Consider the following 71013-nt stretch of genomic DNA (forward strand, 5'->3'; position numbering starts at 1 on the left):
TTCTCCCAGGCTTACATTCAGGGCAATTTTTGAAATCAATACACCTTTAATATGTGCTCAACATTCATTCAGCAAGATATGAATTGGGACTGACTAGGAATGGTTTTGGTTTCAAAATCCATCGCTTATCTTGATATGAGTGAGATTAATTTATATATATGTGTATGTCTATCAATCTATCTATATCTATATCTATCTATCAATCTATCTATATCTATATCTATCTATCTATCTATATACATATATATATATAGAGAGAGAGAGAGAGAGAGAAAGAAAGAGAGAGATGAAAAGTAATGGAAAGGCAAAGGGACCTCACTCAATGATACTATAATTGCTCCCTTCAGAAAACTGAGGTTCAAAGGTAGACACCCAGTTGACTGTGCAGATATGAGATGCCTTCCCATATGAATGAAGGGGAGGGCCCTTGAACTCCCTCACAGATGGAATGTATAGAACTTATAGTACCAGCCTTCTTGTAGGGGGGTCAATTAGGCAGCATTTTATGAATGATGGGATGACCCACCAGGCCTCAGAAACTAGGGGCTGAGGCTGACTAAGTGAAGGTTGGCAAAGGGGGGAAGGGGCGAATGGGGCAGGGCTGAGCATTTTTCTCGAGGCCTCTTTCTCCTGTGGTCAATGGAGGGAGATGAACCAAGAGAGTGGAGCCGGCGGATCAACGCAGCTGCACTGATGCCTTTTGTACCCTTCTGAGTCTGTGTTGCTCCCTTTGGCCTCTGGCCTGGGTGTTCCCTTCCGTGCTTCCTGTGATGTGTGATGCTGAACTAACACACAAGAAGGGTGCATAAGCTCTGTGTCTGTGAAACTCAGCTTCGGAAAAATTGATCACATGATTATTACTTATTATCCTCCCATCGGTGGGTCCCTCTTTTTTCTTCTCAATAAGCATTTCTTTGCTACCTTTCTTCGGGAACTGGAGTTTTTGATGGTTGGCACCTCAGAGCCCTGCATGGCTCCTCATGGAAAGGTACAAATCCAATGATCTTTCCATTCTTCCCTTCAGAAAACTGAACTTCAAGGACAGATGCCACAGGGATGGCACCTGTAGCACATACTTCCCCAGTGGAGGGAAATGAGAGGACACGTGCCTTGAATGTTTGCTCAGCATTAATTCAGGGAGAACAAGTTCAAATCCTGCAACTTCACTAATTTGGGCTGTGTTTTAGAGATCCAAGGGCCTTGGGGAGAAGGGTAAGCAATTCCCTCCAACCTAACCCATACACAGTTCAACGAAGGATACAGTAGGTTATCCACTGCATTGTCAAATGACCCTTCAGTAAATTAAAAGCAAGAATGGCCATTAACTTTCACTAAAACAAAACAAAACAAAACAAAATGTCATTACTTTGAATTGAGCATCTTTTTGTCTCTCTTCTTCGATTGTTTTATTCCCATTCTAAGGGGACCCTCTCTCTACCTCATATGAGCAAACTTGTTCTCTATTTCCTTAGTTTCTCTCAAAGGCTTTCTAGTATGGCCTCTAACTGGCTGTGTTATAGCCTAAATCCTTTATCATTCTCTTTAGTAATGAGATGACCCTGGCGTTGTTTGAAGACACAGCGTTCGTGGAACACAGCAGCACACAGGTGTGGCTGGCTTGTGAAAACCCAGTTGTGTCTTTTCAAATGAGGTTCCCCTAACAACCAGAGTTAGAAACGACCAGAACAAAGAACTATTTGACAACATACCAATTTAATGCAGATCCAGAACACTGAAAAGAAACCACCACGGTGGAGCATTGCAGGGAGGGGTCAGACCTGCTATGGAGTAGATTCCCTGGGTCTCATTACAAATCCTCTGCAAATAGAACCACGCTCTGCATGCATGGTCTTCCTCGGTGGCTTTTCCGGACTCAGGTCTCCGCTCTGCAATGGTCACTATCAAATGCAGAAGGGAAGCACCAAGGCTTAGAGGGACTTGGGTGACAGAAAGTGCCAGCTGGTCCAGAATTTGGGCCTTACATGGAAGGCGCTCCCTTCTTCTCCCTGCGACTGTACGCCCAGGCCCTTTCTTCTTGGACACTTGCATTTCTGCGTGTCTGGAAGATCCTGTCCACTTGCTTAACCCTTGGCAGGCAGTGGTAAGGTGTTCCCAAGCCTCATGTTATGTTGAATGACTTCTTCCTGTGTTCCCAATGTCTCCAGTGTGGGCCTCACTCAGCTCAGTCCTCCCTCCTCCTCTGCAGTTTAGTTCTGGTTTCTTCTTGCCGCCGTCTCCAAGCAGCGATGACGGCTTCGTCGTCCATTTCTTCCTCCTCTTGCTGGTTTGTGCTTCTCCGGTACTGGGACCGGCGCCCAGATGCAAACGTCCCTTCCTCTCCGCGTTCTGTCCTCTCCTTCTCTCCCTCCTCTTCTGACCTCGTGAAGCTCTGGGTAAATTTCCTCTTGGCCCCAAACTCAGCGAAGTCTGACTTAGATGACTCTTCCACATCTTCCCAGTCCCTGGGCCTGGTCCAGTTTGGGCGCCTCGGCCCTGGGGACTCTTCCCCATCAGAGGGCTCAGGGGTCCGGCGGAAGAAATAGGGTTCCGGGCTCTCCTCGCGGGAGCTCGCAGTCTCGCTGAATGTGGACCTGGAGAACTTGTGCATCTCTCTGCCCTCTTTGGTGGTGGAAGATGAGAACCGTGAGGTGTTTCTCACGGTGTTGCCGTCTGCCTCGTGGAAGGAGGTGTCCTGTTCCTCTGACCGGGATTTGGAGAACTTGTAACTGCAAGATTTAGATTCAGTTTCCCGGAGCAGGGAAGACCTGGTGTACTTTCCCCTGGAGCTTTCAGACCAATCACTTTGGGGAGGGGACTTTTCTTCCGCCCCGAGGCCTCTGAGCCACGTATTAATATTGCTATCCATCTCGTTGCCAGCTCTGTGGCCATTTCTGCAGTGATCAGAGATGGCCAGGGAGGAGGAGGTGTCTGTCTCAGGCTTCTGGGAATTACTGCGAGAGGAATACCGGAAACTTCCGATGGCACTGTCGGTGTCCTCGTCTCTGTCACCCACGCCGCTGTCCTCATCGTCCTTGGCCTTCTTCTTCTTGAAGAGAGAGCTGCGCTTGTTGTCTGAGGCCAGCTTCTCCATTTTATACTCGGACATCTTCTCCTGCAGCTCCAACTGCATCTCTCTCTCCTTCCGGCCGAGCTCCTTCAGGTCCACGTTGTCAGCAAAGAGACTGTAGATGGGCTTGCTGGTCCCCCTCACTTTGCTCCCACTGCCTTCAGCCCTGGAGGCCAGTGAGCTGGTGGAGGACAGCACAGACTGAGCGTCAGAGCTGGCTCTCACCTGGCTCTGAGGCAGTAAGCCGCCACTCAGGGAGGAGCTGAGCGTGGAGACCTGGTCATCCCCCAGGCAGCTGGCTGCCGGTGCTGCCTTCATGCTTGCAACAGAGGGAGAGCGGGGCAACAAGAGCATTTCATTTTGCTTCTGGGCGAGGGTTTCATTGACCACGTTGGCAATCCAGTTTTGGATGCTGGCAATGGAAATGGTGTCTCCAGGGCCCACTGGCAGGTTAGGCAGGGGTGTGGTGGGCATGTTGCTTGCAGGCTGAGGCAGGTGAGGGCGGTGGCTCGGGGTGCTGAGTACTGACGCCGTGTCCCCATCTGCACTGACGGAGGGGGCTGCTGACCAGAATGCAGACAGGGGGATGCTCCTGCTAGCTGAGCTGTCTGCCTCCCAGCTCCCCATGGACTGGCTCTCTTCCAGGGTCTGCCTGCTTCTCTCCAGTAACTCCAGTCTCCGCTGCCTCTTCTTGGCCAAGGCGACATCCTCTCCCTTGCTCATCTCCACCACCTCCTCCTTGTTCTCACTGCCCACCTTTTTCTGATGCTTCAGCTTCCAGGCCTGGTAAGCCGTCAGGTTGACATCAGAGAGGTTCTTCTCTCCGGCTGCCTCTTCAGTGCCGTGCTCACTGCTTCCGTCTCCCACCTCTGAGTCTTTCTTGTGAAATCCAAATTGGATTCTCTTAACCTTCCACCTTTCCAGGGCAGTGAGCTTGTCCTTGTTCCTGCTGCAGAAGTTGTAGAAGGAGCTGGCCTCGGACAGCACACTCTCCTCATCATCCTCTCGGACCCTGCCCCCTGCCTCTGAATCTGCACCCATTTCCTCCCTCTGGCTCTTGGAGTGGTACTTCCGGGCAGCCTCCTTCTCAATCTCTAGCAGTCTCTCGTTCCACATGTCCCAGGTGCTCTCTGTGGACTCAGAGTCAGAGCAGCGTCCTCCGAGGCGGCGTTGGCCGCTCTTCTCCAGTTGCTGCTTCAAGATCCGGATGTCATGGCTGCTCACACTCTCTGAGACGCTGCTCTCGCTCAGGGTGTGCCTGCGCCTTCTGCTGGCATAGGAGCTGTCCTCCTCCTCCTCCTCCTCCTCTTCCTCCCGACTCCACTGACGGTGGCCTTTGGCTTGGTACCTCTCATTTCGGCTCTGCCACTCCTGGATTATCCTTTCCACATCCCCATCCTCACCGTCATCCCCATCTTGGGCAGAGGAACTGCCCTCTCTACCCTGAGCAGCCTGGCCCTTGGGGAGGCCCTGCCCCTTCCTCCACTCCTCATACAGCTTCTCCTCTTCCTCTTCATCAATGAGGGTGACTGGCTTAGAGACCTGGCTGACCTTCCCCAAGGAGGAGCCACTCAGGTGGCTGGTGACATCATCTTCTTCTTCCACCATCAGTGAATTCACTCTAGCACCCAGTGTGCTCCCGGCATCCTCCTCAGCCTCCTCCTCACCATACTCCTCTTCCCTCTCCTCCATCAGTTTCTCGTTGAGCTCCCGCAGCTGTTTCAGGAAGCCGTCATTGGGATAGATGGCCCGCTTTCTGCGCACAGTCATCAAGGCCTCCAGGATGGCCATGCTGTGGAAGATCATCAGGTAGGCCACCACCAGCACTGCTGACCTGCTGATCCCCATTTCGCTGCTGACCAGGACTTTCCCTAAAAATAAAATGAGCACAAGGAACAATGACACAATTGCTCGGCTCCCTCGGGCTGTTTTTCTGGCGGGTTACTTTGATCTGTTGAGCTTTGCATGTTTGCTTTGACTCTGGTGTTCATGCCCCAGTCATGCAAGGCACTTGTCCCCATTATTGTCACATCTGAAGCACCGGGGTCCATTTCTACTTTCTCCCCCCAAACTCTTCCTCATCCAAGAGGGGAAAAATTAACGAAGTTAGGAGGCAGAGGACAGGGACAAAAACTGGAAACTGCTCTTTACGGTCCATGCCGGATGCCATGCCCACCATTTGGCCTTTGCAGGATGCTGACAGCCAATGGGACTCATTGGCTCACAGATCCATAGACACACACTCCTCCCTCCACAGTGGACCATCTCACTTTTGGAGAATTCTTTCATACATCAGGGTAAAGTGTAACGCACAGCAACAGGCATCCAGTGTTTCTACACTGACGTTCTGGAATCAACAAGAAGAGCTTTTGTATGGACCAGACCTTTTGTACTTCACAAAGGTCATGATCATATTTGGTTTCTTCCTGGCTAATCTGAGTCTTTTAGGCATTCCCCTCTTGACTGTAGACATTCCTCTCCAAACATTAAATCAAAACATTGAACTTTCTGGTTTTATTATTTTTTTACGAGGAGTTTGTTTTCAGGACAGGACAACTCACATAGAGTAGGTAGGTTCCCATGTCACGTGTCTGGACACCTAGCCTCCACTCATGCCATCTGTACTAAGCACCTTTTACAATTAGAATAAAATACCCAAGGCAGGTTGCTCTATAAAGAAAGTAAGTTTATTTTTTGCTTATGACTCTGAAGGTGCATGGTCTAGAGACTGTATCTAATGACAGCCTTCGTGCTGGCGGGGCCTGAGGCAATGTAGAGCACCACAGAGTAAAGGACAGGAAGTGTGAGTGTGTGTGTGTGTGTGTGTGTGTGTGTGTGTGTGTGTGTCCCCTCATCTCTGCCTCTTTAAAAGCTACCAGGATTGAATCATGAGGGCTCCACCCTCATGACCTTATCTAACCCTCATCATCTCATAAAGGCTGCATCTCCAAACACTACAGTTGGATCAAGTTCCCACACTCTTATTATCTCAAAAAAACTGGGATTAACTTTCAGGTCAGGAAACCCTAGGAGGGGGCACTCAAACCATCTAAAGCGTTGTTTGCAATATGGACAGACAGGTCAAACAATGGTCTTAAATTCTTCTCTATCAACTGAAATTTATAAAACAAAGTCCACCTGCTACTAAGCCATGCCTCCATGTTTGAAGCATAAAGATAACATTACAAATCCCTACTGATACTTTTGGTCTATGCAGTCTGTCCTTCCAGCCTCCAGAAGCTTCCGAAAGGCTCAACTGTACCATTCAGCAGACATGTTGTCCCCTGGCCTCCCCTGTGCTTTGCATCTTTCATAAATGTGACAGACACTCTGTCAGTACCTTCGTTCTAATGGCTGTTTAAAATGCAGCCTGAGACCCCCGGAGACCTTCTTCCTGGCTGTCATCAATCTATTTGCCAACAGCCTTTGGAGATGTTTGCTAACTCGGCAGGAGTCCTATCTGATAATATGAATAGGGGATGACTCTTTTATTATTATATCTTTGCGCCAGTAAGGCCATGTCTTTGTCACAGTGGAGGTCAGAGACTGAGACTGGAAGGGACCCAGGGCCTTGCAATGCTGCTCTTGCCAGGAGTCAGCAGCCACTAGAGGGAGGTAACTGAGCAGAGTCAAAATAATAAAGGCCTCTGTTTCTCATTTTAGCCTTTCCTACCACACCTGTGCCTCACTGAGGGCCTTTTCTTAGCCATCCGGCCAGGTCACAACCTCCTGCTGTTAGTATCAAGATCTCACACTCATCCCTTGACAGGCCAGGCCGCTTTCAGGACGTTACTGCCTAGTCTTTCTCATAAGGGCATCAGATCCTGTTTAGACTCATTCTGGTATAAAGCAAGCAGGTTTGGAGCAGGGCAAGTCTTCCTATGCTGTGTTCTTGTCTCTGGGGTTCCCCTGCGGAACCTCAGGGAAGCAGTCTGAAGGACAAGGAGACGGGGGTGAGATGGGCTTTGGGGCTTCTGCTCGCTTCATCCGTAGCAAGAACAGGATTTTTCTCTTTTCTCTGTTAAGGGCAAGGCCCAGGCAAAGGGAGCACTCGGGATAGAGCTTGCCTAGCATTTGAGAGGACCTGGGTTCAATCCAGAGCACCAGGGAAGAGGCACTGAGCACAACTCCAGGGAGCACCCTCTATAATGGAGTATTATAGCATATTCTATGCTATTGAAGCCAGGTAGAAAGATGGGAGAAATTATGGGGCCACAGGAATGGAGACGAGCCCTCGTTGCAGCCTCTCGCCAGTGGAGATCAAGAGTTCCAGCACCGTTAGCTGGGCTGCGAAGGTTACCCACATAACGACAACATCCCTTTCATCTGTGGACACTTTATGTTAAAATAGCAATGACCTAGGTTGAAAAGCTGAATGTATATGACCTTGAATTGGTGTCATTCCTCTGCCAGACATTTTCTGGGGGTCTGTTCACTTTGTTTACATTGCAGACACTTAACTTCCGGCATCCCTGGGATCTCGAGTTTTACCTTATCAACTGCAATCCTGCCGCGTGCCCTTCAGGAACCACCCTGTGATCTCATTTAGGTTAGCAACCCTTTAAAGATAATAGCTTCAGAACCCTACCAGAACAGTGCGCCTGGCTATTGTAAAGGCAGCCAAGGGCCACTCCATCAGAGCGGCCAGTGCCCGTGCTCTCAGGGGGTGCCCCACTGCCTTCTTACGCTCCCCACTTTCTATCAACCCCTGGTTTGAAATGTGTTTTTTAAAAAATGTCTTTTAATAAACACCAAGTCTGCTTCATGATGGCTCATCCTGAAATCCTTTTTTGTCAAGGATCTGGTTTTACCTCAGTGGAGAGCGCCAAAAGATTAAGGGAACACCTCGGGCTGATGTAACCCGGGTAACCGCGTGGAGCTGTGCCTCTGTCCCTGCCACGCTGACAGGATGAAAACTTTCTATCGATAAAATGGCTCCAGGAAGGTGGCCAATGTACACAGTCATCACTTTGTTTAGCCACTGGGCTGATTGGTGGGTGGAAGGACCATCTGGATAAGAGCCCCGCTTCCAAGATTAAAGAGTGCTCCTGGAGACGGCGCAAGGCTTCAGTACGACTGTGTCTGCACCCTCTCTACCCCTCAGTGCGCTTTTTTAAATTGTGGATTTTCCCTGTATCGTCCCAACCCATAATTCCCCCTTTTTTCAGAACATACCTCCCCACACCCCAAAGAAACAAGTGCTTGCCCAGAAGCCATCCAATTGCTGCTGTTGATGGAACTCACAGTAGGTAGACAAAGGACCAGAGTCTGTTAGACCAGCTCTCCAGGGAATTTGGAAATTGGACTGAGGCAGATGACTAGCTAATGACAGCCTTTCTGTCTGACACAGAGGGAGAAAGAACACAGAAACCAGGAGTCCTGACAATGTCTAGTGTCTCCAGCCAGCCATGTTGGGGTCCTGTTTTGAAATTCTTTCCTGTGTCTCTTGGCGGCTTGGCTTCAGCACAGTGCTTTTCTGAGGAACTGGAGTTGGTTTTACACTTACTAGCAAAATCCACCAGCCCCTCAACCCCTGTATGTATGCATTGTATTTATTATTTTTTTGAGACAGAGTCTTGGTTTGTAATGATGCCTGGCTTGATACTTGATAGTTGAGGTTGGCTTAGAAGTCAAGACAATCCTTCATCCTCAGCTTCTTGTGTGTTGGGATTACACACATTTATCACTGCCTTGGGCAGAGGGAATTTTATTATCACACAGAGGCAAAGCCAGAGAACCTGTCTAGGAGTCTCAACTTCTCAGTGTGTAAAGTGTAAAGAGCAACACCCCATCATGGGGTCACTGTGATGAATGCTGGTGTTTCTTCCTCCAACCCATCCTAGAGTAAAGGAAAGAAAGACTCGGGGGGGAATTCTGATATTTACTTCTCTGCCTCCAAGTAGGACCTACCTTAAGGTGGCAGCCACCACCTCTGCACAGTCCTGCTGCCTGTACCCGCAGGAGGTGGTTGGTTCAATGCCAGAATGGGGACAGGAGAGGCCCTGGCAAGGTGGGGACCAGGCTTCCCAAAGGTTTAGCCTAAGCCAACAGTTTTCAGTCTGTAGGTCACAACCCACTTAAAGGTTGCATATCAGATATCCTGCCTATCAGATGTTTACATAATTCATAACCATAGCAAAATTACAGTAATGAAGTAGAAAGAAATAATTTTATGGTTGGGGTCACCACAACATGAGGAACTGTATCAAAGGGTCGCAGCGATAGGAAGGCTGAGAACCACGGGCCTAAGTGGCGTTAATGCTCAGCTTTGCATTGGTGCATGAATCCTAGAAGCTAGGCGTGTGCCCTCCATAGGCCAAAGGTAGGAAACTTCCTGTGCAGCATCCTCTTCCTTCACAGGCCTGCTCTAGCTGTGGCTCTAAGTTCTGCCCAAGCTCCCTGCTTGCTATGGCATCCATGCTCTCCTGCTGTGGTGGCCGCCTGTTACATGCACAGCCCATGCCCTGTTTGCTTTCCAGCTCTTTCTGACAGGAAGCTGGCTCCTGACTGAGGGGAGCAAAGGAGCAAAGCCTCCTTGCAACAGACATTGACTGACGCACTCAACCCCACATAGATGGAAAGGCTTGCATTTTTAAAAGTAAGTTTAAGCTGGATAGGTAGCTCATGGCTGTAATCCTGGCACTTAAGAGGTCGAGGCAGGAGGATTACCTCAAGTTGAAGGCCAGCCTGGGTTACATAATGAGTTATAATACAGCCCAGACTACAGAGTGATACATTGTCTCTAAAACAAACACAAAAATCCCAGGGTTTAAAAAAAAAATCAAAAGAAAAAATAAAAGAGAACTCTCTCTCTCTCTCTCTCTCTCTCTCTCTCTCTCTCTCTCTCTCTCTCTCTGTGTGTGTGTGTGTGTGTGTGTGTGTGTGTGTGTAATAAAATTTACACACATACACATAATCTGTGTGGGTGGGTATTTTCCATTAGGAGCTACCAATCCTGGTGATGGGTGGTGACAGCCAATGCCATTTCCAGGAATCCCTAACAGTATTATTTCTTATGATGGTGACATTCGTCATGGGGCAGGCAGTGTGATACATAAGCTTGTTTCTAAGTTTTTTATTCCGTACAGCAGCATTAGCATTAGTTAAATACAAGGACACTATGCTTCCTGGGCAAGGAAAATAGTCCATGCATAAAGCTAACTAATCAGGGACTCCAGGTCAGGCCTCCGGACAGCAAATCCTGCACTTTTACTGTCAGGCTGTCATCCGTGCAGGGACACGAGCCTGTCCTGGAGAAGTGTGCAGGACCCTGGGCACTCCTACTGACTCTGGTTTATTCTCACAATGCCTCACACAGCAGCCGGGTCCTGCTCCATCCCCTCCTACTTGACCATTCTCCAGGGCAGAGGGAGTGGTGCCTAGGCCATCAATCACCTCAAAGCCCTCTCATCCTGTGGGCACTCTTACTTCCCCATTGTGGCATCCCTGACACGCAGCCCTCATGCACCGTGCTAACCCAGCCCAGTCTTTTGATTCCTGAACACATCAAACTTGGGGCTTTTACACTAGCAGTTCCCTTAGCCAAGAACACCCTTCTACCCTCTTCCAGGCTAGCTCCTCATCCCCATGGAGCTTAAAGGTCCTGTCCTTAGTGAGGTCTCCAGCACCCTCAGGGAGCTAGCCTGCCCCTCCAGTGCATCATCCTAATTAGTCTGCCTTGCATTTACTATGGCCACCTCCCCGCTCCCCTTCCCTTCTTCCTTCTTTCCCCCTCCCCTCCCCCTTCCCTCCTCCCTTCTATCCCTCCCTCTGCCTTCTATCCCTTCTCTCCCCCCTTCCCTCCTTCCTTCTCTCCCCCTCCCCTCCCCCCTTCCCTCTTTCCTTCTCTAATTTTCCTTTCCCTTGCTGCCTATTGTAATATCTGCTACACCTCATGACAGCGCGAGAACAGTACTCACCACGTGTCTGGCCCTTAATAATTGCCCACCGGACGAATTGAGCCTTCTTTCCTTTCTCAGAGAAAGCCACCACACAAAAACAGATTTCCTCCAAGCAATCAGGAGGTTTTCATACCATTCCCCCTTCTGGCCTCTCCACTGGAGGATTTCCCGCAGCAGCCGGGACCCTGCAGGACCCCCTCACCTCTGTAGGTCAGCAATGCTTCGTCAAGGAACTCGGCCGCCTTCCGGAAATGCTGGGAGATGTCCACCTCTGGGAAGTCATCTACCTCCACTCCCAGGTACTGGATCTCCAGGCCGGTGTAGAATTCAGAGCCCGTGTAAACGCCGGTGCCGTGTGCAGCGTTCAGGATGTGGGTGATGCCCAGCCTCTTGAGCCGGCCCTTGTTCACAGCCACGCTCCTGGGGAGAGAGGCAGGGTGTGGTTGCCAAGAGTCAGAGCCGGTATATTATTACCAGGATGATGGGGAGCACGTAGCTGGATAGTGCTCCCTCCTCTGCCCCTTGCAGTCTGGGGCTCACTGCTGTCGCTTTAATAAAGAGAGGCCAATGCTTTAGGCTACAGCAAGACAGAGAAGAGACAGGTCACCGGCCAAGGAGAAGACCAATGTACACTGGAAATGTACACGCATCAAAGCATAAAGATGGCATAAAAAGAAAAATTAGGGGCCCGGAGAGATGGTTCAGTGATTAAGAGCACTGGCTGCCCTTCCAGAGGACAAGGGGTCTATTCCCAGCACCCATGTGGTGGCTCATAACCACCTGTAACTCCAGTCCCAGGAGATCCCTCTTTCTGGCCTCAGGTATGCATAGATGTTCATGCAGGCAAAGCATGCATACAAAAATGCTTTTTTAAATAGTAAATAAGTAAAATTAGAAGTCTTGTACTCTGGCATCACATGCTGTGTTCTTCCAGATCCCCTCACATACATCATTTTATTTTTGTCCTTATCATAAACTGAAGAAGTAGAAAGGGCAGTTTTGTTCCTGTTTGAAGATTATAAAAACAAATTCAAGAGCTTTTACTCAAGGCTTGAAAGGAGAAAAAGACCGAACAAGAATAGTATTCAGGGCTCTTTCTTCTGTAACTGAGTAAGCAGAGCTCAATTTGAAGAGTCCCCGAGGACAGTTTTGTTCAAAGAACCACAGAGGCCTTTAGCTGGGGACATCTGGAGATGTCTGTGACCATGGAATAAATGCTTCTGGACCTGCACATCTAGTTAAAGGTCACTTAGGACTTGATGATCTGGGAATAAGTTTCTGGGCAACAGATCACTCCATGATGGAGTACAAGACCCGGTGTCCAAAGCTCTCTCCTGCCTGCTTCAGGGCCCTAACCTCTGTCCTTCAATTCTGGCTCTTGGGTAATCGCATCAGGAAGATATCTCATTAAGTAGCCAATGAATCAGCAAAAATTAGTTTCACAAATTAGCCTACTGGTACCAATTATGCACTGACAAGACCTTGAAGAGATGGACCATGAGAGCTGTTTTTGTGTTTACTCCAGAAACCACTGATTAACTTAAAACTGAGTTTTCTGATTATAAAAACAACATCGCGGGGACCTGGATATTTCAAAAGAAACCCAAAGAAGAAAATAAAAGTGCCTCTCAGGTACTTTTTAACATTCTATCGCGTTTCTTTGTAATCTGAGGTTTATGAGAATATGTGCGCGTGCGTGCACACAAACACACACACGCATACACACACACACACACCCTAACCAGCATCATACTGTACACATACACGATTCTTTTACTTATTGCATACATTCTCATAGTTTGTTAAACACGTGTGCACATGGGCACTGTCAGTGATTCCTAATGTTCTCTTTTCTGGTTATTAGGATGTGGTGAGGTGGTGGAGATGATGGAGTTGGCAAACACCTGTGTCAGGAAGCTACCTGGAAGGGCAAGGCTGTGCTAGAGAGCACTGATGGGAAGGAGGAGAACGTGGTCATTTTGTCGGGGATCTCTGTGTGCAGGGTGATAGGAAAATTTTCTCCACTGTCAGGCTTGGGTAAGTGACCAGGCAGGCGCCATTTGATGGAAGGAACCATGGAGGCCTTTGGTGAGCTAGAGGAATTTCATCTCAAGGATTACCCAGAGGAGAAGAATGGGGGGCCAAGTCTCCCCATGAACACACTCACTTCTCAGCTATGAAGACATTGGGCCAGACCTCATCCACCTCATTCCGAGGGGCCTCTTGCCGGTCCTGGATCAGGGCCCGCTGCAGGTCCAGCACGCAGGGGGTGTTGAACAGGCTTTTGTCATCCATCTTCTCCCTGACACGGTTGTACAGGTCTTCCACCAGCAGCTGCTCGGCAGACTCCAGCATGCCTGGACACTCGGTGTCTGTTCTGAGACCCCGAGGCTTGAGTTCTAGAGGGGACATGTGGCATTTGTATCGAAGAGTTAGGAACGCCATAGCTTTCCCCACCCTTTGGGAGAGTCTGGGCCAGCTAGCTACTGGGACCTTGGCACAGATGGAATGCCAGGAGGATCTGCCAGGAAGGATTTACTTAGGACTCAGGAGGACCATGGTATTGGTCTAGACTTGTGCTCAGGATTCACTGCAAGTGGGTATGGGGGAGGGAAACTCAAACTGGCTTCTGCCATTCACTTCTTTGTCTGTAGAGCTGACTGATAACATTTTAGACCTGGTGTTTGGGTACTTGAAGTATGTCTGCTTCGTGCCTTTAAGTCCCACAGTGCCCAGTACAGTGTGGATGGTCATATGTATTTACTAAATGAACGAATGAATGATGTTAACATAGTCCACCCTATCACATCTGGAAAGCCAACACTCCGTGGAAATGTTAAACTTTGATGAGTCAATTGTAAGAGACTACCTTCTGAGAAACATTTAACTTGCTTATTTGTCTCATTCACTGTTTGCTTCCCTGCACTAAAGCCCTAGTGCCTGCGGTTCTCATCTGCCCGCGGACCTCATCTGCCTACAGTTCTTACCTCCTAGATTCCAGGAGGGTGGGTAGTGTGATCTCTTGAGCCTGTCTCAAGCCAGGACCCAGAGCCTTTCTGACAAGATGTCAGAAAACTCAAATTCTACAAAAGTTCAAATTCCAGCTACCTGAGCCCTCTGTCACTAGTAATGATGCCTTGTTCTTACCAAGCCCATCAGAAGTGAGGCAGACCACCTGGACAGGTTGTAGGAGAATTGGAAAGAGTAAAATCGTGAAAGAGGATTGGCCCAAACTTCCTAGGGGAACAAAACAAACCAAAACCCCAAAACATTTCGACCAGGATGGGTATCCTTGAGTGAAATATAGTATGCGTGTTGTCTGGCTCAAAATTTGAGTATAAATATGAACATCACTACTTATCCTATATCCCCCTAATTTTCCTCATGGCAACCTACCTTATCGATTTAAAGTTTTAAAATAACTACTTCTTTTCGGAGTGTGTGTGTTGGAGGGCACCTACACCAAGGTGTACGAGTGGAGGTCAAAGAACTTGGTTCTTTCCTTCCACTGTGTGAGATTAGAGGATCAAATTCAGGCCACCATCCTTCATGGCGAGTACCCTTATCCACTGAGCCATTTCACTGGTCCCACTTTATCAGCTTTTAAAGGTAGTTTGAAGACTACCCTTAAGCAGAATGGATACAGATCTAAATGTAAACACCTCTTTGAACAGAACTCTCTGGGTATTGCTTATTCCTATCAATTTCTTGGTCTTTTAGGTTTCTGTCTATTGCAAGCCCTCCACACTCACCCCTACTCACAGCCTTTGAAGTTAACAAAAAACCCAGAATGGACAGTTCTGGGATCACAGTGGAGCTGCCTCCCTCCATGACGATGGACTAGAGAACCATTCACATAGTATGGGATTATTTCCACTTGCCCCATCCAAGTTATTGAGGTGAATTTGGCAGACCTGCTCCTGTCAGATCTGCTCTCCTCAACATGATGGGCAGCATTGGACAAGCAGGTCTGCCCCTTCCATCGGGCCTCCTGCAAGAGTCTTCAGATGCTACCTGCCCCTCCCTGTGCCCACTCAGATGTCAGCTTCTTACCTTCTTTGATGATCTGTTTGGCAGCCACAGCTGAGGAGAGATGGATAGGCTCCATGAAAATACTTTCAGTTTCTGCATCTGAAACCACTGAGTACCTAAGAGAAAAGGTATATGTGGGCTAAGCTCAGCACCGTGTGCATGAAGGCATTCCAACAGTAGAAACCTGTTCTGATTTTAGCTATGTTTGGTAAACACTGAGGGATAAAAGGGAGGCCTGCACTATGTTTTGAGGACGCTGTGTGATGTGTATTCTACAGCTTGGGTACCCGTCGATAGGAATCTGAGTTAACACCTCTGATTCTGGGTTGCCATGGAATGATGTGGTAGTCTGGGTTGCAGAAAGAGGAGTATGTGCCCATGGCTGGAGAGCTGACCCTAAGACCTTACTCTCTTACATGTGCTAATGTTCTACCCCTTCTGCCGTCGGTGCTATTGAGAATGTCACCAAATGTGCCTCTACAGGGGTCTGCAGGAATGGTGGGCTGGACAGGCTGTTCCCTCCATCCCCAGTACCTTCTCCTTGCTTGTACAGAGATGGGTGGACAATGAAGGTGACGTGAAATGCCACCGGTGCGCTCGAGTCACAGGTCCTTCCTGATTCTGAGCTCAAAGGATCACGGGTCAGGCTGAGTCCAAGGAATCAATACAGTAACATGGGTAAATATCAAAGCTATTCCTCAAAAGAAATTCAAAGGAGGCATGAGAAGGAGCACCAAGGAGCATGGAGAATGAGGGCAGAGCAAAGATTAGGATCCCTGTAAAGTTCAGTAGTGAACTCCCTTTTTATGGAGGGGTTTTCCAGGTATGAGTGAACATTGGGTTTCCTCGCTCATCTGGTCTTACCTTTAGAAACAGAGTGATTTAAAAAGTGAGGAGATTTAACAGATAGCATTTCTGAGTGCCCTCTGGGAATATAACCCTGACCAATGTCCCACCAGGTAGAGTGAACTGTTACTCTTGTTTTATAGGTGAAGAAAGGTGATCAGAGCTTGAGAAAACTGTCCAAATGGCAGAGCGAAGATGCCGTCAGGGCGGTACTCCTCAAGGTCCAGTCTTGTGCTCTGGCCAATGCCACTGATACCATTAAGGTTGGAATAGTGAGATGAGTCCATCAAGAAGGCAATCCCACCCGGGCTCCCAGGCCCAATAGTGGCCATAGGAAAGTGCTTTAGAAAATGCTTGTGAGAATATGCATAGAGGGATGGATTTGAGCTGAGTAAAGTTGAGCTGAGCAGAATCTAGCTGAATTGAATGGAGTGAATTTCAGATAAGCTAGAAGGGAATGAAATTGAGTTGATTGCCAGAAAAACTCTCCCGTAACTACCCGTGACACCAGAGTATAACCTTGGGAGACTAGTGTACTCGGTGTCAGCTAGGTAAGCGAAAATGCCTTGCTAAAAGAAAGGAGTAGCCTGTGGCTCTACCCCGAGTGTGGGCAGATCTGCCTATGCAGCCCAAGGAAGAGCACACTGTGGCATTATCAGTCATAGCTCCCAAGGACTTTCCAGCAGCAATTGGTCTTTGAGATCATTCCTATTTTACCCTCAAGTACTCCTTATGAACAGAAAGTGCATCTTCAAATATATATGGTTTCAGAGTTACTGTGTAAAACTAAATGTTCCCCCAGAGGCTCACATGTTTAGACAGTTGGATCCTAGTTGGTGATGCTGTTCTGGAAGGTCACGGAACTTTCGGAAGCTACCTGATAAAAGTAGGTCACTAGAGGTAGGCCTTGAAGGTTGTACCTCTCTCAGGTTCTGGTCTAGTGCCCTCTGTTCCTTGGCCCATGATGGAGGAGCAGTCTGTACATTCTCTTGACCGACAGCAGAGCCGCTCCAGGGGTATATCTTTCACAAGTTGTCATCCATATTGGGGTGGACTTTTTGGTGATGCAGCTAATCCTATAAGTAACCTCTTATATAATGCTCCTGTAAGTAACCCCAATAAACTCACTAATCCACCAAGGTGGACTTTAGTGGCATCTTTATTTTGGTTTGTTACTGGTTTCCTATTTGGGGTAAGTAGATACTTGTTCATGTCTCCCCAGAAAAAGTCACAGAACACCATATATGGAGTCTGACTACCCAAGGGCCCTGCTGAGTTTCCCAGCCCATACCAAGCCCCTCAGTGGTGGATCCTCCATCCATTCTTACTGATATCTCAAGAAACAGATTATTTATTTAGTCCTATCCAGAGTCTTGGCTTGAAAGGAATGAAAGTAAAATAAAATTATTGTCTAAGTTCTTAAAGTTTGTTAAGCACAATTAAATAATGAAAAGTGTGATTCCAAGGACTAAGAGGTGAGTTTGGGCACATACTAAGGCATTCTTCAACAGTGTTGAATCAAATCCATGTCATTGACACACCCACATATGTTGTGGGTGTGAAGTAACAACAAAATATTGCCAACATGGGGCCAGGGCAAACCCAGCCTCTATACTAGATCTGTGGTCATGCTGAGCCCAGGGCTTATGGCAGTCTTGGTTTTCACATACATTTCACAAAATCACAGCCAGTATTAAAATTTTTATAATGGTATGAGTCATATTTCCATGTCAACAATATTTTATTTATACAGGGAGTTTTATTAATTATTTATCAATAACATTATTTATACTGGTATTAATAAAATATTAATCATTTTACTTGCTAAGGGTCAGCCCTATGTAAATTAATATTTTGAGTGAACCAAAACAAGCCCATGGTGAGGACTTTGGCACCACCGTGAGGATTACAAAGGGGTCTTTTTTGAACAGCCCCTCATTTCTCCCACAGGGTCGTCTGTCTTTATTCCACTGTGGGCCTCCAGGGCTCTGCACCCTCTCACATCTGTAATCTGACACCCCCTGAAATGAACACAAGATGCGCCCTCACTTGTCTGATGTGGAAAGATGCCCCACAAGGAGCTCAGCATGTGGTGTTGGTGATCCTGGTCTGGTTTCATCTATCTTGATCACGCCATTTCCCATCCACTATGGTCCCTTCAGATTGTGAGGACTGGTGCTTTCGTCTGTTTGTTTTTTGACACCTGTTCTTGCTGTGTATCTCAGGCTGGCTTGAACTCTCTGGATAGCGTAAGTTAGCTTCAGACTCTCAGACTCCTTCCGCCTCCTCCTCTTGGGTTCCGGGATTACAGGCATGTGCCACCGCAGCCAGTTTTCAGGCTTGGTTTCAAGTGACTGATGTAGGAATTGAGGATCTGTCCTAAATGTACCTAAACTCTGAGACGCTGAAGGAAGATTTGAAATTAAAATTTTAAAACAGAAATGGCTGAGAGTTATTCCTGCTCCTGGATTTAAAGATTGAACTTGGCTAATGGGTCAGGTACCAGGAGGATTGCCACTTTGGAGATGGTTGTCAGCTTCATAACAGGGAAACAAGGAAGGCAAAAGCAGATTTCCTCCCTAGGCCCCAATACGTCTCTCCTTGGTTGCTTGGCATTATTTAGTGTGGAGTGTGGGATTCGGACACCAATATTTTTCTGAGTCTGCTGCCGTGAGGAAATATGAACCTAATAGTTCTAAGACTGTTCTGCCGCAGATAGGGGTTATGAAGTCTAATAATGAGGGGTGTGTAAAACAGAAAAAGACCTTGCATTCTGGCAGAGAATCAGGATTATAGGAAAAGAAAGAAAGGAGAGAGAGAGAGAGAGAGAGAGAGAGAGAGAGAGAGAGAGAGAGAGAGGCCTGAGCGGTGGCCCTGTTGATATTTGCGAGGTCAGTGAGATGGCAGCCTTGAGGTTTTGATTTATGACCACATCTGTGCCTCAACCAGTATTCCTGAGATGGAGTGAGGCGACATGCACACCCTGATTAGAAAGCAGCAAGGCTGGCTGTTCCAGAAGGACAGGCAGAAAAAAGAGGATCTAGGATCGATACATACCTCATCAGAGGATCAGGAAAGCAGCGGCTAAGAAAGCCTTGAGGGCGAATTGAAAGACAACAATAAAGGGGAGTTTGATGGACTTCCTAGCCGAGACCGGGAGACGCTGCAGGTTTCTTTAAACCTGTGTTTTTCAAAATTGCAGACTGTGACCCATTTGTGCATCACGGAATCAATTTAGGGGGTTATGCCCTGTGTCTGGGAAAGGGAAAACGGAAGGACAGAGGTAGGGAGTGAGGGAACCACCGTTCGATGTGAGGATAAGGGTAGTTGGGGAAAAAATTTAAAAATGTATATGTATAGTGTATACGCTCTGAGTTGTGATATAAATGGTTTGTTCTACTGCAGATTATAAACAACGAAGTTTGAAAGCCAATGCACTAAACCAATGGCCGGGCAGCCTAGTGACAGGACGGAGCTGTGATGTTCCCACTAGACCTGCCTGCAGCTAATCATCTTCAGCCAATGAGTCTCTTGCAGATGAAATTGGGGTGGAGTCTCCGGGGGAGGGGTGGTGGTACCCTTTTTGATTTGACCTTTGGGGACAATGCCAGTTAAGCGCTGATAGGGGAGAGGTGTGCAGAGGTCCATGTACACCCCGATTTCTTCAGGTAGCTAGGAGGTGAAATGGAGATTGTGGGTGAGGGAGATGCCCTCAACAAGCTACTACACTGGACAGGGGTTTACATTGCAGTTAACTCATAAATTCTTAAGAAAAATTTTCTGCCTGGAAGACAGATGACTCTAACTACAGACTTTCCCCCGGAGAGTGTGGCTGCCAGGGGCTGGCTTGAAACCTAAGGCGTCTGATGCCAGTGTCCAGCTCAGTTAGAAATGGAGGTTTCTGGGCCGGTCCATTGTCTACATCCTTTCGTCAGGTTCTTAGGTCCCAGGATGAGATTCAAATGAGGCTTAAAATGTGTAGACTTCCTGCCAGGACCCCAAGCACACTGCACATCAGGACGCAGTTACAATTGCTGTGTTGACAGGGGCCATTTGGAGCATGCACTGAAGTTGTACGAAGCACTGTGCTTGTCTTATAGGAAAGTTTTGTCTGCTAGGGTGGGATCTAGGGCTGTCGTGGGTTGAGGGTGTCCTATCCTACCAAGGTGTATCCCCCACAGCCTGCAAATGCTTTTTTTTTTTTTTTAAAAAATAAAGGATCATGGTGATGTAATTAGATGAAATCACCCTAGATTAGGAAGATACTCAAAGCTAATGACCAGTGCCCTTATAAGAGGAGAGTAGAAATTGGAATTAATGCTACCACGAGGCAAGAAATGGTCACAGCCAACCAAAGCTAGGAGACAAGGGAGGTGTCTCCTCTAAAGTCTCAAAGGGAGCAAGTCCCAGTGACCTTGGTTTTACACTTCTGGCCTCCTAAACTACAAGACAGTACATTTATGACTTTTCAGCCATACATATTGCCGTAATTTGCTCACAACCCTAGGAAACAAGTACAAGAACTATTCAGTTGGGCATAGTGATGCACTCCTGTAATCTCAGCCTTTGGGAAGCTGACGCAGGAGAACAGCAAACTGGAGTCCTATCTGGGCCACACAGCAAGACCCTATCTTGACAAACGTACCACGAAGAGTCTGCTGGCGAGCTGTTTGCTAACTTGGTTTATATATTTTAGAAAGAATCAAACATTGAGTTAAAGCAATAAAGCAAGAAGGACTGAGTCTCAAGGAGAATCATTCAGGATGGGGATCCAGAGCCAGAAGCAACGCTCTGCTGATGAGAACACAGCATTTGCTTACAGCAGAGTCAGACAAATGTGATCTCCCCACCGGAGTGCATGCAACTTTCCTGCAAGAAAAATCTATTAATATTGTGAATAACTGAAAGGGCTTCCTCTTCGGAAGAAAAGTGAACTAGACCACCGTTTATCAAATATCTCAAATGTGTTCATATATGCTGTATTGTCTCGTCTCAATCACTGAGGAAAACGACTATTCCTGATTGTTATTTGTATAGCACATTCTCGTGGCTAAGACGCTGAAGAGCAGATCTGACCTGAGTTTTGGTCCCAACAACATCCAAGTTCTTCCCATGGTGCTATCCTGCCTACTACAATGGGTCCTCCCTGCTCCCATGGCTTAAAAAAAAAATAGATGTATTTGCAATAGGATTTATGTACAAATTGCACACATTTAAGATGTACACATTGGTGTGGTGAGTTTGGCAGGTGTCTCCATTTGGGAGCACTAGGGCTCCACTTATCAACCTTTCCAGATTGCTGCACTGGTCCTGTGTAAGCCCTCCACCTCACCCCACCCTGCCCTGTGCTCTCCAGGGAATCCCTGAGCTGCTCTATGCCAAGAGAGATGAGTTCAAACTTCTGGAATTTTCTAAGAATGGAGTCACAGGGTGTGCACTCATTTCTGTCCGACTGTTTTCACTTTGAGATCTATCCACATGTTGTCTGAGTTAATACTTCATGCCTTCTTGGTGCCGTATAGTATTCTCACTACGAGAGCACCACAATGTGGTTATTCACTCACTTGTCAATAGATTTTTTAGGCTGTTTCTAACTTCTGAGTTCTTATGAAAAAGCTGCCATGAGCATCTGTGTACAATTCTTTACGTGAAGCTCAGCTTTCATGTCTCATTTCATATCTAGAACGGCTGGACCATACAGGCCCAGGTCTTTAGGCAGGAATACACGCAATTTTAAAACAAATGATGGTTTGTGAAATGGTTGCCCTCTGTATTTCCAGCCTAAGATTGTTCCAGTTGCTGCATCCTCATGAGCAGCTGGGGCGGCTAGTGTTTTTCATTTCAGATACTCTACCAGATCTGTAATGGTAATTCATTATGGGCTTAGTTCCAATTTCTCCAATGACTAAGGGGTTTTGAGCATCATTTTCACATGCTTGTGGGTGATATGTATATCATGTTTGGGGAAACATATTTTCGAATCTCTTGTCTGTTTTAAGTTGAATTTTGAGAGCTAAAAATATATTTCTTGAATTTTGCAGGTGTAAAGAACTATATTCTAGCTATAAATACATTGTCAGACATGTAACTTGCAAATGTTTTCTCCTAGTCTGGAGTTGTCTTTTCAGTTAGTGGGGTACCTATTGTGTAAGCATGAGGACCTGAGTTGATCCCCAGAACCTGTGTAGAAGGCCTGGCACTGTACACATGTTTATAACATGAGTACTGGGAAGAATAAGCAGGAGAATCTCTGGAGCTCACAGTGCAGCCAGCGGAGCCTAGTGGGTGAGCCAGTGAGAGAGTCTGTCTCAATAACAAAGTGTGTGGAGCATAGGGAAATCACACCAGAGGTTGACCTCTGGCCTTTAGATGAGGTGCACATTTATCCCCATACATGATCATGCACACACCACCACCACCACCACCACCACCACCACCACCACCACCACCACCAAACACCAACACTAACACACACACTGAATGCATCCATCGGGGTTGGCTTTCAGCTTCATTCTATGCAATGCAGTGGGATTGCCGGCTCAAACGCCTGTGCTTATAGTCAAGCACAGTAATAGCTCACACTTCAGACTTTGTGATGACACGGCATGACAATGTAACCCATGGCATGCCATCATCCGAGTGCTTTCCTTGAAGACGTCTGAAAACGGTAGCTGATTGGAGACCTGCTTGCAGGAAGTCGTACTGAGTAGACACAAACCAAGAGGGGCATCAAAACCAGCGGGATTCAGCAGCAATCACTGAGAACCAGAGGCAATCGGCTGTGGATGCTGGACCGAGTCTGAAGGATGCTCAGCTTAGTCCACTTGTATTTCCGCCTCATGCTAGTTTTACCTGGAAGGGGGACTGGCTGCTTCAGGGCTAGGGGTCCCACGCAGGTGCAATTTCAGTATCAGCAGGTGCTTGTGTCTCGTGGTAGGCTGACTTGATACAAAAGTGCGGCTCTTCCTCCCCGCTCCCATCCCAGTGGCTCCCCTCACCTCTGTGTGCTCTTGCTATTTGCCTTGTCAGCCAATAATCGGAGAAGCCGAACCACACCAGGAGACAGTTAATAAAACACACGTTCTCCAGGGCAGCATCTGTGTACCACCGACTTCACTTACCCAGCCTAGCATCGACTGGATGGCTTGTCATGTTTGAGTACATATTCCGGTGCACATTTTTTCTTGTTTTTGTTCAGATGCATTGAGAATGAGCCTTCTGTGTCCAAGGAGCGCCGACGCACTGAGCTTCAGTGGACGGAGTGTAAAAGCTCCTGAGGGTTCTGCCAGTTCACGCCCTCACCAGCAGTGCGGGGGAGTTCCGATTCATTCACACCCTCTTTGACATCGCCAGCAGCAGCCTTTCATTTTAGATATGCCGGTGAGGGCTGGGGAGATGGCTCAGCCGTTAAAGGCCAGGCTCACAACCAAAAATATAAGATGTGCTGGTGAGCATGATGTAGTAGTAAACTGTGGTTTAAATTTATTTTGGGTTTTTTACTGATTTTTTTTTTTACCATAATTTAACTATGATCAGAGAAATTTGTTGGTCCATGCCTAGCCCACTAATTGACCTATTTTAGTATATATTCTATATGCCCATGATGAGAGTGAATATCTTGAAGTTGCTGGGCACACAGACACACATGCACATGCACATACACACACATGCACATACATACACATATATGTTCTATAAATGCCAACTAGGTCAATTTGTTTGAATATATCTGTATTCTTCATAATTTATTTATCTCATTCTATCATTTAATAACACAGGTTTAAAAATATTTGGTTAAAATTGTGAAAATTATTCTCTTCTGTCAGTTTTTTAATTAATTAATTTTATGTATATGTATATATGTACGTGTACCAGATGTGTGTAGTGCCCACAGAGGCCAGAAGAGACTGTTGTGAAGTGCCATGTGGGTGCTGGGAATTGAACCTGGGTCCTCTAGAACAGCCAGTGCTCTTAACTGCTGAGCCACCCCTCCTGCCTGGACCTTTGTTTTGTTTTTGCTTTTGCTTTATGTATTTCGAGGCTACGTTGTTAGGTCGTAGGTATTTAAAACGACTATGTTTTCCTGGTGAATTGAACCTTCAATCACTATGGCATTTCCTTCTTTTTCTCTAGCATCCTTATCTTAAACTCTGCCTTGTCTGGAATCAAGGGGCTTCACTGATTTGTTTTCTGTTTGTGTCTATCCTTGTGGCAGCTGGATTTATCGTCCGGAGATGACCACAGTATTTCCTCTCCTAGTTTTTCTCTTCATAATGCAACCATAAAACTCTTTTGATTGAGTGTTGAGTCTTTATTGTTTCCCTTGGAAACTCTGTGGAGTGTGTGTGTGTGTGTGTATGTATGTATGTGTGTGCGGGTGTGTAAAGTATAGCAGAAGAGATGTGTGTCTTGTGGTCTAGGTATAAAGAAACTCACACACTCTGTCTTGTTCTATGGAACACAATTCTTGGGATTTTGCAGCCCAGTTTTAGCAGCCAGCAGGGCCCACATGGAGAAATTGCAGAGAAAGATAAACTCAGGAGTTCTGAACACTAGCCCAGTTAGTCACCGCATAAAATGACTATCATGAGACATCCTTATGACACCCGGCCCCAGCTGTTGAGGTACCCTTTGTCTTAAAGTCATCCTAATCTTCCAATACTTCCAGCTCAGGCTTCAGACATCCCAGACCAAAGGCAAGCTCACTCCACTGTGCCCTTCCAGGTGCCTAATTATCAACACGATTCATTTTTTTTATGTCACTGATTTCTGAAGCTATGAGCAATCAGTAAAATGTAAGATTTCTCTTGCTAGCCTTTGCATATCCTTGTCACAAACAGCACACGGGCTTTGAAAAAAGGGAGTCTGATAATTTTGCTCTTTTAATTGGAATATTTGATCTATTCAAATTTAATGCAATTATGTAATCATTTCCTTTTAAACCCACATTCTGCTTTTCCGTCTTACCTGCTGCACCTTTTCTGTATGTTTTATTCCCCTCTTCCATATTTTTCTTTCTTCCTTTCTTGCTGTTTATATCTGACCCTTTCATTTTGCCCTGTGTAGTGGGTAGCTGTTCTAGCTTTGACCTGAAAGTACTACCCCCAGTGAGGCTTCTGGTAACGGTCACGCCTACCTATGACCAGCTCCTGAGGCGGGGCCGAGATGGGAGCCCTTAAGGCCCAAGATTCAGATGTACTGGCTTTCTTGGTTCCTGGTGATCCTGGATGCTGTATGGTAGACCGAGCAGAGTTCTCCAGAGAACTCAGCTGGACTGCACCTCACCTCTCCCGGATCCTGTAACCAACCCCTTTACTAGCTGTAAGTTACCCCCCAAAACAAACCTCCTTTTTAACTACGTGGAGTTGCCTTAATAAATTCTCCATTGGCCCTGGTTAGCTACATACTAGTTATGGATTCTTTGGCAGCACTTTCTAACAGTCACACTGGAAACTACAACATGTTCCAGACTTCCTACCCAAATGTACAGTACCAGGTAATCATTCAAGATAATCGTCATCAGGTTGAGACAAGGAAGGAAGACACAAATGAGGTTTGAAATGGAGCTGTCCGGGGCACACAGATCACAGTCTACGGAGTTTTTGACGGGATCCTATTTTCAAACAAAGTGTGAACTTTGGGGTGGCATATGCTCCAATTTTTCATGTGCAAGACATAGTTTGCAAAAGCCACTCAGCCTTCAAGGAAGTCTCGCTTTCCCACCCGGTTCACATGTGGCAGTGGAAGACAATGAACAAAGACAGGACACAGAGCCCTGCTGTGAAGCCAGTGAGCGAGAGGCCCAGGGGAGCGGCAGGGAAAAATTCCTCTTAGGAGGCATGTCCCGGTTAGAATACATTTCTTCACTTCCAGAGTAAACATGTTCACCAGGAACAGGACAGCCACATCTTCTCTCCTTTCCTGGGATGAAGGCTTTCCTACCCATCATCCTGAAGAGACTATGGGGTGCTGCATTCAGGCTTGAGACAGAGAGTTCTGTGTGGGCACAAAGGTAATGTGGGTAGACTGGTGGAAGGGGTCTGTGGCTGGGACTGCTGCGTATAGACAAATTCACTTCCTCTTCCCCCTGGGCCTATGAACCCAGGACCTACCGTCCTTTGCAAGCAAGTAGGGCCTTGCTGAGTTCCAGCTGGTGGACTCTGAACAGCACCGTGGGAAATGCTTCTGTTTTACACCCTTTACCATGTACTGCTGAGCACAGTGACCATAAAAGCCATGTTTTACTTAGTGGATCCAGAGGACAGTAGCACCTCAGTTCCTGTCTGTTTGCTCAGGCACCTGTCTTGGTGCTTATCAGAAGGAGAAGGGCACCTCTATTTGGTCTACCGGAAGCATCACTGGAATGCACAGGACTTCCACACCCCAAGCAGACACAAAGCTACCTTTGCCTTAGGGAAGTGTGGTGGCTTGAATAAGCATGGCCACCATTGATTCATATGTTTGAATGCTTGGTCATCAGGGAGTGGCACTACTTGAGAGGTATTAGGAGGTGTGGCCTTGTTGGAGGAAGTGCGTCACTGGGGGTGGGCTTTGAGGTTTCAAAAGCCCAAACCAGGCCCAGTATCTCTCTCTTCTTGCTGCCTACGGATCAAGATCTCAGCTACTTCTCTAGCACGGTGTCTTCCTGCATGCTGCCATGCTCCCAGTCATTATGACAATGGACTAATGTAATGACTAATGAAACTGTAAGCAAGCCACAATTAAATGTTTTCCTTTATAAGAGTTGCCATGGTCATGGTGTCTCTTCAAAGCAATAGAAACCCTGACTGAGACAGGAAGTGTGGATGAATACAACTACATCTTAAATCTCTAACTCGGATAGCTTTTTCTAGGTGCAAACACAGCACTGTTACATAATGCCGAACGTGAAGTCTCCAAGCCCCTCCGGACTGAATGCCTGACCCATGTGTGACGAGCTCGTGGGGCTAGGACCACCCCAAAGCTCATAGCTCATCTTCATGACCTATCTTTCTCCAACAGGGAGCTTTGAACACTGAGCAGAAGCCCCTGAGGGAGACTCCAGGAGAACTCAGGCAAACTGGGGTCAAGAAGGGTTACATAGAAGTCAAGATTCCAAAAGATAGGGGTACAGCTCAGGATAGAGGCCATGCCCAGCAAGTTCTGTGAGAGCCAAAGTTACATTGTAAGTTTTAATTACTATGCCCAAGAGATCCATGAAACAAACATGACCCTGATCAGCAAAACCCTTGCCCAAGGACAGATAGTTCCTGAAATTCTGGTGGCTATCGCTTATGGAATATCACAAGCCACATGCTTTCACTCCCTTAAACAAGTTTGTTTGACCCATCTGCACTGGATGTCCTTGATCACATGTGGGCGGGAGGTTCACTGGCAGGAAATACATCAGGATGTATGCTTACCCCTGACTGGACCTGATGGGAAACACTTAAGCCATGGCAAACTGTGACTCAGGGCCATTTTTCTGGGAAACCAGAGATGGACCTGGCCAGAGAGTCCATCAACCTGGCCAGTATTAAACCAAAGCTTGCTTCAAACTTGGCTTTCAATTGTGGGAGTGGTCTTATTCGCCACCGGTGGGATTAACAGTTCTGGTCCAGTCCCGAGTGTCTGGGCTCTGGTTCAGTCCCGAGTGTTGGGTGAAGAATGGAGAAAGGTCAGAGTTCCCTGACATACTGCAGTTGGGCTTCTCTTTTGATTGACAGGGAGACAAGAACTTAGGGATTCTTCACACCATTTGCTGACAGAGCTGTGCTCAGAAGGCACGTCTCAATCATGGCAGAAGAAAACAGGCACATACGCTGTTGTTTTAGCATTTCTTTTTTCTTTCTTTTCTCTAAAGACGGGGTTTCTCTGTGTAGCTCTGGCTGTCCTAGATCTAGCTCTATCTACCAGGCTAGCCTCGAACCTGGAGACTGCCTCTGCCTCCCAAATGCCAGGATTAAAGATGTGTGCCATCGCGCCCGGATTCTTTTTCTTTCATTTTTAAAAGTACACTTGCTTATTTCTGTGTGTGTTGGGAGAAGGGTACATATGCTACGGATCCTATGTGGGGGTCAGAGGACAACTTGCAGGGGTCAGCTCCGTCCATCCTTCTCCTGTGTGGACTGTGGGGATCCAACCCAGGTGGCCTGCCTTGGCGGCAAGCGCCTTTACCCAGTGAATCATCTCGACAGCCCAATGGCATTTCTTTAGTCCCCTGTGTTTTCTTAAAGAGTCACATGAATTTGTCAACCCACATCAGCCTAAATCATCAGTGCTCTTAATGGGACCGAAATGACTCATCGCAGAGGGCAGAGGGCTCTTCTAGGAGATGTCTATCTCCTGCACTGGCATCCTGCCACTTGCCCTAGGGTGTTTCTATCCCTTGGAAAGCAACAGCTCCATTGTGGATGCAAAATTATTTGAGCACCGGGGCCAGGTCCATGGGCCTCTTTCCTCCTTCATCTCTCCTCTTACACTTTCTGGCGTCTCAGCGCTCACCCAGTCCCGGTGAATCAAGCACACCCTGTAGGTCGACCTGCCAAATTCCCCACTCCCAGGTCCAGGCCAGCCGCAGCACTTCCCAGAAGCCTTTGGTCCTTCCCTGTGTGCTTGTCTTCGCCCCACCCCCACCCCGCCAGACCACCGCACCACAAATCCTGGAGACACCAATGTCTGGCCCTCACCGTGCCACAACGCTGTCCATTTGCCAGCATGGAGAGCAGAACCCAGGGCCGTGCTGAGGCGGCGGTATGACGCTCAGGATGGCCTACTTACTGGCTAGGGGAGGGACTCCGGAGGTAGCGGGCCTGTATGGCTTTCACATCGGCTTCATCCTCCTCGTTTGGAACCACCTGCTCCTCCTCTGGGTCTCCACCAGTCGCCATGACAGCCTTCAACCTCGGTCTGTTTAGCCGGAAAGATTTAAGGAATCAAGTTCCAGAGCTTTGTAGGGGGGAGGGGGTGTGTCACCAATGTCACCTTGGTGGCCTGAGAATGGGGAGGGTTCTGCATGCTAATGTCCCAGTGGGTAAAGGACCTATAGGGAAACCAATAAGATGGAGCCCAGCTATTGTTAGCAGGACACCGTGAAGTGACAATTCGCCTCCTTTCATGGAAGTGAGTGGCAGAGAGGCAGACGTTTACCTCAACTGTAGAGCAGGAGGTTAAAAGACAGCAGATTCCACAGACTAAAAAGGACTCTCCCGGACCCCCTTCCAACTACACAGATGTGCACACTCTTTATCCTTACCGGAAGGGACAGCAGGCCCCCCTTCAGGGACACTGGATCAGTCAAGGCCTTGGACTGAGGTACCATCCCATAGCCTATTAAGGCACAAAAAGTCCCCGACTGTCCCAGCTATGGTTGTGGCCTGACACTCAGGGCAGACTGGCACTCCCTTGAGTCTAGGTCCCAGCTCACCACAGCAGACTTGAGAGGACAAACACTCACCTCAGGCTGGCGTGTCCACACCAAGGGCCAAGGACCCCAGGAAAATGACCAGAAGCTCCAGCTAGAGAGCGGCCAAGCTTTCTCCTTTCCGGAGGGCTTCTTCTCTGAGGGACAGCTGTTAGCAAGAAACCTTAGCCAGTCTCTAAATTTAGCCCCTGGCCCCATCGAATGGCAGATCTCAGGGAGGAAGGAATGCGGGCTCCACTTAACCCTTTCCCTGCTGGCTGATTCTCAGACACTGATGTTTAGCAGTGGATTTGGCATAGGCTCACGCTGTAGAAGGAAGGACCTAAAGAAAGCCCATCTCCTCCTGCAGGAGGCTGCCCGTTGAAAGCGCTTTCTGAAATTAGTCCAGATCAGCGCATTTGTTATAAACAAGCTTACCTTGGCCTCACGGCATCTTGAGGAGGCCTAGGAAAGAAAAGTACTGAACAGGCTGGTCCTTGATAGACAGGTGTGGGGAGAGCACCGTGCTATGATTAAAGAGAGGTCATGGCTTACAACCAGCCTGACATTTTTAACAATAAAATATCTAAGGACCATACAGTGGGCAAGTTGTACCTCCCCTTCATACCTTTGCCTCGACATTCACGGCCCCTGGTAACGGCCAGTTGCCTAACATAACAATTCTGAGAGTTTCACAGACTTCAAAGAACTCATGACCCACCCTGTCTCATGACCTTCCTGCCACCACCCTAAACTCCCCAGTAGTACAACAGTTCACCCTCTCATCCTACAGGTCCTGAGACTCCGTGCACCCTGCCAGCTAGCAGTCCTCCATGTTTCCACTGGTCTCCAGTTCACCCTGTTCACATTCTGTGATTACACCTTCATCCATGCATCTTTCCATCTGTCTCCACGTTTGTAAATAAGTACCAATGGTCCCCTATACACCAGGCCCTGGTGCTTGACTGAGTTAGTTAGACACATAGCTCAAAGCATCCTGTCTTCCTAGCTAGATGGAACCCTGCCCAGTGTAGTACCATCCAAAATTGGCTGAATGAACGAATGAGCTCACAGTTTATTAGGAGGCATGAGGCACAGACTAAATATAACTGAAGTGTAAGGTAGAGTGTGGTTCTGGACCTAGAAGAAACTTGGGATGCTGCACTGAGTCACAGGAAGGGGCAAGCCCTCCTGAACTGGGAAGCCGGGGAAGGCTTCATGGGAGAAGTGATGTATAAGCAGGCATTTAACAGGTAAGTTAGATGAAATATAACTGATATAATAGTGGAGAGGAACTTCAGAGAATGCGGCACACAGTTCTGGGGCAGGAAAGAATGAGCTGTAGCTATAAAGAAATGTCCAAGTACAGTCAGAACAGAGGTTACAGACTCGGGAAGATAATTCTTGAAAGGGAGGGGACATTGAGGAATGAATCCTACCATACCCTAAAGGACAATTTAAGGAGCAGACATTCATTTGTTAAGTTCTGTGGAGTCAGCAATGGAACTGGAGTAGAGACCCAGCATCAGAGCACTGTGTCTTAGGAGGAATAATCTGGCAATGGTGTCCTGAAATCTCGGAACAGAAAAAGTATTTGATACAATTAGAGAATGCAACAGTGTGACTGAAGTGTAATAAATAGAAAGCAATAACGTTTGTGAGCCGACTAAACCTGGTAGCCAGAAAAGACGGCTCCAAGAAATTTGCACAGGGAATTCAGAATACAAGGCACACCCGGAAACACATTTGCAGTCATCGCTGTGTCCAGAAGTGAGTTTCTCAAGAGTACAGAGAGGTTCAAGACCAATAACTTAGTAGAAATGTGAACAAACTTGGCAGAGATCGCATCCAGTGTGATGCTATTACCCACTAAACAGAAGTTAGTCAGCAGTGCCGTATGTGTGAATGCAGAAGAGTAGGCTATTTTGTTAAATGAAAAATATTGAAATGACATAATATAATGCATAGAGTGTCTGTGGCAGAACCTGATCAGATAGCTCTCTAGAGAGCTATTTCTTATAACACTTGTCCTTTTTTTTTCTTTTTCTTTCTTTTTTTGAGGCAGAGTCTCACTATGTATTCTTGGCTGTCCTGAAAGTCACCCTGTAGACCAGGCTGACCTCAAACTCACAGAGACCCACTTGCCTCTGCCTCTGAGTGCTGGGATTAAAGGTGCTACGGTTCATCTGTTACATTTAAAGGTGACAAATATCTCAATGTCTTGGGACTGAGGGATTCCCAGGATGCATGACTTCGGTATTGAAAACTGGGCGGGGCGGTGGTGGCGCATGCCTTTAATCCCAGCACTCGGGAGGCAGAGCCAGGCGGATCTCTGTGAGTTCGAGGCCAGCCTGGGCTACCAAGTGAGTTCCAGGAAAGGCGCAAAGCTACACTGAGAAACCCTGTCTCGAAAAACCAAAAAAAAAAAAAAAAAAAAAAAAAAAAAAGGAAAACTGAGACAGGAGATCTAAGACATACTATCTTTTTGGTTTCTTGTGTATTTGCTACTTTCCCAGGCAGAGTACTAACTCTGAGTGTAGGAACTTCCTGTGCCCTCTAAGACCAGGTCTCTCTTCTAGTGTGGGTGTCAAAGAAAGAGGAGGAGGAGGAAGAGAAAAAGACCGTGCTGGGTCTTAAAATGTGCCCCAGCAAACGTGGACAACACCCTTCTTTTACTAGCTTGGAATCCTACCTCCGAGATTATTCTCTTTTTATTACAACTTCCTTTCAGTTATGTGAGGCCCACACCTAGTGAGAAGCCCAGGACTTTGCACCCCTACTAAGGAGGGAGAAAGCAGGAAGATGGCTGTCTCCAGGGAACAGCCGGGAAGACTCTTGTTGGGGCCTTTGGTAGCGTGGGTGGAGTGCGCGCCTTGCCCCATAGGTGAGCTCACCTGCCAGTCCGTTGACAGGGTGGGGCATGTGGGCCCAGGCTGGCACAGGTGAACAGGAGCAGAGCTGCTGGGACTTCGGGGTGAGCCAGGCCAGAGGCCGCTGTAACTTAGCCTGTCAGCCCAGACCCGTCCAGTGCCTTGCTGGTTCCAGCCTGGGTTTGGGGCAGAAAACGAGCAAGACCATGTTGGCGAAGGTGGGACCTGTGCTGTGGATGCTCTGTACAAGTGAGTAAGCCCCCTCCTGCCAGCTCCTGGGGGATGGGTGAGATGTATGATCGCTGAGGGAGAGGTGCCCCAGTGTCCCTCACCTCCCCTGGTCCCACTGAGCAGAACTGTGCATTCTATTGTTTGGGGGCAGTTTCCAGGCCTGTTCCAAGATCAACACGGTTCTTATCTCAATTAGTAAACAACCCTCATCCCGTTGCTGGAACAAGTAGCTCCAAGGGTCGGAAATATCTGACTGGGGAGACACAGTATTTGAAATCGGGGATTGTTCTAAAAAGTCCAGGATGTGGCTCTAGATATATTCATTATCTGGGGCAGTGGTTCTCAACCTTCCTAATGCTTCGACCCTTTACTAGAGTTCAGATACTCCCTACCCTGCCCACTCTGAACACTGAAGTCTCAAGCAGAGGAGCGCCCCGCCCCCCACAAATCAGCGATCTGTGGGTTTGCAGCTGAATCTAAACTAAGTGCTAAATAGCAAAGTGGTTGTGTGGAGATGGGCGGGCTGGGTGAGGCTTGGCACAGAAGTTCCAGCATCAGGGTGTCTAGGCACTGAGAGCAGCAGACAGGGGATGGGGAGATGAGAAGTTTAGTTCGGAGACCCTTAGTCCAGTGTGTTTGGCCATCAGCTTGCAACCCAGAAATTGTTGGTGGCTTCCAGGATCCAGGAACTATGGGAGGAAGTGAAAGCTGACAGACCCAGAAGCCCCAAGGAGCCTGGGACACAGAGCCCAGGGGACTTTGGTTTAGCTCTCTCTCTTCGGAACTTCCTGGCAAGCCCGGAACCACCAGGGACACCACCCAGCACAGTCCTTCCAGGCCTCCAGGCTTCCTCTCCTGTCTGTTACTGAACCAGGCTTTGGGGCAAAGGACAGACGGCTAGGAAGGAAGGATCAGATCAAGGGTTGGTTTGAGGGGGAGTTAATCAGCCTAGTTGGTTCACGTTCTGCGGGCAGGTCCATTTTCCTGAGGCAGATGGCACCTTATCATCAACCTAGATGGTCTGGCCACTCACTCCCTCATCCACTCAGCTCTTTTCTGGGCACAGGGGTTGGGTAGGTGCCCTAGGGATGGGGAGTCTGGATTCACCAGCCTCGGCCACCAGCTCTGAGTGGAGGATGCTAGCCTCAGGGGAGGGATGCTGAAAGGAAATGGCCACCCACCCCTACCTGGCTCAGGGATTCTCTGACCCTCTCCCGAGCCAGGACTTTCCTCTATACCCTGCACACACACACACACACACACACACACACACACACACACACACACCAGCATAAAACCCTGTGTTCTGTAGCCTGGTACTAATCCATGTGTGCATAAAAGAATTAATATTGGCTGAGGGGAAAACCGAAAACCGAGAACACAGTCACTTACCCAGCTTAGCAATGAGAAGTGTCCTTAATTCTAAACTGCCTGGAGCAGGCTGGTGGCCGCCTCCTGGAGTGTGAGGCATGTGACCCCTGGGTGAACCCAGCCAGCAGAACTAGTTCTGAGGGGTGTTTCCTGACACATTGATAAAGTATATATTCTGTCCTCACCCCCTTCCCCTCTCTCTCCTGCCAGCTCAGCTCCGAATCACATGCCCACCACATTTTTCTCCTCCACGACTCTAGAGGAAAGGTTGGTATGATGGGGCAGAGGATGCCAAGAGCTGGAATAGTCATTGCCAACCCCCAGTACCATTACAGATCAAACCAAAAAGCCATCAGGCAGTGCTCTCGACTGGGCCTCAAGGGAGGGCATCACTTCCTGCTTTGTGTAAGGGGAAGCCTAGGCAGGAATCACAGAGGACCCTCTTCTTCCCTCCTCTCCCTAATTGTGCCCATCGTAGATTGTGCTGGTGGTTGGGAGAGAGACACTGAGCTGATGAGGTAGCCCCAGGCTCACTGAACTTTGGGGGAGAGAGACACTGAGCTGATGAGATAGCCCTAGGCTCACCAGGGAAGTGGAAGATACCACATAAGGTTATATGGAGGTGGTATAAGTTGGCACCTTAGAATTCTTTTCAGATTTATTTTACTTTTATGTATATGAATATTTGCCTGCATCTGTCTATATGTACCCCAGGCATGTCTGCTGGATCCCCTGGAATTCGGGTTATAGACAGCTGTGAGCTACCAGGTGGATGCTGGGAATCTAACTTGGGTCCTCTGCAAGAGCAACAAGTGCTCTTAACTTCTGAGCCCCAGAGGGTTTGGTTTTTTTATGACTAAAGAGGCGGGATGGTGACTCAGTAGGTCAGAGTGCTCGCTGTGAAGGCGAGAGGACCTGAGTTCAAATCTTTAGCACCCACATAAAGAAGGTTGGGACGGGTATCATCACACATGCCTGTAGCCCCAGCATTGACGAGCAGAGACAGGCAGATCTTGGAGCTTAATAGGCAGCCAGCCTGGCTGAGACAGGGGCTTCAGATCCAGTAAGTGGCGCACGCCTTTAATCCCAGCATTCGGGAGCAGAGGCAGGTGGATCTCTGCGAGTTCCAGGACAGTCAGGGCTACACAGAGACACCCTGTTGCAAAAAAAAAAAAAAAAAAAAAAAAAAAAAAAAGAAAGAAAGAAAGAAAGAAAGAAAGAAAGAAAGAAAGAAAGAAAGAAAGAAACCCTGTCGCAAAAAAAGCCAAGTGATAGGGGAGATATTCACCATCTTCCCCGGGCCTTTGCATGGGCATACACATCTATGTACACATGTGTTCATACACACACATGCACACACACGCGCGCACGCACACACACACACACACACAACTAAAATTGGCCTGCTTTCATTATCATGTGCTGATTTTCCTAAATAGAGTCCCTGACGAACTACAGCTTCCCATCAGGTAGATGCCCCTTCCCTTCTTAACGCTATCACAGCTGGGGACCTGTTTTGTCTGGCTGTAGCATGGGCAGCAGGGGCAAATTGCCTCACCTTGTGACATCTCAGTGTTTAGTCTGTAAAACACAGAGGTTAATTTACGATTCAAATGCCCACCGTACCTGCCCCAGGGTTCACACAGGCAAAGACCTGAGAACCCAGGCCTGCATGGAATCACTGGATGTACGCGGCATTGTTATTGTTGATATTATTAGAGAGAACAAATGCAGAAACAGAAGTCAATGAGGCGCTAGTGGCCCATCATCTAAGAGCTCTGATCTGACCAAAATGAGCCAGGAAATGACTCACAAGTCACTGTGGATGAATCCTAAGTTACCACCCAAATAGCCACCCTGTGCCTGTTCATGTAACTGCCCCCTTCAGACTGCTAGAAAAACCCTCTATTTTGTACACAAAATTGAGGTTCTTCCAGAAAAGATGTGTAAGAAGGATTCCAGTAGGAACTCTCCAGAGGGAGAAGTCACTGGTCAATTCTGCCAGGAGCCAAGACCTGACAGTATAAAAACACATGCACAAACGCGCGCGCGCGCGCACACACACACACACACACACACACACACACACACACACACACACAGATACACACATAGAAACAGACACATATACAGACACACACACAGAAACATACACACACTGAAACACATAGACACACAGACACACACACCCCTGCACAAACACATCAACACACACAGACTCCACAGAGACACACATAGGCATACACACAGAAACATACACTCAGATACACATACCACACAGACACACACATACAGATAGACACACATACACAAACACAGACACACACATACAGACAGACACACACATATAGACCACAGACACACACACATAGAGACCACATACACAGACACACACCTTCCCAAAGTACAGTGAATATCTTTGTTGTTTCTATGTTAAATTAGACCAATACTGTTTTTCATAGAAAAATAAAGAAATCTGTCATTGCAAACTATCATACCAGATGAGAAAAAATGTTCTCTGTGTCTCTCTCCCCTGACATTAAAAGGTTTCAATAACCCTCTGGGTGCTGGGCCACAGTGGGATTTTGGGAAGTCTGTTTTCAAGTTGCTGGTTCATTGAGGCTGTTTTCCATGTTAGAATCTTTTCGGGCCATGGCTAGGAGTAATACAGTCCCCAGCAGGGTGAGTTTTCCTAACCGTGCTGCTTTCTGCTTGCCACTCTGAAGCACCACGTTCACAGGCTGGGAACTCCTTGGTATCTGTTCTGATGGTGCTGAGTCTGAGTTCTGTGTGGTTGCCTAGCCCAGGATGGGCAGGTAGAGGGCACAGCCTCAGGCATGAATATCTGTTAACAGTCAAATCAGAGAGCACCCTTCTTGTGTCCAGCAACTCTTGACCCCAAGAGCATGCATGTGGGCCAGAGCCAGGGCAGTGCAAGCGAGAGGCTGGAATCCTGTCTTCCATCTGCTCAGGGTCCTGGGTCTAATCCTTAAGGTCCACCTCCCACCTGATGCCTGGGCATCACCCGCTGGCGCGAGGCAGAAGCCAGTGCTCACAGGTGGAGCACAAAGCTGCCTGTCAGAGATGCAATTGGAATTACAATGTCTCAACTAGCATCAATCTCAGCACCAGAGGGGACCTGTGAGGTATGGCCAGCTAAGAGGGTACCCCGAGTGTGAATTTACTCTCAATTTTCATCATCTGGCATTATCCCTGAGAGTTGCTGTCCAGTTCCTGGTTTGGTATCTTGACTCAGGGAGGCCAGCTGCCTGCATCCTTACACTCCAGTGTGTACGCAGGGTACCTGGGATCTTATTAAATGTGTACTGATCTAGAAGGCAAGGGTGGGGTATGAGGCTCTGTATTTCTAACAAGCTCCCAGGTCGGGGTGAGGTGGGGAACTGTTCGGACCACGGTTTGAGAAGCAGAACTCTTCAGATTCCAGACCAGGGCTTCTTGAAACCCAGCTGTGATGTTGGTCACCAGAAGGCCAGTGAGCCTGGCCCCGTGCATGCGAGCATGCCTGTACCGTAAGCAAGTCTCTCCCTCCTTCCTAAGAGGCTGTGTTCTGAGACACATCCTCGCCTGCTTTCCTCCACGTGGGGCCTTGGCCATGTCACGCTTCTTCTGGAGCCTTATCCTCCTCTGCCCCTCGAGTGTCAGAGGTCCCCACACTCAGTTCCCCCAGCATGCTTCTGTGACTGCATGCGTACCCAAAGCTTTAGCTGTTCATCGATCCCAGCTGACTTCAAAATGCCAGCCTTCAACCCCACCTCTCCCCAAGCTAGCGTCCTGTAAGACCAACAGGCATATAACTTCCTGACTTACATATCTCAAAAGATTTCTGACTCACGGGCTAAAACCAGACTCCTGATGCGAGCCCGCTAGCCTAAATCCTTAGTGATCTCTGTGTCCAAATGTGACACTCTGTCCATCCAGGAACAGAAGGCAGAGACCTAGCAGTGGTCTGCTACATTCTCTACTGCAATATATATATAAAAAAACACCTCAGATTTACTGCTTAAACCATGCTGATATTTCGTTTGCTCGCAGACCTGGACTTGAGACGGGGCTTAGCAGGTCTTTGCGAAGCGCAGCTTGGCCGGGGTGACTTCGCTGGCAGTGGAAGGCCTCTTTTCATGACAGGACCCCCGAGGCAGGCAGGCTGCTTCTGTCCCCTGTGCCTTTCCACAGTGCACAGCCGGAGCTTCCCGAAAGCTGAGGCAGGAGGCCAAGGAAGCGGGAGTGCCTAGGACCCCAAATTTGCCACAGCAAATCTGCCACACTCTGCTTCTCAGGTGGGCACAGAATCCAACTTAAGGGAGAGAAGAGCCCAATTTCTTCTTGTTGTTGATGATGGCCGGTGTTTTAAAAACAGGCCCTTGCTGTGTAGCCCAGGCTGACCTGGAACTTCTAATCTCTATGCCTGTGTCCCCAAAATGCTGGGATCACAGACATGTGCCACCACCCCTGGGAAATCATTTCCTTTCCCTTTCCTTATTTTCTCCTCTCTCTTTGTCCCTCCCTCTCTCCCTCTCTCCCTCTCTCTTTTGTGGTGCTGGAGGGTCTTGTGAGCGCTAGTGAGTGCTCAACCACTGAGCCACACCTCAGCCAAACCTTGATTTTTTTTCTTTTTTTCCTTATTATTATTAAGAACTTTTCTACTTATCTCACATACCAACCACAGACCCTCCAAACCTTGATTCTTGATGACAGCAGCTTCTAAGAATTTTGGGACTACCATTAACTGCCAAGTCGGCCTTGACGGCCCCTGCCCTTTTATCTAAAACCAAGTCCGCACTCGCGCTGACAGTGTTAGTTCTCTTCCACCGTAGCCTGAATCTGTTCATTTTGCTTGATCTCCTTTACCCACTGGGGTCATGGCCGTCTAGGCTTGGACTCGACTCACGTTTATGTCGATGGTGACCCTAGAGTTGCTTTGTAGTGGGTATTTGTGGGGTGGCCACAGGCAATTGGCTGAAAGGAAGCTGCCCTCATGGACCCAGTATTTTGTTGGCCTCTGGGTTTATCTTGAGTGATAGTGTGTGTGTTGGGGAGGGGGCAGTCTACAGAAGGTTTATTCCCAAAGTCTCACCCTTCAGTCATGTTGCTACCCCCTGGCTAGTTCTCTGACCCTGACCACCTCGAATACACCCTCCCTTCTCCCATTTCTTCTTGTTGGTGCTGCTTATCCTCTAGGCTCTGTTCAAGACAATGACTTGTGCTCCTGAGGCCTTACTCCTTACTTCATTTTTTTCACTCTGTGTGTGTGTGGGCGGGGGGCCTTGTCAGCATGGTGGTTTCACGTTTGTTTTGAGATTATTTATTTATTGCCCTCTGACTCACCCAGAGAACTGAACCCTGAGAGAGCAGAACTGTGCCTGTCTCTGCCACCACCATCTTCCCGCCCCTGGCAGGAAGCCTGCAGCCCTGCTGGGTGGTGTTAATGAATGCACATCTGCCCTCTTGCCCCTTTCCAGCCAACAAGCCTGCTGGCCTTCACGGTCTCCTCCACCTCACCAAGCTTCACTTTTCTTTTCCTTTTATGTGCGTTGGTGTTTTGCCTGCATGTATCTGTGTGAGGGTGTCAGATTCCCTGGAACTGGAGTTACAGGCAGTTGTGAGCTGCCCTGTGGGTGCTGGGAATTGAACCCGGGTCCTCTGGACACGCAGTCAGTGCTCTCAACCTCTGAGCCATCTCTCCAGCCCCAAGCTTCGCTTTTCTAAGTTTACTCCATCCTCTCCAGAACTGCCTGTCTTGAGTCTGTCCAGAGTCTGATGCCCGAGAGGGACTAGCTAGAGAGATGTGCTCATCTTGCTGCTGAAGCGTGGCTTGGTGTCTGCTCCTCCCACAGCACCTGCATTTCAGCTGAGTTTTGCCCCTCTGCTCAGAGTAGGAATTCCAGTTTTCAGACACGTGGTTTATGGAGACATACTGGACTTGGAGGTGAACGCACTGGCTCCCGAGCTGTCTTGTGTTGGCAATGCTCGGCTTTGCTCCCCTGCTGTCTTCTCCCTGCGTTCAGTGCCACTTTCCCAGGTCCCGCTGTCCTCAGAGCAGCCCTCTGGGAACCTGCCTCCCTCCTCAGAGGCTTCCTCTCTTTGCCACCCGCCCGGTGACCTTTGGGACACTTCCTTGTCTTCTGCCTTGGTGAGTCAGGCATGCCCCAGACATCTGACATGGGCAGACACAGACATGATTCTAGGCAGGCACTTCCGGTTAGGACAGTCCCCCAGTTCACGGGAGGAGATGTGTGAAGTGTGGCTTGGTGCTCCGAAGCTCGCTGCCCCTCACCTGCCCACCAGCTTGCTAATATGTGCCCCGTGAGGGAGTGGGTAACACACCTGAGTGAGCTTCATCCGCGTGGGTGTCCTGATCCATTCCCACAATCCTGTGCTTTCCCAAGACAGCTTGCTGCATCTGGTCTCTCCTCTCTATCTCCAGTCTCTTCCTTTCTTGAAGCTCATTTTCTGCAACCCATAGGCTGCCCGAATCTGGAGGCAACTACAGAAACCTTCTCCAGATTCTTTGTCTGGCTTCAGTCTCCTGGGCCGGGCGAGCTCTCGGACACAGTAGCTGCCTGTACTGCCTCCATCTCCTCACCTCCACTTGGCTTTGCAGCTGGAAGAGTGTCCCAACGGTTCACTGCAGGAAACTTAGATGGAAAGCACACATAGGCAGAACCCCCAACTGCCCTGTGACACCCCAAGTCCAAAGATAACTGTTACTGATGTCGTTTTTCTGCTTTGCTTTCTTTGAGAATTCACCCCGTGTCTGTGGTCGTGTGGGATGGGGATGGTGTGGTGTCTACAATTTTCCTCCCGCTTCTACTCCTTATGCGCCTGAGTCCAACACAGTGAACGGCATCCCTCGAGGGCTGTATCCAGTTTCACCTCCTCAATAAGCTTTCCCATTAAAATCATTTTCCTGATTCCCCTCTCCCCGCTCCCCGCTCTCTCTTTCACACTTACGCTTGACACTCTATTAGGCTCCATTAGGGTACTGGTTGACAGTGACATCTACTTGCTTCTTATTAGGGATTATGCCACAAGCCACTCAATCAACAAGGTCCTAATTAGTACCCGGCTCTGCGCAGACCTCTTGGGCACTGAGCCAGTGAATGGCGGTACTAGAACAGTCTGAAACAGAGAGTCTGCTCGGAGGAGCAAGCCACCTGGTAAAGAAGGCGCTTACACACAGAGACTTTTATCAACATGTGGATTGTGCTCAGAAAAGTGTAGCAATAAGGGCTGGATGGAGTACAGGGGCCTCCAGAGACGATGGTCTGTGAACAAGCCTGGAAGTTCTTCAGGGCCTGGCGTATTGGACTAGGGCTTTAGAAGAAATGTATTCAGTTGACTTGAATTTATAGGTTCCTAAGGGTCTGTGCTGATCCAACAGTTCAACAAGCACGCTAGAGCTCTAAACAACGTCCCGGATGTGGCTTCTCTGTCCCCTGTCCCCAGCTGAGAACTTGGGCTGCGGCTATGGAGCGGGTAGGATAAACTTTCCTGTCTGTGGGAATTGCCTCCTTCTCTTCAGAGACCCCTCATTCTCTTCACCAGAACATGTCTGCCTGGGCCGGATGGGTCCCTTCCAGCCTTCAGCATCCTCTCCCTACGAGACTATGTGGTTTGTCTGAGCAAATGGATTTTTTTCTAAGTGGCCACGTTCCTGCCGGTTTCCCCAGGGCTCCCATAATGCGCCGCATGCGCCTCCGGCAGCCAGCTCCATCAAGCATTTCATTATCTTCCTGGGATGTATCGCTTTCCGTTTAGTTCTCCAGAGACAGCTTGTTATCTTCTTAACAAACCTTAATTATTTACAAGCAATCATTGAGGCCTCAAGCTGGGTCTCCACACCCTTGCTCCGCAGGGAGACCTCTCTCCACTTAGGGCATCTTTGCTGGCTGGGCTTTCCTTCTTTGCGGGGGAGGGACTCACTGGGTCCTTCATTTTATATTCATGCAGTTTCTTTTTCTTTAAACAGATGCCTTTTCTATTTATAATTTTTTTTAAAACTGAATAGTAGCATGAATTGAGTCATGTGTTTATTACTCTATACTGCTGGGGATCCTGCCTGTGGCATGGTAGGCAAGATTACCACCAAGGTGTGTCTCTAGTTTTATTTGGGGACAGTTTCTAGTAACGTAGGGACGGGTCCTTCCACCAAGTGTCTCGAGTTATAAACCCACCCTTTTCTTTCTTTCTTTCTTTTTTTTTTTTTTGTTTTTTCGAGACAGGGTTTCTCTGTGTAGCTTTCGCCTCTCCTGAAACTCACTTGGTAGCCCAGGCTGGCCTCTAACTCACAGAGATCCGCCTGGCTCTGCCTCCCAAGTGCTGGGATTAAAGGCATGCGCCACCGCTCAAACCCACCCCTCTTATGTGAAAGTTATCTATGACTCATCCACCACTGTCAAAGGACACTTGCTGGAGCTTGGCCTGTGCCTTGGGGCCTTTGCTGAGCCCTGGGGATCTGAAGTGAAGGCAATCCCAGACAATGAGATTTCTCACAGTTCTTGCTTTGCATCGGGGTAAAGGATGGAAATTCCCTGGCTGGCCCGGCAGTCCTCATGTGTGCCTCAGGAGAACCAGCAGGATTTTTGTGTGGCAGGTGACAGAAAGGCAACATCTCTGCTTAGGAGAGTTAGGACATTTTCTTCAAGGCGATGCCCGTTTTCCAAACCTTTTCCATGAACTGCTGTAATGCAGGAAGAGTCTCGTGAGTCTCTCCTTGCAGATAAAAACACTTTTTCAACCCCTGTCAACTTGGATGTCCCCAGGGGTTAACACATTAATGGATTATTAGTTCTAACACCTTACAACAACTGTGTTAGTCGACCTCTGTCAGTGTAACAAAATGTCTAGGGAAAAAAAAATCTACTTAAAAGGAGGAAAGATGTATTTTGGCTCAAGGTTTTTAGTCCATGGTTGATTGGATCCATTGCCTTTGGGCTCAAAGTGAGGCAGAGTATCATTGTGTGTACACACAGTAAGAGCAGGGTGGCTAACCTCATGGTAGACGATGAAGGGAGGGAGGGAGAGTGAGTGAGGGAGATAGGAAGAGAGGGAGAGAGGGAGGGAGAAAGGAAGAGGGAAACAGGACAAGATGGACAAACTACAGTCTTTAGGAGCATGGCCTCAAGGACCCAGTCTCCCACCTCCAATATTTCCTATCATCCCCCAATAGAACGTCAAATTATGCCCTTATCAATAAATTAATCTATCCATCAATGAGGTCAGAGCCCTCATGATCCAATAGCTTCCCCAAGGCCCCACCTCCAAACACAGCTGCACTGGAGACCAAGCTTTTGATACATGCATGAGTCATTGGGGGAGATTTCAGATCTGAGTCACAACAGCAACGTACTCTATCAGAGAGGTGTGCTCCTTGAGCAAGGCAAGACGGGAAGCACGGTGGCAAGGAAGACAACATCTGGAGGAGGCAGCAATCAGTGACGAGCTGTCACTTTTTGGGAAGTGTGGGCTCTTGGCAACTGAAAGGGTGATATTAATGTCAAGGAGGGGGTTGGAAGCATCTAGAAATGACTTCTTCCCCAGTTTTCTAGTCAAGGGTTAGATGTCTCACCTGCCTTTTTTTGTTTAATCTCCTGAGTGAGGGTGCAAAGACTCACAGAAAATGAAGAGTTGAAGAACTAATAAGAACAAGGTCAACAGGAGGGAGAGAAAGGGCCAGGATTTATTAAGTTATGACAAGGCCAGTCAGATGTTTTGTTGCCGATTATGTCAGAATGGAGAACACTGACTGTATCAGCAGAAAGGATGAAGCTGGTTATGGTGAAGCCCACAATGGCATAAAGTTCTGGGACACAGGGGAGCATCACACCTAGAATTATGGAAAATGTAAGCATGCCCCAGGGCACACAGTCTTTTAAAACCCTTCTCAGGTTTACAGCTAACATCCAAATTATGCTGTACACTAGCCAAAGTTTTTTTTAATTATTATTATTCTTTATGAGCCTTTCCTTATTCATTTCTATCTCTTCCCTCATACATCTATTAACATGCAATGATTTTAACTCCCCGCTAAAATGATTGCTAAAATCGATCTCTTCATTAGCTTCAATCATTAGCGATGACTGCTGCTTTCTGTCAGCTAACTTGTGATGGTGGGTGGTTGTCTCTTGTGAGGAACTTCTAACCAAGATGTATCCCAACAGCAGACTAGGAGATGACAGCATACAAGTGGTTCAATAAGGAAAAAAGTCCGTAACAGTCGCTATCACGTATGGAGCACTGATTATGACTTAGGAGCCATTAAACCAAAGACCTGTTTCCCGTCCCTTAAGGCTCACACAATCCACCTGTCAAGCGAGGTGGTGCAGGTGGCCTCCATAAGCTGCTCGGGGCTACACCTTGGGTGGAGGAAGGAATTCTGAGATACTGCAGCTTTGGAAGCTGTGTTTTTAAGCTGTCTGCTGCTGCCTAGCATGGACGTGGAGAGTTGTGTTGTGAGAACAAAGTGGTGAGCTGTACCAGGCTTTTTCTTTTGGGCCATCAACCAGCTCCCAAATCACAACACAGAGACTTAGTAGTTTTGAATGCTTGGCCTTGCTTAGGCTCGTTTCTGGCTAGCTCTTTTAACTTAACTTAAAGATAAACTTCTCTTTATCTACCTTTTACCTCAGGGCTTATTACCTTTCTTCTGTATATCTTTCTTTCACTGCTTCTCTGTCTGTCTGTCTGGTGTCTGCCTGGCTTCTTGCCCTCATTCTCTCCTCCTTCTCTCGTTCTTCCTTTTTTCTTTCCTTCTCCCAAGCCTAGATTTCTCCTATTTATTCTTTCTGCCTGCCAGCCCCACTTATCCTTTCTCTGCCTAGCTATTGGTCGTTCAGTTCTTTATTGGACCAATCAGGTGCCTTAGGCAGGCAAAGTGAAGCAAATGCAACACATCTTTACATAGTTAAACAAATGCAGCAAACACAAAAGTAACACACCTTTACACAGTTAAAGGAAGATTCTGCAGGATAAACAAATGCAACACATCTTTGCATAGTTAAACAAATGCAGCAAACACAAAAGTAACACACCTTTACACAGTTAAAGGAACATTCTGCATAAACAATTGTAACACATCTGACCTAGTTAAAACAACATTCCACAACCGTGAACAAACAAGAATAATCAAAGGGGTGTTTCTGAGTTAGAAAATAAAAGGGGGAGTTGGGAGAGGAAAGATATTTGTCTTGTTGGGAGGAGGATGCACAGAGTCCCTGATTAGCCAGGCTGCTCTGTTCTGATGAACAGGCCTCACCCCTGTCAAGGATGTGGAATACCTTAGAGCTGTAAGGTATTTTCCAACGGCCGGTTTGGTTTCCAGGCCTGGTTCTTCTCCTACATAAAGCTCAGGTTCATTTCTCTTCTGCTGGAAAACGTTCTGCCTGGAGTTTGACTAAGTGGATTGCATGGAGGCTGGAGAGGTGACTGGGCAGTGAGGAATGCTTGCTGCTCTGCCACAGGACTTGAATTTAATTCCCAGCATCCACATAGGGTGGCTCACAATGGCCTGTAACTCCAGCTCCAGAGGATCCAACACCTTCCTCTGAAATCCATGGTCATTCGGTCCCATACACAACACCCCATCACACACACAGAGAGAACTAAGTGTATGTATGTGTCTAGTATATGTCCATAAACCTGTCCTAGTAAGAAGGGCTGCATGCATTTCTGCCTTGCCTCCCACAAAAGAGGGACTTCTGGTTTACCTGGTTCACCTGGTAGACACATACTTGACTGTAGACTGAAGAAAGGATGTAAGAGTTTCATTTACAAGGAACAGGATGAAGGAAAGGATTCTGTTGGAGGTTGGGGCAAACAGTATCCCTGCCACCTCGGCCCTAGGCAATGTGATCATTTTGCCCTGACAGTTGGGCAGGCAGAAGCACCAGACAAGTGCTGACATTTGTCAACTACATCTAGGTAGAACAAATTGCTTAACTCCTCTGAACTACATGTTCAATTTTGTCATCTGAATACTAGAGACAACATCAAAGAATAATGAGCCGGGCGGTGGTGGTGCACGCCTTTAATCCCAGCACTCGGGAGGCAGAAGCAGGCGGATCTCTGTGAGTTCGAGGCCAGCCTGGGCTACCGAGTGAGTTCCAGGAAAGGCTCCAAAGCTACGCAGAGAAACCCTGTCTCAAAAAACAAACAAACTACCTAACTAACTAACTAAAGAGTAAATGACAAATACTTATACCTGTGCCACCAAGCTGTAGTTAATGTAATATAGGATGGATAGGAGCTGGGAATTACCAATTATTCTCCTCTTCCTGACTGTTGGCTTACTGTCCCATTCATGACTTAGCCATGAGTGAGTGGACAACTCGATGCTGCAGGAATAGCTTAATGAGTTGGCTCTCTTTGATTGGTGGTGAGACAGAGTGTGCTACCTGGACCCCACCAGTGCTACCAGTTGTGACATGCAGCTCATGTATAAGACAAGAAAGAATCATTATGCAGGCCATGAAGAGGCCTGAGAAGTCACCTTGAGGACAAGGCTCCAGGGAAATGGGTCCAGGCAAGAGGGGAGGTGAAGATCAATGGCAGTTGCCATGACTACCACCAGCCACCCAGGGAATGGCATATAATCATGCTCTCTGAACAGGATGTAGAGCGGCAGCTGGGACCTGGTGGGTAGAATCAGAGGTCTTTTCCAGCAAACAGTCTCCTGGTGTAGGATGCATTGCTAGTAACGACAATGAATGTGTTTTCTGATAGATGAGGGTCGGGGGGAGAGACTTCTGGGGACATGGAGGAGCAGTTGGTGAGACATGGCCATGTGGGAGACTGCTCAGGAGCAGGCTTCAGATGCCCAGGAAGGCAGGGTTTAAATGACTTCTCAGTGGCATCTGGCACTGGTGCCTCCTTGCTCCGACTACGTCAGGAATTTACAAATGCCAAGGAGGATGAGGCTGGCTTTTGGAAGCTTCTTTCATCCCCTTCCCCAGTATCTGTTTCTCTGATTTTACAAAATGACCCCAGGAGTTCTTACCGTCCAGTTCCCTTGTTGGGCAGTGCCCACTCTGTAAAAGCAGTTGGCTCTCACTTTAAGTACAGTACTTTGAGTGAAACCTGCACACCAAAGTATGGACAGACCCATGCCCTGGAGGTGTTTGAACTTTCAAGAAAATCTTGTGTTCTTGCGTCATTTCTGTTGCTCTAAACTAGCATCCCGACAAAAAGCAACTGAAGAACAGGTTTACTTGACTTTACAATACCTAGTTACAGTCCATCATTTTGGAGAAGTCAAGGCAGGACTCAAGCAACTAGTCACAGCATATCTGCATTCACGGGCAGAAAGAGAATAAATGTGTTCTTGTGCAGCTTGCTTGTACAGCTTACTGCGTCTGCTTCTACAGTTCCAGGACCCCAGCCTAGGGAATGGTGTTGCTCATAATGGGCTTGGTCTTCCTACCTCAATGAACAATTAAGACAGTTCCCCCTAGATCTACCACAGTCAAAATGGATCTAGAGCATCTCAATGATGACTCTTCCTGGGTGATTCTAGGTTATGTCAAATTGACAGTTAATAACCAGCACACCCTGTTAATCTGAGAATAAGACTTCACAGTGGTGTCTTCAGAACTAGGCAATGGAAGGCTGTCTTAGCAGGATGTTTTCTTTCCTTATGGTGCAACCTCATCCCAAGAACCCTCAGAGGAGACTTGTTCATACTGCTACCTTCAAGCCCACCAACTCACCTGTGCCTTTAGCCACATCTTGTCACAGCAGGTGGATGGCTTGGGGTGGTTTCTTTTTTTTTTTTTGGTTTTTCGAGACAGGGTTTCTCTGTGTAGCTTTGCGCCTTTCCTGGATCTCACTCTGTAGACCAGGCTGGCCTTGAACTCACAGAGATCCGCCTGGCTCTGCCTCCCGAGTGCTGGGATTAAAGGCGTGCGCCACCACCGCCCGGCTTGGGGTGGTTTCTAAGGTCTGTTTCTCTTCCCACCTTACTCTTTTGGCTCTTTTTTTTTTTTTTCATAAACAGCCTCAAAATATTTTTAAATTGTCAAATACACCATTTCCTCCCCGAAGACACAAACCTGACTTGGTCCTAATGCTTATTTTTGCTGTCGTGGGCTCCTGTCCTTTCCAGAAAAGTTGTCTACTTACCCTTGTCCTGTTGGCTCCGGATCTTCTTCCATTTAAACTGCTCATTCCAAGTTCATCTTCATGTTGTCACATCCAGCTGCTGGCCTCTGGAGCTCCCTGTATAAACAGATCATTGACATTTGAGCAATTGACCCCCCGTCTTAGTCACTGTCCTATTGCTGTGAAGAGACACCATGACCAAGGAAACTCTTATGAAAGAAAACGTTTACCTGGGGGCTTGCTTACAGTTTCAGAGGCTTAGTTCACGGTCATCATGGCAGGGAGCATGGCGTCATGGTGTCATGGCAGCATGGCAGCAGGCACTGGAGCAATTGCTGAGAGCTACATTCTGATTCATAAGGAGGGAGGGAAGGAGAGAGAGGGGAGAGAGAGAGAGAGAGAGAGAGAGAGAGAGAGAGAGAGAGAGAGAGAGAGAGAGAAGAGAAAGAGAGAGCAAAAGAGCGCACCGGGCCTGGCTTGGGCTTTTTGAAACCTCAAAGCCCACCCCCAGTGGTACACTTCTTCCAACAAGGCCTCCTAATCCTTCTAATTCTATCAAAGAGTTCCACTCCCTGGTGACTAAGCATTCAAATATGAGCCTATGAGGCCGTTCTTATTCCAACTGTTTGGGTGGGAGCTCCACCTCAACCCCTGGCACCCTGGCATCCCTGTACCCAAAGAGTCTGGAATATTCTGGTGGAAGATCCACCTCAATTCCCCTCCCCCATCTCTTTTCCTAAACCTGCCCCCTCAAAGCCTGCCAAACACAGCTCCTCCCCCAGAGAGGCTCAAGACCACTCCTACAGGGTATATAAGCTGCATCCTAGAAAACAGACATGTGGTCTCTCATCCTGTCCCCTCTCTTCAGGGCTGGGAATCACCCAGGAACGCTTTACCCATTAAACCGGGCCTTTTCCTAATTTGGTCTGATTTGGATTGCTGCGTCGGCAGAGAGGCTGATCAGGGTGCAAATAAACTTATCACAAACCATCACAACTGGCTTCATGTTCAGGAGACACCTTTTCTACTTGACCTAGGAGAAACCTTTTCTTGATTTTCTTGTGTGTCTGCTGAGCTTGCTCACCAAGTATTAGCCAGGTCCCTAGAGTAGTATCCCAAAAGAACCAGGCAAAGCATATTCCGTTACACAATTTAGCTTGGGAGCCATGGAATGTCCCCACACCAAAGTTAGAGACCACCCAGATTCAAAAGCAGAGACTCCACCTCACAATGGAGGAAATGCACCACCCCTAAGGAAGAAGAGTGTGTGTGAGAGGAAACGGTGGTGCGGCCATGCTGGGTTTTGTTTTTATTAACTCTTTTCTGATAAATAAAATGTTCCCAGGAATACTCTCTTTTACCTTGATTTAATCTTGCTCAGAAAGTGCTTCATGACATGCAAATGTTCCGCTAATTGTTAAGTAAGTAAAAACACAAGTCACGGTTACAACAAAAAAGTGTTTATCAAGAGCTTTCGGTGTTCGGCACTAAGTAAAACTTTTCAGCCCTCAGCAACTGAGGAGAAACCCGAGGCTAAGGGCAGTCCACACAACTAACAAGGGCTATGTCTGAGACTGGAAGCCAGCCTGGCAGTCACCAGATGCAGGGAACTTCTTCAGGACACTTCAGGGTAGGGAGAAGGCAGACCAAGGCACTGGAGATCCCCCCTGTCCTGGTCTTAGGGATAGCAGCTAGCATGCCCTGACCAAGGTGGCTGCTGGAGCAGCTTTCCTGGGCCACAGAACCTCTCTGAACATCCTTGCAGGGGTCTGGAGACAGCAAGTGTGTCTGTATGCCTGTGTCATTTGCTTTCCCCTTGCATTCCAGTCTGGGTAGCTGTCGATGCTATTTCTGTGGAAACCACGCAGGATATTCTCCGGGCTGCTCGAGGAAGTAGTGTCACCCTTCCGTGTACCTACGGCACTTCCGCTCCAGACCGTGAAGGATTTATTCAATGGGATAAGCTTCTCCGGAGTGAAACGGTAAGGCTCCAGGATGAACTGGGGCATTGCGGGTCATGATTATCGTCTGACTGTGACTGACCTCTTGACAGGCACAGACCTTGAAACCTTCCTTCCATCACTCCCTCTTCTCTGCCCTCTGGGTTGAGATTCAAATTTAGAGTATATGCATCTGTTCCTGCACTCTACCACTGAGCTATGGACTCCATATCTTATTTCAAAAATATTTTATGAAGATTATGTATGTGTGTATATATATATGTATATATAATTGTTTTTTCCAATATTTTGCCACCACAATAAATTTTGGTATAGGTGATATATATCATCTGATAGATTATCCTAATGAATTTGCAAAGCCATTAGACAGCTAATTTAAGGAAGCTACGCAGACATTTGCCCAATCCCAAACTCTACACATCTCAGTGAACTCCTATGCAGTCAGAATGGCCATGCAGAAGCCATGGACCTTCGCTTAGGGTTTTAAACTTTAACTATCAATTACATTTGCATTTATTTATTACCCTAGTTAGTATTCTATTGCTTTGATAAAGCACTAGGACCAAAAAGCAACTTGGAGAGGAAAGGTTTATTTCGCATACACTTCTGCACCTCAGTCCGTCATCAAAGGAAGTCAGGGCAGGAACTCAAGACAGGAACCTGGGGGAAGGGGGTGGGCAGGAACTCAAGACAGGAACCTGGGGGAGGGGGGTGGGCAGGAACTCAAGACAGGAACCTGGGGGAGGGGGGTGGGCAGGAACTCAAGACAGGAACCTCGGGGAGGGGGTGGGCAGGAACTCAAGACAAGAACCTGGGGCGAGGAACTGAACCAGAGGCCATGGAGGAGAACTGCTTGCTGTTTGCTCCTCATGACTTGCTCAGCCTGCATTCTTATAGTCCCCAGGGCTACCTACCAGCCCGGGGGGGGGGCATCATCCACAGGGAGGGGCCCTCCCACATCGGCCATCAATCAGGAAAATGCACTACAGAATTTTATGGAGGAATTGTCTCAGTTGAGAGCCCCTCTTCCCAATGACTCTGTCTTGTGTCAAGCTGACAGAAAACTGACCAACACACTTATCTACCACAGATAAAGAAAAAAAAAAGAGTTGAAACTAAAAAAAAAAAAATTAGCTTTACCTCTTCTTGTGTGACTTATACGTCCTTTTGCCTGAATTCTGTCCTTCCTCATCACCTCCTGCTACTCCCCTAGTCCCCTTCCTGTAGTCTAACCTTTAGGGAAAAAAAAAACTTTTAATAACATATCTGCCAGAGATAATCATCGGGTCCCCAGCCACCCAGAGAAAGAGGCTTTAGCCTTGTCCTTGTCAGAATCCCAGGACACCTGCGTCCTGGATGACAAGATGGACAAAGAGGGAGTCAGTCTTATCTCTAGGTACCAAGGGCCCTGATGAGCCACAGGTCCCCCAGCCGCCCCCCCCCCCCTGTCTGCTCCAGAGTGAAAAGAGCAATGTCCTTGTTGCTGTCTTGAGCTTCAGGAACTGAAGGGCACTGTGCCTCCCACCAGATACATCCAGCGAGCCGGGTGTAGTATCTATGGCTAACTTATTCAGAATACTGATATAGACATTGAGGTTGTTTATTAGCTACTGGATACCCTACTTCCGAAAGGATTTGAGGCAGCTCCTTCAGGACCAATGACCAATGCAGAGAAAGCGATTATTATCTGTGAGTCCTAGGAAGTGGTGTGGTCAGGAAGAGGCCTAGGGACAACCTTAGGATGTCTTTGATAAGAAGATGTTATGGGGTGGAAAATCCAGTGCCAGCCGGGGTCAGGAAAGAGCTGAGCATCCACAGACTTCATAGGCCTAGACACCACCTCATCCTCTCCCTTCTTTTTGCCTCCCTGTCTCTGCCGGCCATTCTAAAAGGGTTGTCATCCCTATCAGGGCTATCAGGTGTGGTTGGACAACTTGTGTCTCCAATAGCTAAGCCATGTGCCCTGACTTAGGCTGTGCCTGTTGGAAAGCTGGAGTGCCTTGTTCTAATTGGGAAGGCTCAGCATCTTCAGGATTAAGATGTGGCACAGCATCCTTCCAGCCCCCTCCCTGCCCACCACTGCCCATTGTCTCTCCTACTCCTGAAGTCACCAGCATTTCACACTAGCAACTACTTTCCATTCTCAGAGACCCTCCTCCCTTGGCTCTTGGGGCTCTTGGCTTGGTGACCTCTTTATCTCTCTGAGCCCCACTTGACTCTTGGAGTGACTTGGGGACTTGCCATTTGTTTCAGGCCATGTCTCGCCCATGTCTCAGTGAACACCTGTATGCTACTGGCTCCCAAACTTTCATCCCCAGATGTATTACCAGCTGAAAGTTTCTCCTGAGTTCTGTTCTCAAAAGAAATAATTCAGCCAAGAAACATATACAGTTAAAGCAGAAGTTTATTTAGCAAGGCAAAGCATGCACCCCAGACAGAGACTGGAGTGGGCTGACCTGGTGGGGAGAGGGTAGAAGCCACTGGGTTCTGCATATAGAAATGTAGCAGTTTTATGAATATATATGAGGTGGGCCACCTATTCATTGGGACAACATGACCCTCTTTTCCTCTCAAATCACAGTGGACTGGATTTTGCTTTTGAGATATTTCTTCTTATGATTCTTTTGAAAGGCCCACAAAGTGGGGGGAGGGGTCAAACCCACAGTGCAAAGGATGTGATAACGACGCTTGGGTCATTTGAGGATGCAGACCCCTTATAGGTGCACATGGGTGACAGAGAAAGGTCTGGTGCCTTGGTTTCTGGGACATCAGGAGGAACTAACTGCATCCTCCAGTTTGTTCAACCACAAAGAGACACTCTAACAGCAGGAGACACAACTAACCATCATATCACGTGGTTTCCTTGCTTCCCCACGTCTGACTCCTTACCTATCTAGTTTCAGTGACATTCGGCCGACCCATCTAGCCATATTGAATTCCTCCCCTTGGGTGTCCTACAGACACCGTAGGCATCCCACATGTAACCAGAACACATTCTTTGGGCTTAAACACTCTCTTCGTGTGCGTTGCTTCTGTGGGGGAAGATCCCATCAAATGGGCATGCCTAAACCCTTATATCCGGGATTAGCTGCTCTCTAACTCTGTATCCCAGGCCCATCCCCAAATTTCAGGTGCCCCCTTCTTCTCACTCCTCTACCTCATTCTACTCTCTGTCTGTGTTGCCACAACCCAATGGGACAATAATCAAAGTTTGTCACCACGGTCACTCAGCTGATCTCCTTCCTGGTTCCTTCTGAACCTGTCCCCTTTCTCCTTCCAATCATTTGAACTCAGTATTAAGAGCTAACCTTATAATAAACAGAATTTTCCAGCTAGGGATATAGCTCAGTGGTAGAGTATGTGGGAGGCCCCTAGGTTCAATCCACATATACACTGGAAAACAAAACAAAACAAAACCAACAAATTCATTATTGCTCAAATACATTATTGCCACCAGGATGAACTGTGAACTATCTGGTGTCACACAGTGTCCCAGATGTGACTTAATCTGCAGAGTTCAGGCTCTGAGCCACAATGCCCAGGGTCATCTCAGCTCTGCCATTCACCTACGCATGTGAACTTGGGGAACACGCTGAATCAGCCTCTTAGCGCCTCGGTTTCCCCCTGTGTACGATGGATATGATCATAATGTCTACTGCACAGGAGTGTTGTGAGATCTAGTATTTGGAACGGTTCGCAGCATATAACATACATTAAGTAGCAGCTATGGCCTTTATTGCCCAGGCTCAGCTCTTCGTAATCCTGTCACTCACTCACACTGTGCCACTCAGGGTTGAGAACATTGCCTCTACTGTCTAACGCATTTACCCTACGCTCACACACAACTGCTTCACTCTCCCAGCTGTTTACCTGGTTAATTCACAGCTGCTTTTCAAGCTTCAATGCAATTATCACCCTTTCTTTGGAGTCCTCCCCCAACTGGCCGGTCTTGAATCTCATAATCATAGGACACCGTGGTTGGTTGTTTCTCAAACTCATTCGTCTCTGAGGACAGAATTCATGAATTGTATGCCAGGGATATGGTAGATTATAATAATGGCTAGTAGCGGTAGACGCCACACCAGGCAGACCCCAACTGCTCTGCTTATATTACCAGCTTTGGCCTTACCACAGTACGATGAGATGTGTTGTCATCAACATCTCCGTTTTGTAGGTGAGGAAGCAGAGACTCAGAGCAGTCCAGCACGTTGTCGAGGACATTCAGCTAGCGGCAGCCGGGTTAGGATTTGATTGAAGCAGACTGGCTTGGCCGGCTGTGGTATGAGCCACGAATGTGCTGCCTCGTAAACATCGACGAACAAATAAGTGAATAAACAAATTCCAAGGGCAAGAGTCAAAATCAAGTGAGCTTGTAGTTCAAGCATGGTGGCCTGGGGCCTGGTGCGGGGTGGTGCTCGGAAGTGCTGGGCAAGGGAAGGCATGAATGAGGGATGCGGACTACAAACATGAGTGCCTCTCCAAGACAGCCTCGTCTGTTCTCCGGTATTCCAGGGCGTGCGCTTCCGTGTGGTTTCTGCTTTGACTCAGGGCTTCATGTTGCCTTAGAACTTGCTCATAGCCAAGGGTGGCTTTGAACTTCTTCCCATCTCCACCCCTGGACTGCTGGGATGATTGGCATGCACCCCAAGTGTACCCACGTGGTGCTGGGGATCAAACCTAGGCCTTTATACTTACGTACTAGGCTAGTACTTACGTACTACCAACTAAACTACAACTTCAGCCCCCAACATTTCCATTTAAAGCTTTAAAATCTAGAGCTAGCTACTTAGGAATCTACCAGTGGGCACTGCACATCTGTTTGAGACACTGTTGGTCCACACATCTGGGCTCTGGGGGTGAAAGACTGGGTGAGGGCAGGCCTACGCCAGGGCCTGACAGCATTTCTCCTTTCTCTTAGGAAAGAGTGGTCACTTGGAATTTTTTGACGAAAAGCTACATCTACGGGACCCGTTACGAGAACCGTGTGAAAATATCTGACGATGTTGACCGGTCAGATGCCTCCATCACCATTGACCAGCTGACCATGGACGACAATGGTACCTACGAGTGCTCCGTCTCACTCTTGTCAGATCTGCAGGGTACCTCCAAGTCTCGAGTGCGCCTCCTGGTCCTCGGTGAGTGTCTCCATCTTTCCCTCTAGGAAGAGGCTGGGCAGAGGAGCCCTGGCAGCAGAGTACCACCATAAATCCAGACGCAGCAGGGACTGATCATAAGCCCTGCGTTCTACTTGGCCTGGCCTATTTCAGAGCAGAGTCAGGGTTCCTTTGCTCTCTGTGGAGCCAAATACTGTCAGGGTTCTCTGTGAAGAGCAGGCTGTTTCTGAGGGCAGAGGCAGTGGTTTTGGAGTCGCCCCTTGCTCCCTCTGCCTTTTACCCTCCACACCAACTCTTCTTTTCCCCTGCCCATTCATTTCTGAAAAGCAGGGGAGGGAACTCCCAAATAATATTCAGATTCTCGTCTTACCTCAATCAGTACTTGCTCCTCAGAGGGCCAATCGTGACTACCATAGGTGATGGGTCTTTCCTATCGTCAACTCAGCTTCACACTGTAGTCTTCCCATGCCACCTCTAACAAAGGTACCGTCACCAACGGGAAATAAATATGTCCCAAGATACCTTCCCTTTCATGGGAGAATTGGTTTGAATTTATAGTTTTGGAAGGACCAGGAAACTCATCTGCTTTAGTTTCTGAGTAAATGAGGCTCAGAGAAAGGAAGTAATTGCCTCAAAACCAGTTACTGGGGCTCACATTTTAGTGAGCACCTTGTCTATGCCCAGTATTACAAAATGCCCCCCGCCCCTTCCTGGGAGGTAGCCACTCTGTGCAGGAAAACAATGGATCCTTTCTTTCTCTTTTCCCTTTACACTTCTTGACAGAATTTCTTTTAAATTGTATATGGTAGTTGCTGGACTTACAGAAAGCACTCTAGTGTGTCAGAATATACAGCAGCACACACTAACGCTGCATGAAGAATAATCGAGACCTCTTCCCACCCTGCCACTCTGAGGCAGCCAGTGGTAATGCAGGCAGGCGTCCTTCCAGCCATCTCCCCACATTCTCTCAAGGTACACCACGCTCTCATATGCTTTGCTCTTCCCGTTGAAGAAGTGAGATAGTATAAAGCACTTAGCGATTTGCTTCTAGACAATGCTCCGTTGCACACCTCTCCAGGCCAACACACGCAGACCTGCTGCAAGAGAGCACATTCTGTCTCTTGGTTGCACAATGGCTTACTCAAGTGTTTCATACTGATGGATATCGAGACTGGTTTTGTTTTTGTTGTTGGTTTTTTTTTTTTTTTTTTGCACAAACAATACTCAATATACCCTCCTACCTCACTTTGTGTGTATGCATATATAAAAATCGTACATGCATATACATATAAGGATTATGTATACACAGACACATAAAGTTTGGGTTCTTTAAATACCTGCCTGGCCTGTCTTTTGGGCAGAGGATTTCAGCGAGTCGAAAGGGAAGTGGCAGGAACCCCTATAAATCTGAAGCCTGATTCTGCTGGTCCTCCAACCACACTTCTGTCCTTACACCAAGGACCAGCTACTTCTACAGAGGAACAAATTAACCTGAAGAATGAAGGACACAAGTTTAACCTGGGAATATGGAATTCATTGAAACTAATCTTTCGCTTTTAAAAAAAGAGACCTTTTTTTTGTCCTACATGCTAATAAACCCAGCGAGATTTTTTGTGAAAAGTTTTCTTTCTCTGTGTTTTTATAGTCAGATGCTTTTTAAAGGAGAAAGGCTTTAATTATACGGGGCGGCTTATTTTGGGCAGGCTAGCAGGAAACTCCCCAGCCTTAGCCTCTAGGAGCTAGCCTTGTCTAGCTCACCTCCACGAAGTTGCGAAGCTTTTAAAAAGAAGACTTCGAGGCCTGTGTGCCAGGTGGGATCTTTGCTCTGGCCTCTGGCGCCCCCTGATGTCTTTAGAACGAACAGCCGGCATCGAAGAGGCTTTGGAGCCCGGCATTCACCTCCATCCTCTCTCGCCCCTCTCCCAGTAAATGCACAGGTAACATCTACAGGTTACTTGTAAAACAGGCCGTGTGAGGACAAGACCCCCTCTCCCACCAATACTCTTAGTCCCACACGTGGGACTCTTGGAACTAGATATGATTCGAGGGCCCAACTGTTTGTGATTGGCGCGCAGGAGATCTGGAGACGGAGGACAGGGGTGTGCCTGGGATGGGGTCAGGTAGGAAGTTTAGGGCCTGTGGTCAAGAGCCTGGGGCAAAAGCTCTCAACGCAGTCCTCCTGAGAAGCAGGTCTCCCTTGCTGGCCATCACTCCCGCTTCCTCCCGTGGGCAGTTTCTGGAGTTCCTTGTCTTCCTTGCCAAGGAGTGGAGGAGTAAGCCTTTCACCGTGTCCATTTGCTTTTTATGCTTCAGTAGCTGGTTTCCAGAACTCTCCTTCCTGCTTCTGTCCTGTGTCCCCGCCCCGCTCCCTGCAAAGAAACCCTAGCTCAGAGAGTCCCACTGCACTCCACCACTTAATCTAACAGGGCATGTGGGATGGGATGTGGGATCTTGCCGCCGAGCCTCCTGCTAAAGGCATACCTGAGGATGAGGCTGGCTAGGTAAGGGCACCGCAGGGCACCACTGTGGGGCCCAGAAGAGAAAGTGAAGCCCAGCAGGAGTACCCAGAGGGTAAGTCCACCTCCCCTGCACCCCCAGGGCTGCTTGCTGGCCCAGCAGGATGGGCAGGAGGTTGACAATTAGCCAGCTGCTGGCAGGGCTTCTGCCCACCTGCTCATGCGGGCCTGTCTTTGATCCTCAGAAGCCTGGGTTTTGTTTGGCAATAAGGGAGTGCCTCTAATGTGTCTGGTGGTTCCCTACCTGCCTGGCCCAGCTGTGTTAGCAGATGTCAGGCACTCCTAATAATAGCCTGCCTGTTTCCAAAAAGAAAATCTGCAGCTGCCGGACTGGAAGAGAAAGGAGAGTTAAGGACCGTTCTTCCAGCAACTTCCAGGTGGGCTGGGGCTGGCAGGAACCCCCGGGATGGGTGGCTGAACAAGCCATCCCAGCGGGCATGCCATGAACGTAGAGGGACAGGCCCTCTACCCAAGGACTTCAGTGACAACTTTCCTGTGTGTGCGCTCCCTTCCTCACCCCTAAAGATGCTTCCTGAAGTCTCGTGGATTCTTCCTGCTTCCCCTGCCTAGCGTGCTCATCTCTGCTCTAATTCCTGCCTCCGCCTTCACCATGGTGACCTCCAGGTCACGCCCATATGAGGTGTTGGGCCACCATCCTCTGCTCCAGCCATCTTGTCTTGTCCCCTGCTCTCTCACTGTTTCATTGTCCTTTGATCCTCCATTGGATTCCTTGACTCTCTCACAGCGTCACCCCGGTGCCCAGCGTCCAGCGTCGGGAGGCAGAACCCGGCTACCTGATAACATTTATAGAACCACCTACTTCACCCAATGTGACGTTAACAAGGCTGAGGGAAAGACCCAGGCTTGGGGTATCAAGGAGCCAGGGGACCAAGGACAGATGGTTGACAGTGCCTGCTGGGGCTTATAAACATTTTCTATGGCCTTCCTTGATCACGTCTGCCCACTCCATCTCTTCAGTCACATTCGCCACCCACCCTGCACTGCCCGGGGTCCATCTTGCTATCTAGCCACTTGTGCTGATTCCATTTTATTAGCAAAGCAGGGGGAGAGGGTGGTGGTAGGCCCACAGAGAACGTTCTGAAGGAGCTGCAGCTGAAGGCTGCAAAGACCATCTAACCTAGTGTGAGGAAACCCTGGCCTGCTCACAACCCACCATGCCCTTATGGTTCTAAAGCTTTATTAAAACCAGAAAATGCAAGGGGGAGGGAGAAGGTCTCCAGAAGGAGGGACTGGGAGGGAGGTAAACATGATCAAAATATATTGCATCCATGTATTCATGTATGAAGTTTTCAAAGAGTAAAAAATATTACACCAACCCCCCAAAGGAAAAAACAGCATTGGAGATAATATTGTGGTCTACAGACCCTACAATTCCCCTGTGGCCCTTTACAGGGCAGAATTGCTGTCCCCTAACTTTAGAGGTCAGGAACACTGTGATCCGTGCCGAGTCAATAGCAAAGAGAGCTCTCATGGGTCAGCAGAGCAAGTCCTGGGTCTGGAGTCAGGAAACCTGGGTTCTAATCCCACCTCCGCTAGGACCCAAGCACAAGCGTCCCTTCTGTGCTCCATGGCCCCCCATTTGTAGAATGGCTGTGTCGGTCATGTTTAAACTCCCACAATTCCAGAGAGCACAAGAAGCCACTACCAACCAGCCTGTCAAGGGGACTCTGTCCCTGAGTGGTTTGTTTGCAAACAAGCTCTCCATGACACCAGTGACAAACCAAAGCGATTCTCCCGAAGCTCAGCTTGGGGAGCTCATGATACCGCTGAGTTACACGCAAAGCGTGGGTGAGCCCACGGCAGCCACAGCGCTGGAATCACACCTCAGCCCGGACAGCTTCTCCAGGACTGTAGAGACGGACAATGCCCCCTTCAGTGAGCCTTCCACAGTCTGTATACTCTAGATGGAGACAAGATCATAAACGATTAGGGCAGAATCACTTACACATGGCCACCGGTGCAGGACAGCCCTCCTGAGCCCCTCCTTCCGTGAGGACGTGTTAGCAGCCCACAAGCCCCACCTGAGGGTCTCTGAGAAGCAGTCACAGCTTCTCGGATGAAGTTGACACTGTTATGCTGGGAAGAGGGTGCTAGACCACACAGCCTCCAGGGCTGCCGTTTGAGAGGGTGAGAGGACAGTGGATATTTTGAGGGTGAGTTAACTTTATAATGTTGAATCTCACCGCCAAGCTATGAGCTTCTCTGCCTGCATGCCTCTCTCTGTGTGTGATGGGAGCGATGGGTTGATAGGTAGAAATCGGGGCGGGCAGTAGTTGCCCCCATGCAACTCACGACTCTCTTTCTTTCTCAGTGGCACCCTCCAAGCCGGACTGCGGCATCGAAGGGGAGCCGGTGATTGGGAACAACATCAATCTGACATGCCTGTCTGCCGAGGGCTCTCCCACCCCACAGTACAGCTGGTCGAGCTACAACACCCAGAACCAGCCGCGGCCAGTCGCCCAACCAGGTGACAGGGGCATCAGGGAAGGCGGGTGTGCCCCCACATACAGGTGTACCCGACTGGCGAGGGCTACCAGAGGGGACAGGCTGACCAAGCTATCAAAGCCCCCTTTCCCCAGTCCCGTCCTTGGGCTGATCGTCCCTCAGAGCGTTACCCGTGCACCTCACAGCTGCCAAAGACAGAAGTGGCTCCAGAGAAGCAGATGATGTCTGTTCTCTCCCCCCACCCCCACCCCATCCCGCCATTCTCTAGAGGAAGTGTGTCCCGCTAAGCCTGCTAAGTCTTCTGTGCGGAAACACGGACTTGTTCTTTGAAGCATTATTGTGGCCTAAAGCCCACTTTTGAGGTAGGGAATCTCCTAGTCCCCTTTCCCATCCAGACCAGTCCCTCCCAGACACCACCACAAACACACCATGGACTATTAGGGTCCTCGTTCTCAGATCAGGCTATGGCAGATTTAGCCCTAGTTGCCCGGAGACCCATTTTGTACTGGGCAGCCGATATTTGACCTTTAGGTCAGGAAACAAACTAGAAGGAGGAAAAGGAAGAGATGTAGGTAGGAGAGGAAGAAAAGGGGGGCAGGGGGGGAGGAGAGACGGGGCGGAGCTGGGACTGTGTAAACACTCTGCTGCCATTGTGTCCACCTGTGTGGAAATCCCCTGGGCTGCCAGAGTCCACCAGCTGCCATGGCAGCACCAGAGAGCTGAGACCGGAACCGAAAGGTTCGAGAGATGCCTACCAGGTTTAGCCTTGAGGTCTTGCAGTCCTGTGTGTGTGTGGAAATGGAACAGAGAGATGAGCGTAAAGCCTGTGGGTGGGCACTGTAGTCTGACATTTCTTTGGGCCACCAGTTTAATGATAGACTCATTATTAAAATATGAAAGCTCGACCTTAGCTTAGGCTTGTTCTCAGCTAGCTCTTAGAGTTTAAATTAACCTATTTATATTAATCTATGTTCTGCTACATGGCGTTACCTTCCTCCAAGTACAGCATGTTTGACTAGCTTGAGTCAGCTGGCAAAATTCGCACGTCTAGATTCCTCCACCTCTTCCTCTCTCTCCCCAGAAATCCCACCTGTCTCTCCTGCCTAGCTCTTGGATGTTCAGCTCGTTATTAAGATGCCTTAGGCAGAGACTCATGTAAACAAATACTCCACAACAGGACACACCTATTTTGAGAAGCTGACCTGAGGGAGGAAGAACATCCCGAACCCTGGGGAAGGCCGATGGATGAACGCCTCACTCCTTAGGCTTCCATCAAACCAGAGTGGATTTTATCACGCTATCTCATTTGGAGGCCAAAAAATAACTTCTTAAAAACAAAGTTAGTAGCCAGGCAGGCAGGCAGTGGTGGCGCACACCTTTAATCCCAGCACTCGGGAGACAGAGGCAGGCGGATCTCTGTGAGTTCGAGGCCAGCCTGGTCTACAGAGCGAGATCCAGGACAGCCAGGGCTACACAGAGAAGCCCTGTCTTAAAACAACAATCACAACAAAAACTCCACAAAAGCAAACAACAATAACAAACAACAATAACAAAATCAAACTTAGTAGAACTCACTTGACTCGATGTAAAAGGGATGATGCAGTGTGAATTTCCACAACCTTCTAGCTTTGCTGGCATGTTTCTGGTTTGCTGATTTTAAAAACATTTTAAAAATTGCATTTGTTTAGTGTGCACATATGCGCAAGCGCACCACAGTGAGAGGTCAGAGGGCAACGTGTGCGAGTCTCTTCTCTCCCATCACGTGAATCCCAGGGACTGAACGTGGACTCAGGTTGTCCGAACTGGCCGCAGGCGCTCTCACTGGCCCCTGGATTGCCAGTTTTTGAATGTCTGGGATTTTTGTTGAAATCACCCGGCAGTTGTCCTCAAACACTGTGGTCTTCTGTCTCTACCCTCTATTCTGTATTCGTGGTCCGAGGACACAGTGATGTGTGACTGTCATCTATCCAAGTGTGCACAGCGGGGTCCAGGGCCGGAGGTCGTGAGGTCACGAACCGCAGTAGCTGACATACAGTGAGTGGTGTGTGAGAATGTGTGAGGAATCCGGCAAGTTTTCTTCATGAAGAGGAGGTTTGAGTTGCCGTGCGACCTGGTGCTTAAGAGCAGCCAGGGGTTTGAATCCTGGCCGTGCTGCTTGTTACTTTGCTGTCTGTGCCTTTGTCTTTACATCTGTCAAATGGGCACAGCACCGGTGCTCCTCTCAGGCTGTTGCTGTGAAAGGGGAGCCGAAGTACGTAAAGTGCCAAGATCATGTGGTGGGCAGCGCAGGACTCAGTCAGCTGTAGGTGTTGTTAACTATGTGCAGCAGGCCCTTCAGAGGGCAGAACAGCATGGGAACCGCGGCATCAGTGTGGCTGTGGGGTCGGATGCCTGTCCACGCAGAAATGATGGGAGAGGCTGCTGATGGGAAAGACAGGAGAGATGGAGAGGCCTGTGTGTCAGCCTAGGAGGTCGGACTTTCCCTGTAAGCACTGGGCTCCTCCCAGAGGCCCCACAAATGGGCACCCTAGTCACAGCTCCCCACCTCCATCACAAGAGGTTGTCAGGGGCCACAACTTAGTTTCTTTACCGACTAAAAGTGGGTGAATCCTGAGGGCGTGGGAGGAGGTTAAAGCGAGATTTGCTTCTCTGCTTTATCCAGCCCTGAGTTCAGATTTTCTCGTCGGAATTCAGGCCCAGAGTGACAGAAAAGATGGCTGCCGTGGTAAGACATCTTGATGAGAGCAGCTGGTAACACTACATCTGCAGTCGGGAAGGAGAGAGAGAGAGAGAGAGAGAGAGAGAGAGAGAGAGAGAAGAGGAGAGGAGAGGAGAGGAGAGGAGAGGAGAGGAGAGAGAGAGAGAGAGAGAGAGAGAGAGAGAGAGGAGAGGAGAGGAGAGGAGAGGAGAGGAGAGAGAGAGAGAGAGAGAGGCAGGCAGGCAGACACACACACACAGAGACAGACAGACAGACACACACACACACAGACAGGCAGACATACAGACAGATACACACACACATACAGGCAGACAGACAGACAGATACACACACACATACAGGCAGACATACAGACAGATACACACACACACACACACACACACACACACACACACACACACACACACACACGGGAATGCTGCCACACAGCTCACTCTCCCCTTTTTATTCAGCCTAGGATTCCAGCCCAAGGGATGGCACTGCCCACAGCTAAGGCAGGTCTTCCCACCTTAATCAATCTGGACCGCCCCATACAACCATGCCCAAGGCTGACTTGATCTGGAATGCCTCACAGGCATGCCCAGAAGCTTATCCGCTAGGTGATTTTGATGCAGATTGGCAGTATTAGCGATGGACGTGATGATCACCGTGCAGCCATGTGTCTGGACAATGTGATGGAGGCAGGGCACCCTTCCCCAGGCCTCATGTTCCCAGAGTGCCCTTCAGAGAGAGCCCTAGAGTCCTGTTTTAACTTTGTAGCTGTAAGTCACTCACAAGTTCCCCGGTCCTGAAAAACAAACAAACCCACAAAACAACAACAACAACAACAAAATAACAAAAGCTGAGATGGTGCCTTTACTTTCATTGAAGTAAGAGACAGTTTCCCACAGGAAGGCTCTGAAAATGCTTTAAGAACTGTGTTCCAGCGAGTGAGAGTCAGGAGTGGAAGGAACAGGAATTTGGAAGGAGACTGGAACACTTTAGGGGAGGAGGTAGGGAGAGAAGTGAAGGGTCCACCCCCACAGCCTGGGATGAGAGGCTAGCATCCAGAGCTTGCTGACTAGCCTTGGTGGAAGGGGACAGAAAGAGCAGATCCTGTTAATTCAACATCGATATCTTGGGGTGGTCAGGGCTTCTCAGCGCTTCAGCAGAAGACAGACTACTGTCATGCATTCCCTATACTGACCACAAGGTGTCGCCATAACAACGGGAAACTGGATTTCTGAAACTAGTGGGCTCTTTCAAGGGAAGAAAGCCTGGGATCCCAGTTCAACCAAAGCCAACTGACGGCATGGGGTGGGCGCTGTTTCATCCAGAGACATTTCTAGAACACATTGTTTGCCTCAGAGACTAGGGGAAGGGTGGTGCTGGCTCATGCATCAGGAACCCCCGTGATCCCACCCCTAAGCAAGGCCTAGAGCTGCCCCGGGGTGCTGTGGACACCTGATTGTCACTGAGCAGTAAGCACAACTTTCCAGGGGACTCCGGTGCCAGCACAAGGCCTCCTAAGCACACCTGGGTCACTGAGCATTCTGTAGAGTGTTCCTTCAAAATCCTCTTAAGAATAACCAACTCCATCAGGGCTAGAGAACGGGAACATTAATACTCTGAATCCCAATCAGGGGTTCCCATTGCTCCCTGGCATAGTAAAACACCTGCAGGCCACACCCCCAAACTTCACAAGCGTAGTGATTTCTACACTTGCTTTACTTGCGGACAACTCTTCAGAATCCTATACAAACATCGCATGCATGTATACCAGAAAGCACTCAGGAGCGGGGCTCTGGAATCCAAGGCTGTCACGGCTTACAGAAAATACTGCTTTGAGCTTTAAGGGAAGAATACGAAGAAAGTGGTGTATCTGTGAGAAGAAGAGGAGAAAATAGTGTCAGTGAGCTGCGATTAAGGGGGATTTTGTCTTATTCTCTCTTCTTCTAGCGGCTTCCTCTGACCCCCAGACAAGAGTAAAACCCTTCATCGTGAGTTCAGATACAAACAACCTCCATTTCGAACCATAACCTCTCATAAAATCACCATTGTCTCATGTGTGTCTTCCTTGGTGGATTGGAAATGCCGGAAGGGCAGGGACTCTCCTCATTCATTGTGTCCGGAGCCGTGAGGGGGACGTAGGTGTTTTCAGTTGGAAGTGAGTTGACGCAATAGTTTTATGTCGTGCACGAATCCTTACCATAGGCATGCACTGTTTTTACAGTGCACAAGTGTTTTTTTAAGCATTTATTTACTTATTATTAGTGTGGATGCACATGTGTGTGCACATGTACATACCAGTATGAAGGTCAGAGGGCACCTTGCAGAAGCCAGTTCTCTCCTATGGAGTTGGAGTGGGGGGATACTTGCTTGACAATACTTCCTCACAAGAATGGCGGAAGGATGAGATAATTGTGATATGGAGAGACGGTAGGACATAAAGAACTGCAGAGCATGGAGGCTGGACCTTGTGTGGGCTGCTCCTTGGCTTTGCACATGGGAAGCAGCAAGAGAGGACACCGGCAGGATTGCAGGACCAGATCTGAAGTTTGCCAACACACTAAAAGCCCAGAACGCAGGGCCGGGGTGGGGGTTAGGGCAGTCAGTAACGCTTGCCACAAAATCATGAGGACCTTGGTTTGATCCTCAGCGACCCACATAAGAGCTGAGCACGGCAGCTCCTGTCTGTGATCCCAGCCCCGGGGAGGCAGAGACAGGGCTCCCCAGGACTCGATGAACATCCACCGAGCAGCCGAATCAGTGCGCTCCAGGTTTATCGAGAGGCCCGATCACAAAACGTCAGATAGAAGAGAGACTGAAGACACCTGATGTTAACTTCGGGCCTCCACGTGTGTATACATATGTGCACGTATACCTACAGGCATGTGCATGCACACACATGTATACACACACACACACACACACACCCGAGTTGGTTACTGAAGTTTAGAGACAGCCTCTGAAATGTCTACGGGCCTGAAACCGTTCCCTCTTGATGTCTTAGACCGTACCCTGGGGGTGGATGGCAACACCTGGCGGTAGCAAGATCCTGATGAGGCTGGCCCTGCTGTCATGACCAAAGGTCTCTGAGAACAGGGGACACACATAGGCTGTGTAGGTTCAAACCCACGGGATCATGGATTCAGGGAGAGGCCTCTTGTGAGGACACCTGTCCTCTGGGCTCGACATTGGCTGTTTTCACTCTCACTTCCCAGACGAGGCAGCCGCAGCTGAGGAACTAGACAGCTAGAGGGGTGATGGGGGAGGAGGAAGAGTTTAAACTGGCACTGTCCCCCAACTCGCACAACACCCCCCAATAACTATCCATACCCTACACCACACACATCACATACACATTTGCCCGTAATACATATATTTGCTTCCCAAGTACTTACTGCCATCAGGCATTCTGCTGGGCACTTATATTTATTACCAACACCTCATTTTAGGCTCACAAGTGCCTTGCCAGGCAGGTATTATCGTTTCTAATTAGAGATGAAGAAATAGGTCTAAAGTAGGCCAAGTTACTTGCCAAACACATCACCAGGTAAGTGGACAAAGCCAGACACCTGCCATGTTGACCCCCCAGTGACCTTAGAGGTAATTTGCCCTGCATCACGGATTGGAGTGACTAGCTCGGAGGGGCTCAGTGATGAGTCTGTGGCTCCCGGGGCCCAGGCCTCCCAGCCCCGGGCTGTGCCTCCTCCACCACACCACCGTCTCTTCAGCAGCCGCTCTTTCTTCAGTCTCAGGCCAGCCCTTGCATCTGAAGAACATCAGCACGGAAATGGCGGGTTACTACATCTGCACCTCCAGGAACGATGTGGGGGTGCAGTCCTGCAACATCACCATGACTCCCAGACTTCGTAAGAGCAGGGTGGGGAGGGGAGGGTACCAGGCCCAGAGGTGGCTGCTTGAGGCCCATTGGAGGCGAATGAGGAGGTTGCTGTGACCCTGGAGAGATGACTCCTGGCTCAGACTTTCCTCTGGGTCAGCACAGCTCCTCCAGTTCTTTGGAAATTGAGCCTGGGACAGACTCCTGGAGACCTCTTCAGCCATGCCTGCCTCGTGGGCCACTCAGAGAGTGTGAGAGAAGTGCCTAGAACCAATGGCCTTGGTCTAAACCCTAGTCTCTTTTTGTGGAGAGAAGGGAGACCACAGCTGTCTCAAGCATAAGCCAGAAGCTGGCAAAGCTGACCGTTAGGGAACCCAGTATCAGAACGCTCCCTCTGTCTCTCCTTGCTTGCTCCTCTGTCCTTAAGAGGGTCCTCAGATCTGTCTAGTCATGATCTTCCAGGGCCATGACCGAGTGTTACCCGAGGTCTGCAACCACGGCTCCCTAGGCTGGCAAAAGAACTGGCGTGGCCCAGAGGCTGGGAGGGACCAGCCTGCTGTGCCCTGACCGGTGCTGTGGCTCCTCACCTCCAGCCTGGCTTTCTCCTCTGTGGCCAAGGGTTGAGTCCGGGGCGGTGGTGGCGAGAGTTGGGGCTCAGGAGGTACAGCTGCCCCACCCTCTTGCAGCTTCCATGAACATTGCGCTGTATGCGGGCATCGCGGGGGGTGTGTTTGCGGCCCTCATCATCATTGGCATCATCGTCTACTGCTGCTGCTGCCGGGAAGCGGAGGACAAAGCTGAGGCCGTGGAGGAGGCAAGGCCGTAAGTGCACTGGGACAGGCGGGCCCCTTGGGAGGAAGCGGGTGGGAAGACGCACCCCAACTCCTCAGGCATGCCCGCTTAGCACCTCGGCCCGCAGTGCGGTTTCAGTCTTCTCGGTTGCAGCTGAGGACTGAGCAACCCACCCAAATCAAGGGCGGGACTGTAGTCCTGCGCTTTGTCCCTAGGGCCTGTGGTTTGCATCTCGGGACAGGCCGTCTTGTGGCAAGCTGAGGGTCAGGTAGAGGCTGACACACACATGCTGCTTCCCCAGGCTCCTCAGCCCACGAGTGGAGTGTTCTTCTGAGATCTCACTGCACACTCGTAAACCAGCGCTGCAGCAGAGTCCCATTGCAGCCCAGGGGTGGGATGGTGGTTCGACCAGTGAACTCCCCTACCCCATCACCGCGAGGATTAACCTTCTCTTCTTTCTCCACTGCCCTGTAGAAACCGAGCCGCTTACCAAGAGCCTCAAGCGAAGCGGACAGAAATTTCCAGAGGGAGGGACGAGGAAGATGACTACAGGCATGGGGACCAGAAGAGCTCAGGGCGGAGCTCTCCGGAGCAGCCCTTCCAGTGAAGGGGGCCTGTTGCCCAGTGGGAGAGAAGGGCTAGGGCCCGGCCTCCCACTTCTGGCCTCTTTCCTCTATAGCCCCATTGTCCCTCCCCTCCCCAGCCATCGGTGAAGCGCATCTTCCTGTATGTGGTGTGTGTGTGTGTGTGTGTGTGTGTGTGTGTGTGTGTGTGTGTGTGTGTGTGTGTTTCTGGGGAGCATCATTGGCCTGGCTACATGGGTCCTACCTGTTACCCTGGCAACCACGTAGAAAGAACCCCTCCTTATTGCTCTATCTGACTCAGGGCCGGTCCTTCCTCCCAGTTCAGACAGCACTCCCCCCTCCCCCCATTCCCCCACCCCCCCACTCCACCTCTCTTATGGCTGGGCCCCACCAGCATTGAGCAGGGGCTGCTTCTATTCAGATCTCCCCATGCAGACAGTGCCAACTTCAGAAGTGTGGGAGTCTGCCCTGCCCACCACGCCCAGCACTCAGAGGAGAACCTGTGGATGGGCTTGCACTCAATATTTTTTTGTTGAATGACAGAAAGAAATCAAGGATATGGTGGAGTCCCTGTGATTTACCCAGCTTAATTGTGCCCTCCATGCTTGGGGGCCACGGTGGCCTCCAGCTTCTCCCTTGGCCTCATCTCCCTCCATATGGCTCCTGCTCCCAGACACACACGCCTTCTCAGGACCTCCCCCAACACAGTTCCATCCCTGACCGGCAAAATCTTGCCTGTCCTTATAGCCCACCACTCTTGGACCCCAATGTTTTTCTTAATCCTGTTGTGACTGCTCACATGCAGGGAAGCAGGGAAGTCACTTTGTCCTGCATCCAGACCTGGGCAACATGCACGGCCATCAGGGCGCTACTTCCTGCTGTATTAGGGTGGGTGCCCCTGGAGCAGGGTCTGGGCAGCTTCAGCTGGGGGCTTGACCTCCTAGGCAGGGCTTTGCCTCCTGGTTGTGACTTGATAATCCCACCCAAGCCCTGTGCTAGTCTGGTAAGGGAAGCAGACTGATTTAAAATGAGCCGCACACACACACAAGCTTTCTTGCCTCCCACCCCTGCCTGGCCATTGGCCTCTGAATGACAGCTGAGCCTCACTGCCCTGCCCTCAGCCCCCTACCCTAACCCCCACCCCTTTGGTAAGTTCTTTCATTTTCCAGGGCTCAGGCCAGATGGGCGACTCCAAATGTGTTTTACTATCTGGATCACCAGAAAAAGCAAGTGTGTAAATCCCCTGCCCCTTCTGATTTTATTTACATGTATATTTTTATATAATTTGCTGAGCTCTTTGTTTCCTTCAAAATGTTTCCTTATCAATAAAGTTACCAGAAGAATTTCACTTTTCTTGGTTCACTTATCTTTTGTCTATGCCAAGTATACCTACTGTCTAGCGGGCTGGGAGGCAAGGCGACCAGGTGGAGAGTCTTTGGGTTCCATTACTTGTGGCCAAGGTAAGGGCAGGCAGTAACTCTCAAGGCTGCTGGGGACAGGCTAGAGCTCAGCCTGGTGGGGGAGGTGTGCTCTGAGAGCCTTCGGGGTCAGAAGACCTAGCAGTCCTGGGAGTCATCCGTGCCCCCAGGATGGTGATAGAGATGCCCTCGCCTGTGACATCCTACAGTGCCCCTTCTGAGGAGATGGGCAGAGAACTCTCTGTCGCAGAGAACTATGGTGCCTCTCCCACAAAGCTTGGGTCCATACTCAGTGCTCAGCTTGACCACAGACTCGTGAGACACTTTCAGGGTCATCTCCTTCATGGCCCTTCCTGTGGAGCCCTGTGCTTTTTCCTGTGCCAGCGTCTGTCATATGGTGCTGCCATGACCTGGGTATATGCCTTCACCTCGGCCTCTGCCTACAAGACTCATGAGCATAGGAACGGGTCCAGGTAGGCATTTGGTAAGGGCTAGTTAAACAGGTAATGGTTACTGTCACAGTGTCTTGCTCAAGGGCTGCTTTGAGGAGCCACTATCCCTCATGATTCATGGCTCCACAAGCATGTCTGGAAGCGACTCGGTCCTCAGTGGTCCTGCCACCTGTCCTCCAAAGCCCTCCATCTCAGCTTGGGTTTAGGGAAGAGCACAGGGGAGACCAGGCTCTACTTCAGCACGGATTTTCTGAGTACCTGCTATGCTCTGTGCTGCTCCCAGGGGTACTGAAGAGCTGGCATCCATGGCAGGAAGCAGACACAGGAAGAGTTCCATGAGACAGGGAAGGACTGGGCCAAGGCGGGTGTGTGTTGGGGTGTGGGGAGAGCGCGCCTCAGGGACTAGTGATGATTCGAAGCTGGGGTGACACTTGGCTGCATCTTGACAAAACAGAGCGGGTGCCGACACTCGGCACTCAGTGGTCCTCTAGTGCAGGGCTCTGTTACTTGGGTGTCTACCTTCATTATCAGTTGGCAACACTACAGATTCCTGCTGAAGTCATTTCAGGCCAGAAACTGCAGCAATTAGATTGCTGTAGGTTCCCACACAGCCACGGCTAGCCTGGCGCAGGTGCTCTGAGGCTCTGGGTGGGTGCGCAGACAGGCCTCCGGAAGATGAAATGAAGTTGATAAATTAGCTACTCTTCAGGGGCTTATAATGAAGTTGCTTTTGTGGGTGATAAAGCGCCAGGTCTCCAAGGCAGGATTCACAGAGCCTGGCACACACCAATGGCAAGCGCTAAGGCCGCACTTGCTCTGGACCAGCAACTGTTCTATGCATTTCCCACATCTCCTCTATGCTCCTCACAGTGGCAGTATGAGACAGGTACTGTCTCAGTCAGTGTTCTATTGCTGTGAGGAGACACCATGTCCACAGCAACTCTTATAAAGAAAAGCACTTAATTGGGGGCTGGCTTATGGTTTCAGAGGTTTAATCCATTGTCATCATGGTGGGAAGCATGACAATATGCAGGCAGACATGGTGCTGGAGAGGTAGCTGAGAGTTCTACATCTGGATCAGCAGACAGCAGGAGAAGAACAACCCTGGGCCTGGTTTGGGCCGTTTAGACCTCAAAGCCCACCCCTAGTGACACACTTCCTCCAACAAGGCCACACCTCCTAATCCCTCCCAAGTAAGGCCACTCCCTAATGACCAAGCATTCAAATCTATGAGCCTACTAAAGTGTGTGTGTGTGTGGGGGGGGCATTCCGATTCAAACCACCGCAGGTACTTCTAGTATTCCACAGTGTGGAAATTGAGGCATGGCATGTCAAGCATTTAAAACACAGAGTG

At 48.9% G+C, this 71013-nt stretch overlaps 2 protein-coding genes across 2 annotated transcripts; one reads left to right on the plus strand and one right to left on the minus strand.

The window, feature by feature from the left end:
• Positions 1 to 1750: 1750 nt before the first annotated feature.
• Styxl2 (serine/threonine/tyrosine interacting like 2) lies at positions 1751 to 28715 on the minus strand. The gene is made up of 5 exons (XM_052736508.1): positions 28606 to 28715; positions 15022 to 15116; positions 13136 to 13367; positions 11171 to 11388; positions 1751 to 4938 (listed from the first exon to the last, which is right to left on the minus strand). The coding sequence occupies exons 1-5, from the start codon at positions 28713 to 28715 to the stop codon at positions 2183 to 2185; spliced, it is 3411 nt and encodes a 1136-aa protein (XP_052592468.1). The 3' UTR covers positions 1751 to 2182.
• Positions 28716 to 54698: 25983 nt separating this feature from the next.
• Gpa33 (glycoprotein A33) lies at positions 54699 to 68103 on the plus strand. Its single transcript, XM_052737485.1, has 5 exons — positions 54699 to 54910; positions 59738 to 59893; positions 66325 to 66444; positions 67100 to 67235; positions 67680 to 68103. Exons 1-5 carry the CDS (start codon positions 54820 to 54822, stop codon positions 67810 to 67812), a joined length of 636 nt encoding a protein of 211 aa, XP_052593445.1. The 5' UTR covers positions 54699 to 54819; the 3' UTR covers positions 67813 to 68103.
• Positions 68104 to 71013: the final 2910 nt, after the last annotated feature.

The sequence above is a fragment of the Peromyscus californicus genome, unplaced genomic scaffold, assembly GCF_007827085.1.
Source record: "Peromyscus californicus insignis strain IS unplaced genomic scaffold, ASM782708v3 Scaffold_14__1_contigs__length_90479793_seg_2, whole genome shotgun sequence".
NCBI lineage: Eukaryota > Metazoa > Chordata > Mammalia > Rodentia > Cricetidae > Peromyscus > Peromyscus californicus.

What these genes read in the sequence shown, in the direction of transcription:
- Gpa33 (XM_052737485.1), top strand. Translation starts at nt 54,820, where the DNA reads ATGGACGACAATGGTACCTACGAGTGCTCCGTCTCACTCTTGTCAGAT. An exon ending in GCGGCCAGTCGCCCAACCAG is followed by an intron (nt 59,894 to 66,324) that starts GTGACAGGGGCA and finishes CTCTTTCTTCAG; the next exon opens with TCTCAGGCCAGCCCTTGCAT. An exon ending in CACCATGACTCCCAGACTTC is followed by an intron (nt 66,445 to 67,099) that starts GTAAGAGCAGGG and finishes ACCCTCTTGCAG; the next exon opens with CTTCCATGAACATTGCGCTG.
- Styxl2 (XM_052736508.1), bottom strand. Translation starts at nt 28,715, where the DNA reads ATGGCGACTGGTGGAGACCCAGAGGAGGAGCAGGTGGTTCCAAACGAG. An exon ending in CAAACAGATCATCAAAGAAG is followed by an intron (nt 13,368 to 15,021) that starts GTAAGAAGCTGA and finishes TGTCCCCTCTAG; the next exon opens with AACTCAAGCCTCGGGGTCTC. An exon ending in AATGTCTTCATAGCTGAGAA is followed by an intron (nt 11,389 to 13,135) that starts GTGAGTGTGTTC and finishes CTCTCTCCCCAG; the next exon opens with GAGCGTGGCTGTGAACAAGG.